This window comes from Prunus avium, chromosome 3, assembly GCF_965620075.1.
Source record: "Prunus avium chromosome 3, drPruAviu1.hap1.1, whole genome shotgun sequence".
NCBI classification, from domain to species: domain Eukaryota; kingdom Viridiplantae; phylum Streptophyta; class Magnoliopsida; order Rosales; family Rosaceae; genus Prunus; species Prunus avium.
Window position 1 is genome coordinate 553,572 of NC_142286.1, and position 59,132 is coordinate 612,703.

The 59,132-nt window shown below is 37.1% G+C and overlaps 9 protein-coding genes across 28 annotated transcripts; 6 read left to right on the forward strand and 3 right to left on the reverse strand.

The window, feature by feature from the left end:
- Window positions 1–342: 342 nt before the first annotated feature.
- On the forward strand, window positions 343–6,056 carry LOC110755721 (myb-like transcription factor family protein). 4 transcript variants are annotated; one of them, XM_021956967.2, is made up of 16 exons: window positions 343–732; window positions 883–969; window positions 1,188–1,253; window positions 1,351–1,410; window positions 1,545–1,601; window positions 1,729–1,858; window positions 2,030–2,097; window positions 2,352–2,444; window positions 2,574–2,621; window positions 3,319–3,495; window positions 3,752–3,862; window positions 4,511–4,606; window positions 4,933–5,001; window positions 5,089–5,137; window positions 5,265–5,299; window positions 5,381–6,056. In XM_021956967.2, exons 1-16 carry the CDS (start codon window positions 619–621, stop codon window positions 5,447–5,449), a joined length of 1,329 nt encoding a protein of 442 aa, XP_021812659.2. In that variant the 5' UTR covers window positions 343–618; the 3' UTR covers window positions 5,450–6,056. The 4 variants fall into 4 exon arrangements, with proteins under 4 accessions (XP_021812659.2, XP_021812657.2, XP_021812661.2 ...); XM_021956965.2 differs by having other exon boundaries at window positions 5,406–6,056; XM_021956969.2 differs by having other exon boundaries at window positions 5,089–5,125.
- Window positions 6,057–6,459: 403 nt separating this feature from the next.
- LOC110755723 (insulin-induced protein) lies at window positions 6,460–7,914 on the forward strand. The gene is made up of 5 exons (XM_021956971.2): window positions 6,460–6,906; window positions 6,997–7,121; window positions 7,257–7,445; window positions 7,544–7,595; window positions 7,707–7,914. The coding sequence occupies exons 1-5, from the start codon at window positions 6,607–6,609 to the stop codon at window positions 7,824–7,826; spliced, it is 786 nt and encodes a 261-aa protein (XP_021812663.1). The 5' UTR covers window positions 6,460–6,606; the 3' UTR covers window positions 7,827–7,914.
- A 121-nt stretch (window positions 7,915–8,035) lies between these two features.
- NFU1 (NFU domain protein 1) lies at window positions 8,036–9,408 on the reverse strand. The gene is made up of 3 exons (XM_021956972.2): window positions 9,021–9,408; window positions 8,665–8,801; window positions 8,036–8,372 (listed from the first exon to the last, which is right to left on the reverse strand). Exons 1-3 carry the CDS (start codon window positions 9,352–9,354, stop codon window positions 8,184–8,186), a joined length of 660 nt encoding a protein of 219 aa, XP_021812664.1. The 5' UTR covers window positions 9,355–9,408; the 3' UTR covers window positions 8,036–8,183.
- Window positions 9,409–11,465: 2,057 nt separating this feature from the next.
- On the forward strand, window positions 11,466–17,287 carry LOC110755726 (DUF724 domain-containing protein 6). Of its 10 annotated transcripts, none has more exons than XM_021956976.2 (10): window positions 11,466–11,983; window positions 13,326–13,760; window positions 14,092–14,197; window positions 14,319–14,363; window positions 14,441–14,613; window positions 15,070–15,144; window positions 15,253–15,349; window positions 15,647–15,751; window positions 16,171–16,329; window positions 16,401–17,287. In XM_021956976.2, the coding sequence occupies exons 1-10, from the start codon at window positions 11,516–11,518 to the stop codon at window positions 17,072–17,074; spliced, it is 2,337 nt and encodes a 778-aa protein (XP_021812668.1). In that variant the 5' UTR covers window positions 11,466–11,515; the 3' UTR covers window positions 17,075–17,287. The 10 variants fall into 10 exon arrangements, with proteins under 10 accessions (XP_021812668.1, XP_021812667.1, XP_021812670.1 ...); XM_021956975.2 differs by having other exon boundaries at window positions 13,329–13,760; window positions 14,089–14,197; XM_021956974.2 differs by having other exon boundaries at window positions 11,467–11,983; window positions 14,089–14,197.
- Window positions 17,288–20,405: 3,118 nt separating this feature from the next.
- LOC110755728 (long chain acyl-CoA synthetase 1) lies at window positions 20,406–27,867 on the forward strand. 7 transcript variants are annotated; one of them, XM_021956983.2, is made up of 22 exons: window positions 20,434–20,561; window positions 20,840–21,006; window positions 21,377–21,445; window positions 21,587–21,750; window positions 22,071–22,134; window positions 22,231–22,320; window positions 22,399–22,455; window positions 22,579–22,627; window positions 23,171–23,247; window positions 24,387–24,426; window positions 24,502–24,596; window positions 24,827–24,994; window positions 25,157–25,267; window positions 25,468–25,555; window positions 25,654–25,720; window positions 25,790–25,865; window positions 26,238–26,355; window positions 26,514–26,759; window positions 26,845–26,984; window positions 27,131–27,313; window positions 27,417–27,536; window positions 27,645–27,867. In XM_021956983.2, the coding sequence occupies exons 4-22, from the start codon at window positions 21,605–21,607 to the stop codon at window positions 27,693–27,695; spliced, it is 1,986 nt and encodes a 661-aa protein (XP_021812675.1). In that variant the 5' UTR covers window positions 20,434–20,561; window positions 20,840–21,006; window positions 21,377–21,445; window positions 21,587–21,604; the 3' UTR covers window positions 27,696–27,867. The 7 variants fall into 7 exon arrangements, with proteins under 7 accessions (XP_021812678.1, XP_021812675.1, XP_021812677.1 ...); XM_021956985.2 differs by lacking the exon at window positions 21,377–21,445; XM_021956984.2 differs by lacking the exon at window positions 20,840–21,006 and having other exon boundaries at window positions 20,458–20,561; window positions 21,275–21,445.
- A 126-nt stretch (window positions 27,868–27,993) lies between these two features.
- LOC110755720 (pentatricopeptide repeat-containing protein At1g50270-like) lies at window positions 27,994–30,324 on the forward strand. Of its 2 annotated transcripts, XM_021956960.2 has the most exons (2): window positions 28,754–28,895; window positions 28,964–30,324. In XM_021956960.2, exons 1-2 carry the CDS (start codon window positions 28,881–28,883, stop codon window positions 30,140–30,142), a joined length of 1,194 nt encoding a protein of 397 aa, XP_021812652.1. In that variant the 5' UTR covers window positions 28,754–28,880; the 3' UTR covers window positions 30,143–30,324. The 2 variants fall into 2 exon arrangements, with proteins under 2 accessions (XP_021812651.2, XP_021812652.1); XM_021956959.2 differs by having other exon boundaries at window positions 27,994–30,324.
- LOC110755719 (putative pre-mRNA-splicing factor ATP-dependent RNA helicase DEAH2) lies at window positions 30,259–34,491 on the reverse strand. Its single transcript, XM_021956957.2, has 7 exons — window positions 34,017–34,491; window positions 33,136–33,338; window positions 31,953–33,037; window positions 31,441–31,566; window positions 31,107–31,345; window positions 30,878–30,996; window positions 30,259–30,727 (listed from the first exon to the last, which is right to left on the reverse strand). The coding sequence occupies exons 1-7, from the start codon at window positions 34,311–34,313 to the stop codon at window positions 30,604–30,606; spliced, it is 2,193 nt and encodes a 730-aa protein (XP_021812649.1). The 5' UTR covers window positions 34,314–34,491; the 3' UTR covers window positions 30,259–30,603.
- Window positions 34,492–49,483: 14,992 nt separating this feature from the next.
- On the reverse strand, window positions 49,484–51,868 carry GPAT3 (glycerol-3-phosphate acyltransferase 3). Its single transcript, XM_021956922.2, has 2 exons — window positions 51,131–51,868; window positions 49,484–50,662 (listed from the first exon to the last, which is right to left on the reverse strand). Exons 1-2 carry the CDS (start codon window positions 51,842–51,844, stop codon window positions 49,742–49,744), a joined length of 1,635 nt encoding a protein of 544 aa, XP_021812614.1. The 5' UTR covers window positions 51,845–51,868; the 3' UTR covers window positions 49,484–49,741.
- A 4,420-nt stretch (window positions 51,869–56,288) lies between these two features.
- On the forward strand, window positions 56,289–58,239 carry LOC110755707 (Eukaryotic aspartyl protease family protein). Its single transcript, XM_021956938.2, has one exon. It carries the CDS (start codon window positions 56,640–56,642, stop codon window positions 58,026–58,028), a length of 1,389 nt encoding a protein of 462 aa, XP_021812630.1. The 5' UTR covers window positions 56,289–56,639; the 3' UTR covers window positions 58,029–58,239.
- The last annotated feature ends 893 nt before the right edge of the window (window positions 58,240–59,132 follow it).

The following is a 59,132-nucleotide window of genomic DNA, read 5'->3' on the forward strand; positions in this document are numbered from 1 at the left end:
GATATTAGTAGTGAAACCATTCATAATATATTGTATTTTATTTAGTCAAGTTTCCAATGTGGGACTTATATTCTTCAACAATTTGTACTCTTTCTTCCTACTAATCTAATAAAATTCTATGGCCTTTTATTCACACACACAAAAAAAAACCCTAATGGCGAGGGAAGGTGAAGAATTAGAATAGATCTTTGGATCGACCATACTAATGTATCGAAGAGAAAAAAAAAGCCCAAATAAATGGGCCGCCTTCTGGATCAGCCGGCTTGGGCCGAAGCAATCTTAGTCCAATCCAATTGGAAGTTAAACAAGCATCAAGGACGCACCATGGGAGATCTAGAGCACGCTGTTAATCACCCGTGTGAGAAGGATTGAGGCCCCGCAGGTTCCTTCTAAGTCAAAACTTTCGCGCTCGAAAACGCAACGAACTTACCAATCCCCAAACCCATTTTTCGTCAACAATCCAAAACCCTAACTACATATCCACGCATTTCGAATCCAAAATTCCATCAAGGAAACAGTAGTTGTTTCACATGTGCTGTGAATTCGCATTCTTGGCGAACACGAACAAGTCCCACGGCAAGTAAGAAAACAAAACCCTAATTTTTGGGGAAAATCGAAATGGATGCCAAGGACATTTTGGGCTTGCCCAAAACCGCGCATCCCTTATCCCAGGAGAAGAAATCTCGGCCCCCGAAGGAATCTCAGCGAAAACCAGATGGCATTTCGCGCGAGGTAGGTTTGTGTGTTTAGGGTTTGTCGAATTCCGCTTAAATTTAACTAATTTCGATCATGATGCATGCTTTTTTTCTCCAACTTTGGGTTCACGGTCTTGAATGATTACAATTTGAACTGATAATGTGTTTCGGGCACGTGGAATTGTAGGTGTATGCGCTTATAGGTGGTGTGCCACCTCTTATGCCTGCAGTGGAGACATCGCAGCTGAAAAAACGGCCACCAACCGATGAGAAGGTTATTTAGTTCATCATTAGTCTATGTACTCACATTTTTAGGATCACCAAAAGTGTAAAAGATGGTGGATTTATAGACAGGAGACTATGGAATATATCACTGTGTTAGGTTTAAATTGCTTGTAGGTGTAGCCGATTTCAGATTTTATTTAGTGTTATTTTTATCCTATGTTTCTCTTCCACAATCAATAATGAGAAATCTTGTCATAATGCTTTCAGATCACTTGGCAGTGGCTTCCTTTTACAAGTTCTGCTCGGAAAGATAATTTACAGCTTTACCACTGGGTAAGTTTTTGTACCTTATGTAACGTGCCTCCAAACTCCGCGTTTGTTTGTTTTCAGTTGGGCTCTGAATATGTCTTTTTTTTCTTGTACTTTGCAGGTTAGAGTTGTAAATGATGTCCCACCTACAGGTGACTACTCCTTTGCCAAGTATAACAAGGTATGCACAAGTATCCTTAACTGTGCTGGGAAAGGATTGTCCTTCTTCTTATGGGCACATGATTTTTCTTTGTTTCGTACTGTAAGTGAATGCTTATTTTAAATTATTATTTGTTTTTGTCAAATTCTTTGCAGTCCGTGGATGTTGTCAAGTACACAGATGAGGAGTATGAGAAGTATTTGACTGATCCTGTAGGTATCAAATCAAGATTTTGTTTGGATAATTATTTAATTTAATTCTGAGAATGTTTTTCATTGTGCGTCATTGCATCATGAATTCAGTGCCTCATTCTCTGTTAATATATTTTGTCTTCATTAGATGTGGACAAGGGAGGAGACGGATCAATTGTTTGACATGTGTCAGCGGTTTGATCTCCGCTTCATTGTGATAGCAGACAGGTTCCCGTCATCTCGTACTGTGGAGGAATTGAAGGATCGCTATTACAGTGGTATTTGTCTTTCTTTTTGCTTGACTAGAATGTTGTTGCTCACTGTTTGGTTCACTTTCATGATGTTCTTATTATGCTTTTCTATGCTTGGATTTTTGACTGATTCACTGTCTGAGGAAGATTATTGAACTTGGCTTATGATGATGATGATTCCCCCACTATTTGTTGTAGTATCTCGAGCTATATTAATTGCTAGAGCGGCATCCCCTGCAGATGTTTCAGGGCATCCTATTGTTAAGGTGTGTAGCTTTATCAAATGAAATTTTAGGTGAATATTCATTCCTTTTGGTTTGCGGAAACAATCTATCTGGGAACAGGGTTATGGCTGTGTATGCCTTGCCCTCTGTAGACCCCGCATTGGCAGCAGACTTGTTGACTGGCCTGCCCTTTTTAGTAGTTCTTTGTTTTTCTTAAGTACCAGCATGTTTATGCTACACATGTTACATTAAATTATTGCTCTATTTTGGGTTTTTCTTATTTTCTCTTGGTTTAGGAACCTTATAAAGTTGCACAAGAGAGAGAGCGCAAGCGAGCACTATCCATGGTCCTCTCTCAAACAAAGCACCAAGAGAGAAAAGATGCTGAGGTTTAAATTTCATCTTGAATCTTTTAGTGATTGAATCTTATCTCTGGCCCTCTGACATTAATTTGAAGTTTGATTTTTCAAATGGATATATAATCATTAACTTGTTTGATCAATTTTATATTTTCTTAGGTTCTTGCTGAAGCCAAAAGAATAGCTGAGGCACGCATGGTTGCTAGGGTAAGTTTACAGTTAAATGTGCTAGTATGCTTTATTTTAATTTTATGGTGAGTTCATAACCATTTAGGAAACTGTAGTTGCTAGAGGCTCCTAGAGTGTGGGGAGTATGAAGCACGGTGCTTTTCCAAAGTATCATGCTCCATATTACACCATAACTATCCTTTTTATTTTGGTTTTGGATTTTCCTCTTTTCTTTTTGAATTTTGTGGTTAAATTTTTTCAATTTTCATCTAGTTCCAGCATAATTTGTATGAATGTTGTAAAATTAAAATTTGCTTCTGTAAGCAATAATAATTATCATTTGTTAACATTAATTAATATGGAAGGGTTGAGTTGTGGCTGGAATTTGTTAGCTAACTGTTTTAAGTATTTAAAGATTTTTAAAGCTTTTACAGATAGATACATTTTTATGTTATTTAGAATTAGATTCTAAGTGATATCAAGATATTTATTTTCACATGGGATATGTACACACTGTTTTCTGAATTTTGTTTCTTGAACTTAACAGGTTTTTCAGTATCCATTTAATAATCCTTGTTACTATTTACTTAAGTTCGTAAAAATATCTCTTAGTGGATTTCATCTTGTGGGAGGCTTATCGTGCCAATTTACTGGTGGTATAAAATGAGAATGAGCAATTTTGTGCATGCCTCTGAGTATTGTGCATATTGATATACTTCGTTTATCTGCCTTTCAGAGTGCTAAAGAGTTGGAGTTGCCTGTCACATTGAATGATGGCCTTGAAAATAATGAGAGGGCTCTCGTTCCTGGTGAGACTGTATCACCTTCATCCAACTCTCAATTCCCCTCTGGAACAGTTGCACCTTCAACTTTGATGGCAGATAATGCCTCTACTTTAGGTTCTCTCAAAATGGTATGTTCAACTGACTGACCAAATTTCATTCTATCTCCTTCCTGCTCTTGTGAAAGTTACTGCATGAATTTTTCTTTTTTCAGTCTTTTGCTTGTTAGCATTTTCTCTCGAAGGAAAATTGTGAACTGCTTCTTGACTCACTCCAAAATATGACTACTCCTATGGTTATTTAGATAAATTTTTCATAGTCTTTGAAATATGCGAGCACAATATCCACTCTTGAGTGTATTGTCCGACTGATTTAGAAAATTTTCAGCTCCGGGTGTATCTTAGAACATATGCACTTGACCAAATGATCCAAGCCGCAAGCTCGTCTGCTGGACTTCGGACTATCAAGCGGGTTGAGCAAAGTTTGCAAGAACTTGGGGTCTGTATTAGTACTTGAACTTATGGCTTAGTGTATATGTTCATTTCATTGCCCCACTTGGTAGTATATTTTTATCTTGTGCTGGTTGTTTTTCAGAGTCATTATATGCTACCATGTATGTTCCCTGATGTTCAAAAAGTAGCTTTCAATTTTTCTTACCTTATCATGCTAGATGCTAAATCACTAGTAAATTCAGTTTCAGTGAAATGTGTGTCCCTATCACAAATCTTGGTCCTTATTAGAAATCTGGATGAATTTCTAGATAATTACTTTTGGTTGTAAAGTTTTTTAGAATTATCATTGAAGACATGCCTTGCAGTTTTTGGTGATTGAGCTCAGTGTATTAAATTTTATTTGAAGGTTAGATATCCTTGTTTGCTCATTTATGGTAATTTTTTTAGTGCTTCTTAGTTAAGTTCAACTGGATCTTTTGGTTCTTGATAGGGTTTTTGGTGTTTGTGCTTAGATATCATTGTTTGCTCATTTTTAGTTTTTTTAAAAAGTGTTTCTTAACTAAGCTCAACTGGATCTTTTGGTTCTCGTTAATCATGGATATTGAGACATGTACTGATTTATATTCAGAGCATCAAATCATTTGAATGTCTTTATACTAAGAAAAGAGTTTAAAGTTTGGATTTATCTTTACAGGTTAATTTAAAGCCAAGAGTTCCAACTAAAGCTGTTTGTTCACATCATCTTGAATTAAGAAAAGAAATACTGACGCTACTGAATCTTCAGAAACAGGTATTGCTCAGCTATGATTTTTTTCTTTTTGAATTGCTGTTCGTATTCATTTGTAATTTAGAGTGTATCAATATCCCCTTCCACATATGGGTGTATCTCTAAATGTTGGGGTCTGTTTTCTAATTTCCATCATTAAGCTGCTTATATGGTCTCTTATGTACTGCCTTTTGCATAAAATTGAGCAACTGTGGCATTATTTGTCTGTTGCAACTTCATTTCTGTTTACTCGCAAACCATTGGCTGTTAAACTGCAGTTTGAAAATTAAAGAGTGCATCTTTCTTCAGTTATCTATTTATATGACATAAGTAAAACTTTTGGTTATCAGTTACAATATAAGGAGGCAGAAGGCTCATCTTATCGTGATAGTCCGTATGAAACCCCAGGCACACCCAAGGTCTGTTTTCTCCCTCGTGGTAGGCCTGTACTTCAAACAATGAGATTTTCTGACACTACTAACAAGTATTCATATTGTGGTGATCAGGATCGCACATTTGTTCCGGACTCGATGAGTTTCGGAGGTGATGTATTAGGTGATAATATAGGCAATTATATATACTCCTGCATTGTGTGCCTATTAATTTGCTTTTCTGCTCTTTTTTTTTTGTTCTTAGTCAATTTCGAGTACTTTTTAACTCATGTATATACATTGAATGTCAGGGGAAAGAGTTGTTAAACGAGACCAGAAACGAAAGGTACATTCCAATTCCTGTAAAAAAAATTTCCACCTTTCCTCTTACATATCAATTCATGTATATGCATTGAATGTGATATAGATTATTTACTATTGTGTCTCTCAAGGCCCCTGGCAGGGCAGAAGCTCCTTCATCACCTGCGCAGTCTAAAAGGCCTAGAAAGTTAAAGGCATCGGATCTGTAGCTCCAGAACAGAGTAAACAAATCAGCTCTGAGTTGACCCGGAATGCAGAATGCATATTTAAATTGGTGCAGCTTGTCCGACATGAAGCCATTATATTGAAGTTTCAAATGTAGGAGCAATCAAAATCGGAGAATATGTTGTATTTTCTATCTTTAATGTCATTGGTAGTTAGCAGTGATTGGCGATGCAGATCCACAGATTCCTCTATGATGGACTTAACCAGTAAGTAATTCCGTGGTTGCTCATCCTTTTTAACGGCACTGGATGATGTGCATGGCATAAGTGGAAGCCCCAATTTCTGTCTGCCTCGAGGAAACATCAGATTATGCACAATATATAGATAAAATCATAGGCGCTTATCACATTGGGCAGCTGATCTTTGAAGGTTTTGCACTGTCTCACCCCTGGGATGTGGGGCGGTGGTTGAAGGATAGGATTAGGTTAAAACTATGTGAGATGCTAATTAAACAATGCTATATTTATGTAAATACATTATGTACTCAATTAGAATTCCAGTATTAGACTTGAATCCTTTGTATTGTTTCTTTCTCAATGCAAGAAGGGAACATGTCACACGCCCGCCCAAACTCATTTCAGACTTACGCTTTTGTTATTTTTTATATAAAAAAAAAATCTACTTTATGGCAATTGGTTAGATCAGTGAATTTGTTCCTTGTATTTAAGTTTGAGTTCTCTACATCGTAGTCTACATTATTGTTTGTATTATGCTTTTTCGAGTATTGGTGATTGGGGTATGTACTATTTAGATCATTGAGGGTAATTGTCCGTTTTGCCGCTGTGAAGTTTTACATTGAAACGAACAGTAGATTGACTAGATTCTCATTCTTATCTTTTTTGATAAGGATTCTCATTCTTATTTTGGCCAAACAAGTATGAGTTTACTGTTTTTGTCGGTGACGGTTTAACTATAAATCAGGGTGTCCCAATCCCCATATGAAATGATGGAAGGAAAGGACAAATGCCTACAAAATATCCACTGCCCCTTCTGGTCCAAAATTTAGTGAAGTACAAAATCCGAATATCTTAATCAGCTGAAACTAAAAAGGAAGAAGAAAAGAAAAAGAAAAAGAAATTATTGTTTGTGGTGGTTTCTGATTCCTAGATGCAAGCTCTCGTTGTCACGGGCACGGGCTCCTCCTGCTTTCTTCACAATTTCCCTAACAATAGCAATGCCAAGTGCAAACATGTTTTACCTGCTACTATCAGGCCTTCCTGCAATCTGAGAAATCAAAACACAACCAGAAGAAGCAGCCTTGGAACCACTTGGCCTTCCATCTCATTTGCACTTTTCGGGTCAGGTTTTTTCTTGGGTCCTTTGATCGATGGACTCCATTCAAGGGTAGAGCTTGTGGCATACCAAAACGGGTCTATCAATATTGGTCCTCTTCACACAAACATCTGGGTAAACTCAATAATTTCTCTCATTTTGGGAATTTTTTCTCTAAAAAATTAGTGAATATAGCTGTTGATTGATTCCATTTAATGTTGTTAGGTTCCTGTCTTGCTGGGTCTGTTCTACTGCACTGTTGGGTTGCTTCAACTCTTCTTGGATGAGAATGAGAGGGCCCCTTTAAACGGTCCAGAGGCCAACCAACAGAAAACGATTGCTTCTTTTCTGTGAGCATATATGTTTTGTGCTTCAAGCTCAATTTTTCTCACTTGTTACAATACAATTATGTGGTTTTTAAGTTGTGAGCATGTGCAACGTGTTGTTGCCTGTAATGTAACAGAGGACATTGTTGTTCTACGCAGAGCACTTGTGCTATTTATAGAGTTGAGCGCTGAACTCTACAAAGCCGGAACCGCAGATAATATTGAAGCTTACGTACTATTTGCAGCGGCAGAGTTCATATGGTATTCCGTGGACAGGACATGGTTCGGCTTCCTCCTCGCAAGCATCATCGGAATTGCCTGCCCGCTGGCTGAGATTCCATTAATGAAGTAATGGTTTTCTTCTTTCTTCCTTCCTCTTTCTCCTGATATCATTCAAATATTATATTATTGTTGATAAAACTGAACTCTTTGATGCTCACATTCAGGTTTTTCCACCTTTGGTATTATCCACAAGCAAATATTGAAATATTTGGGCAGGTGGGTAATTGAAAACCAACCCAACTGAAGGGTTTCTAATTTCTACTTGCAGTTGCAGAGGCCAAACCCAACCCTCATTTTTCTGATACATTGAGCTGTTGTTGTTTGCAGGGACTAGTTAGTTGGACACTCACTTGCTACTTTGTTTACACTCTGTTTTTGATCAATTTTTCACGTTGGCTTAAATCAGTGATCACTGCTGTCGCCGATTCAGAGGACAAGTCAGCTTAGTCATATTCAGTCGTTGGTCAAGACTTCCCCATATCTCAAGCCAATAAGATAAACAACTCAAGACAACCTTTAGCTTTTCATGTACTCATTCTTGGTTTCAGACATAGTATTCTGTACATATTTTCTTTTTCAATATTCCATTTTCTACTAACATGCACAAAATTCATTTTTGCTAAAGAAACAGAAACTTATTCAACAACATACACGAATTCGAAGTTGATTGAGCAAGCAACTATCCATTATGAATTAGAGGAGTCCTATACAATTATACATCAAAAGCTGAGCATAATGTGTTGAATCTTGATGAGCAACAACATGGAAATACAATGCAGAGAGAGAACATCTCCATTCAGAAAGCTACCCAGTGAACACAACATTGACAATATCTGGGAACTTCTCCTTAATGGCTGCTTTGATTCCTGATCCAATGGAGTCAGGCCCCACATAGTTTACATGGCAATCCCCACCTTCAACAGATAACACTTCCACACTTCCACCAAAGTTCTTTATGGCTGGTCTCAATATGTCAAGATGGCCATTCACTGCCTGCATTTCCAAATTTTGGCACACCATCAAAAGTCAAAACTTGGCACCATGCATGATGAATGCTGAATGAATTGTTTGAGCACTTTAGCTCCAATTCATAATCCATTTTACCATTTTCCGTTTACTGAACATCTATCGTCCATGAGATTTGAACTCATGAGCTTCTCCAAAAATGTGGAAACTGGGTGCCACTAGACTGAATGGTCATTGGCTCCATTTTATCGTTATTACATGCATTCGTTTTCGAGTATCACAATTAAGATTATGCAAATGCAATCCATCAAACACTCACCTCAACAGTGGTCTCTTTGTTTTCTTCATCATAGACTTGTTGAATATCCTTGAGCGCATCTCCAAACTTTTCTTTAAGCACTCTTTCAATTCCCATTTTCATGGTGGTGGTTGAGCTAGGGCAGCTCCCACAAGCCCCTGTTTATCATTTCAATTCTTCAAGAAAATGGAATTTCAATTGCCTAATTGCAAAACAAAACATTGATTCTAACTAATTGCCCACTGTTTCACAATCAAATTATAGGTTGACAATGAGTAAATCATTCAAATTCACAAAACCCAAAATTCCTGACAGAAAAAAGAAACCATATTTCAAATGAAAAAAAGAGACAGAAATAAGAGATTAGCCAAACCCACCTTGGAGCTTGAGTGAAACGACGCCGTCCTCAACGGACACAACGTCGACGTTACCGCCATCAGCGATGAGATAAGGGCGGACGTCCTCAAGAACCAAGTCGACGTTAGGAACGGTGAGCTCGTACTTCTTGGCGGAGTAGAGTCCAGGTGATGAAGACTCAGCGGCTGCGCTCGGGTTCGAAGCTCTAATGGTGGTTTTCACAAAGATCGATCCTTGAGAGGTTAACCGGTGCCGTTTTACAAATACAGATTGTGGGTATTGGTGGGACGTGGCTGGAATTTTCGAAAATAGCGTTGGGGTTTTGGGCAACCTGGTGGCTGTGAGAGACGCCATGATTGAATGAAGCAAGACCGTGCAAGTGTCTGTTTCTGGAAGATGGGGGGTGGGTTGAGTTTATGATTTCGAGAAGTTTAGGGGCGCTTGTGTGAGTTCTACGAAGAGAGTTTTTTTGCTCACCACTTTAACCGAATGTGTACCATCATCATTATTCTCAACACATATGTCCATGGGTATAACCATAGTTACACAAATACAAAGCAAATAGTTAATTATGATTATGCCAATGAAGCATATTAAATATTGAGAAGACTGGTGAGCAAATATATTTCAAGTCGACCTTAAACATAAGCCTTGTTACAATGGGTCATCAAAATTTGCGTAAATGTCTTAACTCAATTAAAATTCTATTACAATGTAATATTTATAGTCTAATTTCTTATATTGCAAAGTACTAAAAAGAATCTTCTTATATTGCAAATAGCATTTAACGTCTCAAAATATTGTTACATGTTGTAAAAGGATCACATACGGACGGAGTACATGCAACTTTTTAAATGAAAAAAATAGCAGAATTTCATCATATATTATTGGAACAAAATTTTATTTGAGCTAACACATTGCTTCATTCATTTTCTTCAAGTGACAACTTCGGCCTAAAGTCTAGACGGCATTAGTAGAATTCTCTATAATAAAAAATAGTAATAATCTTGCTTTTCGTCTTTTGTATAAGTTTCCCCACATGTTTAAGAAGTTTAATAAAAAAATCTACTAAATATTTAATTAAATAGTTACCAATTTTTAGTCATAATTAATTAATTAGCATTTTTTAATTAATTTTTAATTGATAATGTTTCAATTTTTTTTCAAAGGGCCAAGTTTTTTTCTGTTTTTTTAATAGAGTTAATTAATTAGTTTTTTTTTTTTTTTTTTTGTGTGTGTGTGTTACAAATGCTACTTGAGGGATTATTTTCTTTTTCTTTTTTAAGTTGCTTGTACGAGTGATTATAGAATACTACATTAGTACGGTCATGTGATATATCTTGTACACGTGTTATAATATAAGTGGATATTTATCAATACAATTTTTTAAAATGGGGAAAATAAATCATGGTGGCCATTCATATTATAATACGTATACAAGATATACCACGTTACCATACTGCCGTAATATTCTATAATTTCTTCATATTATAGCAACAAAAAAAACACCTTTTCAGGCGGATGTTTATTATTGATTTATTTTTGGTACAAATGAAAGCTAAATTGAAGGAAGCTTCCTACGCTGGCATTGAATGGGAATAAATATTCTAACCACAAAATTTCCTACTCCTAAATCGGATTACAAGAAAAGGATAACTTAAGAGAGTTCGATCACATGTGAGTGGATAACTTTCAATTGATTGACCTACGAATTCCATATATTTGTATCAGATTAGGATGTTGCTGTAACATTTGAAAGTAACTTTCTTGAACCTGATTTACAATTGAGAAAAGCTCATGAGAAGTCTGCCTATGCTCAGGTGTGTGACTTCATCCTCAAATCCATATGAAACTTGAGTCAAATTTCTAAAAGAGAAAAACTAGGAAATTTCACCAGCGCGTTAATACATGACGTTTGTCAATAATTACATATGAAACTCACCACATGATGTACATGCATATAACGGTTGAAACTTCAGTTAAATTTCAAAAAGTGAAAAACTTAGGAGAATCCCCCTATGTGTAAGAACATGACTTTTAATTATAAATATATACGAAACTCACAATACGACATGTATGCATCTAACGGTTAGAAATCGCTACGCGCAAGCGAGAAATGATGTGCTTAACATTTTCTTTCAAAAAAAAAGAGTGTCGAGAGAGTTAAAAACAGAACACCCTCTCTTAATATTTTTTTTTTGGACGAAACACCCTCTCTTAATCAGTCTCTGTCTAAAGGGAAAACTAAAAGCACTCTTCTTTTTTCTGTGTTAAAACAGAGCTACTGTTTGTTGGAAGAGGTCCCCGTTTTGCGCCCGACAGTACCTCGAGGGTTAGTCCCCGCAATCGCGCGGGGATACCTTGGTTTTCACAAAAAAAAAAAACAGAGCTACTGTAAATCTTGGTAACAGTGTCTCTCACAATTACAGGTTTGACCGCGTAGATTGGTATAGAAAGTAGTTATACTACCGAAAGTACCCAGTACCCATTTTAGGGTTTTTGCTATTCAACAACAATGGCAGGCTTGGAGGGCAACGAACACCAGCAGCAGCTCCAATTATTCAGCGTAGGCTCAGCCGTAGAAGTGAGGAGCGACGAGGAAGGGTTCAAAGGCGCCTGGTTCAGAGCCACCATCGTCACAAGTCCCACAAACTTAGCCTCAAAGAAGAGGAACAGGGCCTTGGTGGAGTACAAGAGCTTGGTCACCGAAGATGGCTCTCAGCAGCTCAAAGAGTACATTGATTTGGCTCTCTTGAGGCCTGTGCCGCCTCCATTGGGTGACCAAAACTTTGAGGAGGGTGATGTGGTCGATGCGGATTATAAAGATGGATGGTGGACTGGAGTTGTAAAAAAGGTTCTTGACAACAATTCCAAGTACACAGTGGTGTTTGAATTCCCTCCAGATTTGATTGAATTTGAGAGAGAGCGTCTCAGATTGCATCAAGATTGGGATGCTGGCAAATGGGTTCGGCCCAATAAGCGGGTATGCTATCTTGGTGGTGATCTGGGCTTTTTTTTTTCTTTCCCTCTTAAAGATTGTTTCTTTCATTTTTTCTTTGTGGGTTTTTTTTCTTTTCTTTTCTTTTCTTGCGGTTAATTAGTCTCTTAATCATGAGTATTCATGCATGTAAGGGATGCACATTACTGTGAAGTCCGAAATGGTAATTTTTTCTCTGCAAATAGTGCTAATGAATTACAGCTGTAGCTTTGATGGAAGTTATTAGTGCTAATGAATTAAATCTGTAGCTTTGATGGAAGTTATTCTTAGGTTTAATATATTGTTGAATCAGAAACTACATTTTGCTACTGAAATGTGATATGATATTGATGGGTTGTGTTGATTTGTGTACTGTGTGGACTTAGTGGGTGGTATATGTGGGTTTAATTGATTTTATGAATTATCTTGAAATCTGATCTTTTATGAAATTAAATGGCTCCGTTGGATGTTTTATTACCACATGTTCTTCCTAGCGTAATAACATGTTTAAACTTATAAATGTGAAAATTAATGGATCTATGCAAATGCGATTATCCGAATGGAAAGTAACTGCATTGCTCTAGCTTCTTGCTTATTCTATTCAGTTCATTTTTAGGTTTCATAGCTCGATTAACAAATAAATGCAATTACTTGGGGGTTGCATAGGCTTTGTGTATTTATGAATTTGTCCTTTGCAGCTAGAATTGAAAATATATGTTATGGTTAATTTTTTGGGATTCAACTGATCTGATATTTCAATGGAAAGCAAATGGAAGGGTCCATTTTCAGCTCAGGATCAGATGTAGGAGTTAGGTTTGACAAAGAAAATTTATTTGATGATTGGTTCCCTGCAATTGTTCTAAAAGAAATCGAGGATAAGACCTTTCTGGTGAAGTATGAGAATTCAGATGCTAGGGTTCAGAAAGATACTGTAGATTTCCATCCTATCCCCCCTCCCCTTTCTCATTATACAAATAGAAGTTATGAGTTGCTCAAGAAGGTAGATGCTTTCTAGATATTTCTTGGCGGGCCGGTGTTATTTCCAATGTTCTAGCTGAGAGGCTGTATACCATCATTTCAAGCACGGGATTTAGGGTAAGGAACTTAGTTTCTCAGTCATAAGACCCATTCTGGAATGGAAAGATGGTAAATGAGTTGATGGATCGAAGATATCTATTTTTCCGAGTTTAAGAGAGAGAGGAAGGGGAGAGGGGGGGAGAAGAGTGTCTTGGAATACAGTGAGGTTTCATATTTTTTGTAGCATTAGCTGCTTGCTTGAGTTGAAGTTTAGCTAGTGTCTCTTAGGGATTATATTTATTCATCAGTAACTAATCAGACTTCCTTCCAGGAGGTATTGGCCGTTTCAGATTCTCCACAGAATAAAGATCATGTCTTGCATGCTCAAAACGATTCCAACCATGTTGAAGTGGCTACTCAACTAGAAAATTTGGGTGCCGTAGAGGATAACCCTGAATCAAAAAATTCAGGGGAGAGTCTTTTGGAGCAGCCAAGTTATCCCCGGAGCATCAAGGGCAAAAAGATGTTAGCCCGTAATGTTACTGCTACAGACTCGGGTCCTTCAAAAAAGTTAAAGAACGACAAAGCTGCAGAGGCCACATTATCCATTACAGCACGTCATTTGAGGAAAATGCCTGACAATAAAGAAATGCTCCATGAATTAGCCACAGTGAGTAGAGGAGTTAGAGGAACAAGACGATCAAGAAAACCTGTTGTTAGCCATGAACATCTTAAAACAGAGAGCTTGCTTGAGGAAAATAATGTTGTGAGTTGAAATGTCTTTTCTTAACGTTTATTTTCTTGTGTTGATCATGTGACGCAATGTGTCATTGATGCCACGATGTTTGTTGTTTCCATGAAACCGGTCACACACACATAGCGGGTGCACACGTATTTCTTGTGCCTAAATGATTGGTTACAGTGGTTAGTAGCAGTGCTATGTCTTAAGTATGTAGTAGAAAAAATTGATCTGGAGTAAATGGTGTGTTGGCCTATTTCCCCTTCCTTGACAGGCAATGATAATCTAGTCACTACTTCCTTATTTTTGTTTTCTGTGACCTCATGTTTATGATCAACATATTCGTTATGTGTAGAAGACTAAGGAAGAGAGAGACGGTGAAGTGGATAGCCAATGGGTACATCCTGTAACAAGTAAAGGAAGACGTACAAAGTCTCCATTTGGAAGCCGATTGACCCAAGCAGGTAAATATGTGTACTGCATAGCCAAAAGACAGAAAAATAAAAAGGTATATATGTTCATCAGTAGACCCTGCACTGGTTAGGTTTCTTGTTTGAAAGAAATTTTGTTCTTTATGCTTTTCAGGGTATATCTGTGCACTGCCTAGCCAAAAGAGAGAAAAAGAAAAGGGTATATATGTTCGTCAATAGATCCTGCGCTGATTAGGTTTCTTATTTGAGAGACATTTGGTTCTTAATAATTTGCAGGTAAGGAAGAGTACGCAAGTGTTAATTCTGCTGGAAAAATAGTTCAGAAGGAGGGGATAAGTAAGGAAGCTGAAGTGCCTCTCACTATCAGGTCAAAAGCTAAGGAAAAGGATGGTTCACTGGCTGAAAATCCATGCCAGCTTCCTAATGATCCTGCACAAGAAAAGAGCATGGTAGGCAATATACTACAAAAAAGGACCCATAACCAAAGGAGTAATAAATAATTTTAAATTAAACTGCTTTGTGGGTTCTCCCAGAGAGAGCTAGAACTATGCTGTTCTCTAAGGAAAGAAAAAAATGGAATTCGTTTGGATCATTTGAGAAGTGATTAGCCATGTCACTTCTTGTAGGCATAGTAGATTGTTGTTTGGGTGTTAGTCGTCCTGAGCCAGAACTTGATTTCAAATCGCAAATTACTAAAGAGAAAAATATATAAATCATGTAAAATAAAAAACGAAAGGCGGCCTCATTTTACATGGTTTAAGTTTCTATTTAATTATTTATCTATTCTATGGACTAGGCCCTTTTATTCAAGTATGTCGAAAGAGTAGGAACATGAAACATTAGGGATTTAAGCTATCAACAATGACAACATTGGATATTATCTAAAATAAGCTATTAACACTCAGGTTATGTCAGCTGAACTTGGCAGTGATTCAATTTTCGCTAACCTGCTCCGTAGCCTGGTTCTTTTTCCAGACATGGTATAATCATGGAGTGAGAGGTCCACAGTAAAAATTATATTTTATGTACTTATGTTTGTTTTTCTACTCAATGCTTTTGCCTATGGATGTTTATCTGTATTTGAGCAGGAGTTTAAGCAGCAACCAGCTGGTGGAAGTACTCATAAAAGAAAGAGGGGCAGACCTCGAAAATATGTGGATGTAGGCCCGCAAGCTTCAGAGGGAGGTAAAAGGCCTTCAAAGTAAAATCATCTTTTTATATTTTGGATTCAGTAAAAGTACATTTTAAACCCTCTAGTTTGCTAAGTTTTAGATTGAACAATGTGAACTATCTAATTTTCTTATTTGTGTGAATTTGGTCCCTCTAGTTACCGTTTGACTGTTAATTGACATTGTTCAAATTGAAGCTATTAGCAACCTATAGGGGGTAACACGTGTACTTTGGCCAACTTATCTCAAAAGAAAAGATCTGTTACTTTGGGCAATGAATTTTTTGTTAAACATCTATGCTTTTGGATTGTAGTCAAGGGGCAGAATGGATTGGGACAAATTGCTGATGGAAATGTTGCAGAAGATCAGACGCTTGAGGAAGTTGCTTTGCATGTGCTCAGAGGGAAGGACTCTACAGGTTTGAGATTGTGCAACTTGGTTTCATTTTTCAGCCTATCAGTGAGGAACTCTTAACTTTATCAGTGATTAGAACAACATATAAGCAGCACAATTAGACTTTTCCTGACAAGGATAAACTGAGAATGTTGTAAAAGTGTTGGGTACACAACATGAGAAGCATTCATAGAAGAGAGGAAGGACATGAAGCAAACAATACTTCTGAAAAGTTACTGGATACACGAAAATTTGAAAAGAATTAACTATTTTCACCATTTGCACACAATTAGATTGCTCCAAAAGGTGGTCTAGCTAAACACTTCCTTCCTGTCTAACAACTCTTCTCAAAGAAAAAAAAAATTAGAGTCAAAGGGAGTATTTCTTAGTATTCAATTGACCTTGTGTTTTCTGGAACTGGAATCATATCTGGAATTTTTGTAGATTCACAAGATGCCTCTAGAAGAAAAACATCTGAGTTTCCTGGAACAAGGTGCATGACAAATGAACCTGCAAGGACCTGTGTTGGAGCAGATGATGATGACAGACCTCTATCCATGTGGTTTGGAGGGATGCAGCATCCTGCAAGCCTGGGTGAAGCAAGTAAGCTACTTCCTATATTAATTATTTCCCTGTGGTAGTAGTTCATTTGACTGTATCTGTTTTCTTTATAGGATCATCCCCTGATGGGAATTTCAGAGAACCAGTTGAGGTAGCAAGGAGGGAATCTCTTGCAGTTGATGCAGTCAGTGGCAGTGGGCAAGATGAGAAAGGAGGCTTGCCTTTTGTTAAAAGCTCTCCTGTGTGGAAGGCAATTGAAACATTAGAAGTATTCAGAATGATACCACAAACTCCGCACTTCCGTCCTTTGGGTCAATGCAAAGAAGAATATCGTGAGGGGTCAGCAATTGGCAATATGATAACCTTTTCCAGACTGGTGGAGAAAATATCCAGGCTGCAGTTTGATGAGCCCAAAGATGCTTTCAATAGCATTTTGGAGAGTCTTCTCGACCTGGAAAAGTATGGATTTAATGTTACAGTTCTACGTGAGCGCGTGAATAATTTGTTGTCTGTTAAAGACAGGCAAGGGCAGTTTCAGGTTGAGTCAAAAGATGCTGAAAGTAAGATCAGGGAGCATTCTCATGAAAAGACAAAGCTTGTAGAAGAGGCCGACTGTATTGCAAAGAAAATAATTGAGTTAGAGGAGAAACATGCATCAGTGAAGTTAGAAGTAGTGGCGAAAGATCTTGAGATTGCTAGATTGCAAAAGCTTGCGGATGCCATGAGTGAAACCATTCAGAGTGCTCGGTCGGATTTTGAAAAGCTAGCTTCAGCTCCCTTGAAATAGGCCTTTGCCTAACACCCCTGAAGGGTGGCGCACAGCGTATAATGAAAGTTGTAACAATTTGTTCCTCTTAGTAGGGATGTCAAATCTTAGGTATCAGTTTGGTTGTTCCTAGTACTAATTTTCAATTTTAAGTAGCTAGTCTTCACTACTTGATTGTTTCCTGAACTCTGTTGGTTTTCTTCCTTATGCACTTTGATTTTCATTTGTCAAATATTTACTTTGGAGTCTGGGAGGATAAGAGCAAATTGGCCCAATCATATCATTAGCCTGTTAACAAAATAGAAACACAAAAGTTCTTTTTCCTTTCTTCTTCTCAGACCAAATAAAACACTCCTTCTGTATATCTCTTTTCTGGGAGTCCACTGAAGGCTCATGGAGCTCATTAATTCGACTTTATAGCTTAAGGTAATTTATGATCTTGCTCGAGCATTGGAATTGTGGTACTTAGAGATGCTGTTTTCATTTACTGTCATTTGATTGAGGCTTATGCACAAATAAAGCATTGGAATTACGTAAATTTTCTTTCTTTATTTGATGGCCGTAGCAATTCCATTAGTGAAGGGGCAAATAGAGGATATACAACGAGATGAAGAACATAGCCCCAAAAAGATGGTGAAATTTTCCCAATCATTCATTAGGCTAGGAATTAACGTCCCTGAGGGGACCGAGTTGATGGGGAAAATTACCATTCCTAATTATTAGTTAGGAAGCCATACGGATTAATATACGGTAACCTTGAAGTTGATAGTATTTGTGATTAAGAATCATGAGTGATTTCTTTTATTGTTTTTGCATAATTATATACAAGTGTACAGAAGAGAAAATGAGTCAGTCTGTTAGTTGTCACGTCATAAATTTCATTTCAAATTTGAAGATATATAAAGGGTATTGATTTTTCCACTTTTTTTTTTTCCACTTATACTTCATCTTTTTAAAATTGTATATTCTCATTCCTCTTTAGTTCACTTACACTTCACCGCCCCATATAAAACCAAGCTCCAAATATTAAAAGCATGCACCTAACCAAGTCAAAATCTTGGCGGTACCATGAATGTATAACAATATCTTATCTCACGTCTTCTAAGTTTAAAGGAGAGAATTAATTCCTCAACCAAATGAAAAGTATAGCAACGTTGGGTTATGGTTCAGAAAGTATACCAAGACAGGCTGCTCTTCTGGTTCACTTGGTAGTTGGCACGGGTGGGAAGGGCTTTTCCTCTTTTTGTTCCTCTTTTGTTTGGTGCCCGAATAAATTCTTCTCCCTCTCTCTCTAACAAATTTTCATAACTCTTCGTATTTCTTTCTTCTTTTAGGACTATTGACATTTTACTCTTGCCATATCGAAATGAACCCTAAAGTTTCAATTTCATCAATTTGGTAACGTTTTTAAATTTGACCAAATTACACCATCCATCAACTTCACCGTTAAATTTTCTGTTAAATTGATGATGTGGCAAGCTTGGTGGGTACCACACTTGCCACATCATCAAGTGTGGTACTCACTGAGATTTTTTTTGTATTTTTCCACCAAGCTATATTTCTTGATCCACCAAGCTGTTATATTTTTCCACCAACCTTACCTTAAAAAATTTAAAGATAAATTTATCCCTCTGTAAAATGACTTCTAAAACCCTAAAAATAAAACAAATTTTAAAAAGAAAATAAATTTTTTCCTTTAACTCTCCATATTCTTTCCATCTTCTTGACCTCAATAAATCCAGCGAGCGATGATCTACCCATCCCAATCCTTTGAAAAGTGAAAAAAATAAGAAAAATCAAATTCTCAACTCCACCTTTAATATTGTGTCGGGTTGGTGGGTGTTGATAATAAAGGCTAAATTGTCCTTCAATTTTATTCAATTTTAAAAAAGATTCAATCTGATTAACCCACATGTGGGTCCTTATTCCATATAACATCACTTCAATTAAAATCCATGGCAGTCTTGTTGGTCGTAGCCGTATTGTTGTGGTGGTGGTGTCGTGGTGATGAAGCCACCAGTACTAGGGGTTGATGAGAATATTAATATGGTAGGATAAGGTCGTGAAGTTGAAAAGACATGAAGAAGATGAAGAGTTTTTTTTTTTTTTGGTTAAAATTTTTATGTTTTTAACTTGGAGTTGATGGTGTTTGGTTGAATTAGTAATTAAAGGGTATTTATGAATAATGGTGGGTGGAAATGTAGGATTTTATTTTTTCAAATTTACATAGTAGGTGAGAAGATAAAGTGGGTGAGGAAATAGGACAGGTGGGTGGAAATAGTAGCACTTTTAATGAAATACCATCTTTTTTAAAATAAAAATAAAAATGGAACAATCATGTTTGATCCGAACCATTAATCCCAAGTATTATAAACATATCAAACTCATAAAGTTATAATTGAAGACAAGAAAACATGTTTCAACTTTGCAATAGAAAATTTCTGTGCATATACAAAGAATCCTGTAAGCAATTGAAAGCCAAAATAAGTAGATGTGATTTTGACCAATTGCAAGTTCGATTTTGACCACTATCTTTCAAGAGAATGACAGTTTTCCAGCTACTTAATTAAGGTGCATAATGAGCCTTTGTCTTTACCCGTGCAACTACCGCCTGAGTTCCATTACTTCAATGGCAGAAGAAATCATAAAGCTGTTGGGTAGGTTTTTGAATTTTGTTTTGGAGACCATATATATGCAGGGGTAGCACTGTGAGATCCTCCGTCACTTAGTAACAAAGAGAATGGGTGGTTGAGATCTTCAGTTCCGCTGTCAGTAGTTCTTATTGGTGCACAATCTGTAATTTTCTACATAAATTCATATTGGTGGCAGATGACAGTTTTGCCATGCGTAAGTCCTTCCAGCTTGAGGTTGTGAATATGTCCTGGTATTGGTGGTGAGAGTAACCAATCTCCCCCTAAACTTTTTTTTCATAAAAAAAAGAAGGGAAAAAAAAATGGAAGAGAGTAGTTGGTTATTATTGGTTAAGAAGATAAAGACGTTACAGAAATTGTGGCAGGGTCATTTATAACTACTATAACTTATAGTATCACAGGTTTCACTGAAAACTATTATAACAAAAATGTATCTAAGCATTATAGAATATAGTTTATTATTGTAAACATTACTATAATTAAGCTATAATATCATCCCTCCCTAACCCCGAATTCTTAATGAAGTCCTGTTTTTTCTAGTGCACATGGCCGGTTTCACTTTATTTGTCCGTTTAGTACAAATGATGTAGGATGAAAAAGAAAAGATAAGTTTCGTGGAGGACTTATATATGTAAATCGTCATAAATGATTGTCAAAATGATCCAAGTTAGGGAGGCTGGTTGATGTGAATAATTGAATGACCTATGTCCTTCCCACCCATTATTTTAGCCAAATAACTATTACCATTGTCCATATCCTTCTCCTGTTTCTCACTCCATAAATATTTGAAGCTGCACCACCACCACCACCATTTGCATGACCTCACTTCCAAGCTCCATTCCAATATTCATTCCTCTGTAAGTTGTAATAATTCTCTCTCTCTCTCTCTCTCTCTCTCTCTCTCTCTCACACACACACACACACACACACAGAAAGACGCAAATGCATGCAGGTATACTATACTTATTATAGTCCAAGATTTGTATATGTTTGTACTAAGTATGTGTTTGGATTCACAAGGATTTTGTATGCATATAATGGTGAGTATTTAAATATAGTAATGGGTTTAGGATTTTTTTTCTTTTTTTCTGAACATCCGTAAGGGTGTCAAATGTGGTTGTGTTGTATATGTCAGCCTTGTTCTCTGTATGGATGCTTTGGTGGCGTCATGTTTGGTTGGATCGATACCAATTCTAGTTGTCAGGGACTTGAGATTATAAATTACTTCTCTTAAAGACTCTCATCTACTCTGCACCCGCCCGCCCCCCGCCACACTTCCCCCTTCTGCATGTTGTTTTCAGGGTACTTCTTCTTCTGTTATATATTTTCCTCTTTTTTTACTGTTCAGTGGCTTTTTGTTATAAAATAAATTCCTTTCTCCCTTGTAGATTCAAGTACCTCAGACGGTTTGCTAAAATTTTGCTGCACTAATCAGTGATTAGTGTGTACTAATTAATGTGGGTTGGCTATTCCGCCCATAGGTTGATCAGTAATTTATTTATTTTTGTTAAAACAATTTGACATTAATATGGTTTTACAGATTTGCAACTTAATTAATTCTACTTTTCAGTTTAAACTATTTAATTTAGTGGAAACCCATGGATATGGTGGTACCAGAATTTCAGAGGGCTTGCCCAATGAAAGCTGATAGCGCTCGTGGTTTACGTTACAGTGTTATTTTCTGACCAGTTCAAACTTTTGGGTTTGCTTTACATTGGCCGGTGATTTTGACAATATATAGGTAGGAGTAGGAGGAGGTGCTTCAATCTTCATTAATTCTGTCTTACCTTCTAGTCAATTGTTCACACATAAACTTCTGAATACTTCATATATAAGTCTAAGTGTTTGTGTGTGTTCCCATGACTCTATTTTGTACATCCAGGTTTCATAACAAAAACCAATGAAGATTTTCTCATTTCCAGTTGAGGAAGGAAGGGAAGGCCAGGATGGCAAGCCTTCAGTTGGTCCAGTGTACCGTAATTTACTATCCGAAAATGATTTTCCCCCACCTGATCGCCGAATAAGTTCATCTTGGGATGTTTTCAGGTAATTAAATAATGTTTAGTAATGACAACTATCAGATGTACTTGAATGTACTTCTACCGAGCTACCTAGTGCCTCAATGACAGGGGTTTGAAACCTGTTGGAAGCACTTTGTGGCCAAGGGCAAGCCGAACCCCAAGCGGGGATTAATCCCACCCTTCGGGTGTGGCAACACCTCGTGGTATTTACCCAAAAAAAAAGAATTAGACTTCTACTGTTTACATTTGTCATTAATTCCTATGAAGATAATTAGCTGTTTACAGTAGAAGCAGATCCTTGTACACAGTTCATTTCTTTGACAGTTTAAAAATGTTGATGCGCAGTCAATCTGTTCGGCAGTATCCTGGAAATCGGATGCTTGGATGGCGTAAAATTGTTGATGGGAAGGTGAAGTATATTTAAGTAATGCAGAGATAATATACCAACACATCTAGTAGATTTGGAAATTGATTTTTGACTTCAGTACTATTATATGATCTATAGCCAGGGCCTTACATTTGGAAAACATACAAGGAGGTTTATGAGGAAGTTCTGCATGTTGGTTCTGCGTTACGATTATCCGGTGTTGAACCAGTAAGCATAATACATAGTTGTGGATTTTGGCAGCTGAAACTAGTCTCTTTCCTGGCTTTGATGATTATCTTGTAACAGGGCTCCCGTATTGGGATTTATGGCTCAAATTGCCCCCAATGGATTATGGCAATGGAGGTTGGTTTGGGCATGCTCTTTAATCCCGTTTGCATTTTGCTAATTTTCTTTTTCTCTTTTCTTATTATGATTCTGTTGTATAAATCAATCATGTGATGAACAACTTGTTTAAAATTTATGCAGGCTTGCAATGCTCACAGTTTGATTTGTGTGCCTCTCTACGATACCCTTGGTAAAACAATATTCTTTCTTTTGAGAAGAGTTCCTGCCTTCAGGCTCTCTTTCTCTCTCTCTCTCTCTCTCTCTCTCACACACACACACACACACAAAAGTAAAGATTTAAACTTTTTTGTCCTCAATTGTCCAATTGATTTTATGCAAAGGGTGGATCAAGATATTATAATATGCACAATGTACTTATTAGCTTTGCCAAGAATACCACCTTTATGACAGGCCGATTCCTTTTTCCTTGCGATTAAGGCTCAATATTCATTTGGAGTTTGTGTAGTATATCTGCCTTTCTAAATGAGAAGCAAGACAACTATAATGTACATTACCCTATTCGTTGGCATTTTGCTTGAGGCTATCTAGCCTGCCAGTCTTGAATCAATAACTTTCCTACCTTCTGTAGAACTTAGGAAAGCTTGGAATTCTGTTTTCGGTAACTTTTCATTCTTGAAACTATGAGATGTATCCTTTTAGTTTCGTATTTGAAGTGGTCCATTGATGCCAAGAATTTATTTGAAGTCTTAGTTGTTGTGTTCTTATAATGCAGGTCCGGGAGCTGTAAATTATATTGTAGATCATGCAGAGGTTGAGGTTGTTTTCATCCAAGATAAGAAAGTGAAAGAAGTGAGAAATAAATATCTCAACCTGCATTTTAATCAAATCATATACATGATCAGTTTTGTTGTGAAAATGGACAAACACTTTCACTCACTCCCCTAATGATCTTGTTGTTGATGGACTTTGTGACACACACAAGAATGGATGAATCACACACACACACTTGAGAAACCAACCAAGCACAAAGTGACACAAGAATTTATAGAGGTTCAGCAATTGCCTACATCCTCTTGGTGATCCCCTTGAGAAATTCACTAATGAAAGAATAAGTTACAACTTTGGTTTACAAAGAAACCCCCTTAGAACTCTATTCTCTCCCAAGCTCTCTTTTCTCTCTCACCCCTTGCTCAACACTTTGATGCACTTGTGAACACTCTCTCACACTTGGTGTTTCCCTCCTTTGGTGTCTAGACACTCAAGACCCAACTCAGCTCACTCTTGAACTAATTTCCCTCTCTCTCTTCCTCCCTTGGTTAGTTCAACCTCTTGGACACAATAGCTCCAGCTACTTGACCACTCCTTGACATTAACCACACACAGTTGTCTTGCATCTTCTTTTCTTTTGTAGGCAGACCTTTGGACTTAGTAGAGGGCTGCAATTACTCCTTCACGTTCTTGCTTTCAGCTACCCGCCTAAACACAAGGTTAGGCAAACCAGAAAACAAGCCATAAAGCATATACCCTTTGTCTCCTTGTCTCTCACCTAGAAAACCCTTTGGTACAAGACAACAAACAACATTTAAATGGTGTTCCAGCTTCTAAGACATGTTGCCAAACTTCCTAGAACCCATAAAACTCTTTGGAGGCACTTGGAGTTAGGTAGGGAACAAGCACATGTGAAAGGCACCTTGAAAAACGCATGGAAAAACGACACAGCGCGTCTGGCGACCGGTCGCACGTTCCTAGCGACCGGTCGCATTGCAATCTGTCTGAAAGAGACCGGTCGCTTGCACCTTGCGACCGGTCGCTGGTCACGATTTCCGGCTTCTCCTCCAGACTTCGAATCTGCTTCAAAACGACCGGTCGCTTTTCCCTTGCGACCGGTCGCTTCCTCCTTCACTTGCATACTAAATGTGAGCCAATTTTACAACAAGTTTCACAAGCACTAGATGGTTCTGATTGGAAACAATTACTTTTCTTTGCAGCTATTGAACCCGGATTGTAGATCTATTCAACGACTAAAAGGTGAGGAAGACAATATAATCTATGTTCCCAGCAGCTGCTAGAAAGCCTTGTACTGATCTTGCTTGTGTTTTGCAGTTATGGTTTGCTTCACTTCATTGACAGAGGAAGAGAAGGAAAAAGCAGTGCAGCTTGGGATAAAACCATACTCATGGAACGAGTTCATCAAGATGGTTAGTTTCTCTCTTTTGATCAAAAGAACCAGCACAACTTTATATTGCTTTGAAATAGACAAGTACTAGTAATGCTCTGTATTTAAAGTTTAAACCTTTAGAATCCCAGTTTTCCTCGGTGTAAATTGTAACTGTAAAATGTATGGCCATGACTGTCTTTATTGCATATCACTACTACCCCTTTTGCTTCTTCTTTTCCCCTAGTCGTGAGTGGAATTTTTTGTTCTCAGGGTAAACAAAATCCGTCAGAGATTCTTCCACCCCGGACTGAAAATATCTGCGCAATTATGTACACAAGCGGTACCAGTGGAGATCCTAAAGGTGTTGTGATAACACATGAAAATGTTGCATATGGTGTGAGAGGGATTGACCTTTTTATGGAACAATTTGAAGACAAGGTAAGCATAAAATATGATCCTCTGAAGGCTCTGATACGTTGTTTTCTATACCATACATGTGTTTCCCTTTTCCATGTTTTCAAGTAGTACCTGAATACCTTGTTAGCTAAACAAATTAATTTTGTTCTACTGACATGTGCATTAATTTATGATGTTGAGTAGATGACAGAGGATGATGTGTATCTATCTTTCCTTCCCCTGGCTCATATCCTGGATCGCGTGATTGAGGAGTATTTTTTCCGAAATGGTGCTTCTGTTGGCTACTATCATGGGGTATGCTACCAGAACTTTTTATATCTTGAATGCAATAAGTTAAATCTTTCATATACTTCCCAAACTGTCCTAGAATCCAAATGATATCAGGGAGGATGGAGCTCTCAATTCACCTTCTGATGTTCCATTTCACTCAAGACTCTTTAAGTACCTTTCATCCCCTCTGTTAATCATAATTGCATTGATTCTCTTATTTGAAGGATCTTAATGCATTGAAGGATGATATGATGGAGTTAAAGCCAACACTTCTTGCTGGGGTGCCTAGAGTTTTTGAAAAAATACACGAAGGCAAGAAATTTTTTGCCTGTGATCTGTCTGAAAAATAAAACTATATAGTTTTATTGATTTGAGCTAGATGTGCTAATTCAAACTCACCTGTACTTCAGGTATAAAGAAAGCAGTGTTAGAGCTCAATCCCAGAAGAAGGAAGATTTTTGATATTCTCTACAGATAGTAAGTAGGCATTTATTAATTCTACAGTATTAACTTCTATATGAAGCTAACCCTTCTTTTGGTATACAGCAAACTTGCTTGGATGAATATGGGGTATAAGAACAAAAATGCATCACCATTAGCAGATCTGTTAGCCTTCAGGAAGGTTGTATTTTTCTCCTCTGATTTGATATTCTTACTTTAAAAAAAAGAAAAAAGAAATCTTCCCACAAAAGGAGCTTTCAAGCTACTTATATGTGATCTTATGGATTTCAACACAAAAATGGAAGTTCAAGTCTCAGGGGATTAATCCTTCTAATTTGTTAAATCAGACATAATATTCCTTGGCCATAAACCCATAACTGTTAAAAATATAAAATCTCACATTGGAAATTTGAAGATTTTGGATCACAATAGATAGTATCTTGGGCCTCTACTCTAGTTCTAACATAGAACTTTAAAATCATTAACCTACTTGAATGAAATGGGTCAAGTCTTCCCATATTATGGTCTTACTTTTCATTTTCAATTTTTTAAGGTCAAAGCTAGGCTGGGCGGTCGGCTTCGACTTATAATTTCTGGAGGTGCACCCTTGAGCTCTGAGATCGAAGAATTCTTGCGGGTTACTTGCTGTGCTTTTGTAGTCCAAGGCTATGGTAAACAACTCTGTTTTCAGCAGTAAACATATGTATATGTATATAAGTACAGACCATCATAGCATTCTGGCCTATGGATGATTTTGAATCATGGAATTCTTAGACAGCTTGTATATTCATAATTGAAGTGGTCAGATAGTTGTGGATAATTCTTTCAGGGTTGACCGAAACTTGTGGACCGACTACTCTTGGCTTTCCGGATGAAATGTGCATGATTGGAGCTGTTGGTTCTGTAAGTGTATACAATGAGCTGCGCCTGGATGAGGTTCCAGAAATGGGCTACAATCCACTTGGGAATCCTCCTTGTGGTGAGATATGTCTGAGAGGGAAGACTGTTTTTTCCGGCTACTACAAAAGTCCTGAATTGACAAGAGAAGCCATAAAAGATGGCTGGTTCCATACAGGTTCATCATGATCAGCATATCTTTACAGCCATTGATTTCCAGTAATTATTGAAAATAGTAAATATATATCGTCAATATTCCTCAGGGGACATAGGTGAAATACTTCCAAATGGAACCATGAAGGTGATTGATAGGAAAAAGAATCTCATTAAGCTATCCCAAGGAGAGTATGTTGCACTTGAGTATTTGGAAAATGTTTATGGCATTGCTTCTATTATTGAAGATGTGAGCTTCTCTTCCCTACATCCTGGTTAAATTTAAAGTCATATACAAGATCTGTGTACTCATGTTTCCATTATTTGTACTCCACGAGCTTCTGTTAACTAACGCGCTGTTCGGTGCTGCTGTGTTCCTTTCTTTTTATTTCGAAGATCTGGGTTTACGGGAACAGCTTCAAGTCTATGCTTGTTGCAGTGGTGGTACCAGAAGAAGAGACTACCAAGAAATGGGCTTATTTAAATGGTCACATAGGTTCATTTTCTGATATTTGTTCTCTTGATCAGCTAAAGAATCATATCATGGCCGAGCTTAAGTTAACAGCTGAGAGAAACAAGGTAAGTAGTGTCTCTAGTTTTAATACCTTACTGCATGAATTGCAATCTTTTGTTGAGATGGAAAAATATTGATTAGTTTCTATTTATTTGTGGTTTCAACCAGCTGCGTGGCTTTGAACGTATCAAAGGAGTCATTGTAGAACCTCGCCCCCTTGACATGGAAAGAGACTTGGTGACTGCAACTATGAAAAAGAAAAGACATCAACTGCTCAAGTATTACAAGGTAAATTGGCATTCCTAATTGTGAAATTCCTGTTTTTTTTTGGGGGTCAACACATTACTGTTAATTGTTAAACAACTGTAAAGCAACTGACAATTTGGCATTTTACAGGTTGAAATTGATCAACTCTACCAAACTCTGGATGGACGAAAATGCTCTTGAGCCATCACCAGCATAAGATGTTAAATTGTATAAGGAAGCTCCATTAAGTTTATGCATTATATATGTATGTATACCAAACTGATAGCACTTTACTAAATCGCTGATAGTAATCGGGTTGTGTTGTAGCAATATTTGAATTCCCAGTTACAATATTCAGTTTTTAAGCTGCCAATGAGCATTGAACAGAATGCATGAAATGAAATATGCGTTCGTTTAGTTTAGGGTTTCGGGGTGGGGAAAAAGTCATCCAAACGGTTCACACCCGTCAAATCAAAACAATACGAACAGTTTGGTTCGGTTTTTCCACTCAAAAAGTGTAGTGTTAGACTGAATTGAACCAACTTATCGATTTTCATCCCACATACAGATTGATATCAACCATTTAAAATGAAAAACTAAATCCGTAGAACCATTCGAATTTAAAATCATCTCTCTCTCAAAATTTCTCCATCTTCGACGGTAAGAAAATATAACATATTTGATTAATTTTTTAAGAAGGAAATAACCCAACCAAATCGGTTACCAAAGAATTAGTTTTGTTCGATTACGCTACTAGTTTGAGGCCTAAACTAAACCCAACCAAATCGTGATGTTAACATCAAATCTACATGAGATATGTTGTCTCAGTTTGGAGCTGCGCCTTTCTTCTCCACATTTCTTTTGACAGCTCGCAGCATCTTTTCTCTTCTTCTTCATAACTTGCATTGCACCCTAATTTTAAACATGTGCTCGTGCAAACCCACTTTGTTTAACTTTCAAATTAACACTTTCTCTTTTCCTTCACAAATTTAATAGGATTTGAATTTAGGACTTAGCTGCATTAAAAATCAGTTAATCAGGATATTAGTTGACTATACGTCATGCGCAGGTTAGAGAGAACCCTGCTCCTAAAAAATTACCGCCAGCTTTGTACACTTTCAAAAGCCAGTTTCAGTCCCATGCTTGACACTCAAGGCTCAGACCATGCGCGTCTGTATTTTGATGGAAATCCTCCATCCCGGAACATTTTGTCATGCAACAGAATGCTTGCAGCGCATGTGAGAAATGATCAGACGCCAATTGCACAGGACCTGTTCGATCAAATGCTCGTGAAAGACGTCGTTTCGTGGAACACCATGTTGACGGGTTTGCAGAAAGCCAAAAACCCACACGGAGTTAATCGATGCTTCTTGCAAATGAGAAGAGATGGCTTTAGACCAAGTGAGTATACCATCTCGACGGTACTCAATGCCTTTCTGGGCACAGCGTTTAATGTTTTGGTATCGCAGATTCACGCCCTTGTAGTCCGTTTGGCGCTCAGCTCAAGCGTGTTTGTTGGGTCAGCGCTGATCAAAGGGTATGCAAATACAGGGGATCAGATTGCTTTAAGCAGAGTGTTTGATGAGATTCCAATGAAGGATGTCTCGTCTTCGAATGCATTGGTTTCGAGTTACATGGAACTGGGGTGCACGCACGAGGCTCAAAGAGTTTTTGATGTCATGCTGGAGAGGAATATAGTTTCTTGGACTAGTTTGGTAAGCGGGTATATCAACAATAAGAGGATCAACAAAGCTCGCTCTGTTTTCGACAAAATGAGAGAAAGGAATGTGGTTTCATGGACTGTTATGATCAGTGGGTATGTGAAAAATCAGAAATTTATGGATGCTCTGGATCTTTTCCTCTTGATGTTGAAATCCGGGGCTCTGCCAAATCACTTTACATTTTCAAGTGTATTAGATGCATGTGCTGGTTGTTCTTCACTTATAATGGGGCAGCAAGTTCATTCGAGCATCTTAAAGCTTGGTACGCCGGAGGATGTCATCATGTCAACCTCGCTTGTTGATATGTACGCAAAATGCGGGGACATTGAAGCGGCTTTTTGTGTTTTCGGATTCATGCCGAGAAAAAATTTGGTGACATGGAATTCAATCATTGGAGGTTCTGCGAGGCATGGACTCGCAACAAGAGCATTGGACAAGTTTGAGAGAATGATCAAGTGTGGTGTAAGGCCAGATGAAGTTACATTTGTAAATGTGTTATCGGCTTGTGGGCATGGTGGGATGGTTGAGAAGGGTGAAAAACTATTTAACTCCATGAAGGCAAAGTTTGGAATCGAACCAAACGTCGAGCACTACGCATGCATGGTCGACCTCTATGCGAGAGCAGGCAACCTAGAGGAAGCGGAGAAATTGATACAGTGGATGCCATTTCAGCCGGATGTTGTGATTTGGGTTGCATTGCTTGGTGCATGTGGCTTGCATTCAAGTCTTCAACTTGGTGAGTTTGCTGCTAAAGAAATTGAGAAACTGAGAAACGACCATCCCGCAATATATTCAACGCTTTCAAAGATCCATGGCGAAAGAGGGGTATGGGACAGTGTACTAGAGTTTAGGAAAATTATGAAAGAGAAACACATTCAAAAGCAGATTGCAGGTAGCTGGGTCGAGTCTCAGTATAGAATAAGATGAACCACCAATTGAGGGTTGCAGATTTTTATGTCCACCAAGAATCCAACACAAGTCTTTCATTTTTTTCATTTTTGATGCTACTTTTCTTTTTCTTTCTTCTGCTAGCACTTTGGTAGTAGGGAGAAAAGACTTCCATTGATAAAAAAATCATAATATAAAGCTGCGTAAGCCTTTATGTCAAATTTTAAACTGCTTCTTAATCTTGAATACCAGCAAGATCATCACATCCAAGATTAAATAACAATAGTGGATACGATACAAAACTATAGACTAGGGAAACTAATACTCCAAGAAAATGTTACAGAAACATTGAAGGCCTTTCCCCAGCTACAATGACAAATGAGCAGCTGAGAGACGCAAAATGCTTAAATATGATGAAGAATCTTAGACCAGCTCTCACTGATTGCGCTTTGTTACTCAGACAAGAATCCGCAGATTCTGAAGATCCGTGGGTATCAACTTCATTTTCTGTTTTTGTTTTCATCCCTGTCCTCCCGCTTCTTGTAAAGCTTCTCAAGAACACGCTTGGCCTCACACTGGGGAAAATTCGCCAAATCATAGTAGTGGGGTGCTATATCAACAAGCCTGTAGAAATGTAAAATTTGAGAGATTACAAACAGGATAACGACACAAAAATTTAGATTCACCTTAACAAATGACTCTAACCATTACTCAACAGCTATACAAAAAATAAATAAAAATATAAAACCTTGAGAGAGAGAGAGAGAGACTAACCACTCCCCACGAATATCTGTCACTGTACGGATAAAATTCCTGCTTGTCAAGACATATTCGTTGTAAATCACCCATTCTGGTTTATGATCCAAGCAATTTGACGGATGCAAATGTACCACCTGCCAATAAGATCATACATATTAGGAGCAAACACAAACACTGATAAGGGAAAAAAGGGATGCCAGACGGTCCAAATGGAAAGATAAAAGCGAAGAATAATTTCACATACCTGGTTATCTTTCACTGTCAGGTAGTGCCCAGTGCGTTCCAGGTGAGCCACCTGCATGAAATATCCAGCTAGCATGGCTTTTCTTATGTTTATGTAGTAGTCACGACTATTGAAATCAGTACTGCATAACTTCAGGTTAAACCGGGCCATTATGCGCACTAGTTGCTGCCTGACGTTGTCTGCAGACTTCAATGCCCTCTGATTGACAAAGTTCTCATAGCACCACGACGGATCCTCATCTACAACCCATTCAAAAATAAGAATTTTATACCAAGACACTGAAGAAAATAACTTCAAATCAGTATTGAAAGAAGAAACAGATAGATGTACTTACTGTTTTGCTTGTATGCATGATACACGTTCAGAAGCGTGAGATGATCTCCATCAATGTGTCCAAATCTAGCTTTTGCCTCGTCTGCAGCTTTTTGAGCCTCCCTAGGCCGGACAAAGCAATTGGGTACTAAGAAATAAATTGGTTATCACAGACGAGGCCCATGGAACGTTAGCAGATGCATAGAGGCGAGACGACACCATTTGCTTCATGAGATAATACTGAGAAACTGCAACTATCTGCATCAGCACTTACTTAAAAATCCATAGGTACATGCCAACCGGGGGCATGGAACCCAGACAAGACAGTTGCTGATGACAACCTAATTTGACACAGTACCACTTCAACCACATGCATATGCATTTGCATGCAGTTGTAGCAGTCAGGACAACACGTGCACAAAAAAATGTATGTACACATAACAGATCAATCAGCATGCAACCAAGAATGATGCAGCCTGACCTGAACCAAGACAGACACAACTGAGAAAGCGGAAAGAATAAAGAAATAAGTACCTGAAAGCATTGCAGATATTGACAAAATTTCATTTGAGCAGTTGAACTCGGGGCTAACAACCAGCATTTTTGACATCTGAGGATCTAACGGGAACTCACTCATAATCTCCCCCAGCTTCGTCAAGTTACCATCATCATCCAATGCCCCCAAATAATTCAAAACCTCTAATGCTCTCATCAATGTCTCAGGAGCAGGAGGATCCATAAAATCAAAATGAACCAAATCATCTATTCCTAGTTTCTTCAAAGTAAGAACTGTATTTGCAAGGTTTGATCTCAATATTTCTGGATATGTCTGTGGTTGAAGATCATTATGGAAACTTTTCTCAGTATATAGTCTGAAACATTTTCCTGGCTGAGTTCTTCCAGCACGCCCTGACCTCTGATGTGCACTTGCCTTTGAAATTGGAGATACCAACAAGGATTCAACACGCACTCGTGGGTTATAAACTTTTTGTTTAGCAAATCCAGGATCAATAACATAAACAATTCCATCTATAGTGAGAGAAGTTTCTGCAATGTTTGTTGACACTACAATCTTCCTTCCAGGAATTCCACCTTCGTTTATGGGAGGAGGAGCAGGATCAAATATTTTCTGTTGCATAGCTGGAGGAAGAGTTGAATACAGAGGGACCACTTTCACAGGACCAACCTGGTCACCCAGGTTTCCAACTTCCTTGTTAATTTTGCGGCATGCATCTTCTATCTCTTCCTCTCCCGTTAGAAATACAAGTATATCTCCTGGGGTCTCATACATATGAATCTGCACGACTGTACGAATTGCTGCCTCCAGATAATCCCTTTCAGGTTCCTCAGTGTAAAAAATTTCCACTGGATGAAGCCTTCCAGGAACTTTCATGAGTGGTGCACCACTGAAATAACCCTGAAATTTTTCAGCCTCAAGTGTAGCACTCATCACAACCAGCTTCAAGTCAGGTCTGTTTCTCAATACTTCCTTCAGAAGCCCAAATAGAACATCTGTTGCTAAAGTTCTTTCATGAGCCTCATCAAGAATTATCACACTGTATCGCTCTAATAGTGGGTCTGTCATTGCTTCTCTTAAAAGCATTCCATCCGTTAGATACCTGCCACAAAAAAAAATGTAAATATGTAAATTATGTATCCCTTGGCTCTCAGCTAAAAGATTCCGTAAAGAAAACAAAAACAAAAATGTTGAGCTTACTTCAGCACTGTTCTGGCACTGCTGCAGTCCTCAAAACGGATGCTATAACCAACCTCTTCTCCTATGGTTACATCCATCTCTTCTGCAACACGACGGGACACTGACATTGCAGCCACTCTACGGGGCTGGGTACATGCAATCATCATCTTCCTACGTTTATCTGGAGTTTCCGAATCAACAGCTTCCAAAACAAATTGAGGGATCTGCAATAGAGAAGTACATACTGAATTTAGTGAACTTCCAGTAGGTAATATTCTTAGTTGTGTTGGGAAAGTGGCACACATTATAACATTCAGCCAAAAAGAGAACTATATATAACAGGGCCTTTGGAAAACCAAGACTTCTACATTCAAATAACACAACAGCCACTGGTCTTTGGGTAAAAGGGCACCCTCTGCCAAGGGTGAAAAATTTAGTTCAGTAAGCAGTTAGGCGAATCAGTAAATTCTACCAAGCTAAAAAAAATGAAGGAACGAAACCAAAAGCTACTTGCAATATATAATTAAATCATTACCATGCAAAACATAAGTCCACTGCATATCATATAAGTTTCACAACTCGGCGTTAAAAAAGCAATGCACAACATGGTGGACGACTACAAGAAGTTTTAAACATTCCACTTTCTTTTCTCTCAGTTTACCTTCCTAAACAACACAATATTTACTATGATTTTCAAACTAACAGCAATGGTAATGCAACTACCATTAAGTTTAAGGGTCATTTTTCATCGAGTTTCTCAGCAACCAAAGAAGAAACGTAATCTTAGCACATTTTACGAATAAATATTCATTACCAAGTGCAAAATTTTAATTCACTTTGCATTAAGTTTTCAATGTTACTATAGAGACCAAATTAAAGTAAAAAGCCTTGCAGAAACAAACCTGGGTGGTTTTACCACTACCAGTCTCACCAACCAAAATAAGAGACTGGCTGGCCTTGAGGGCTTGCAAGAACTCCTCTTTCTGGTGCCAAACGGGCAAAGTCTTCCTCTTCTCAAGAATCTCATAATACCTCTGCGAGTAAGGCTTGCCGGTCCACCTATTGATCAGATTGCTCACCGCGTTATGATTCGCTGTTGCTCCTGCACCACCGTTCGATTTACTCATCTTCGCCGATGAGACTGAGGTCTCGTCCACCACGTCGAACAGGCTCACCTTCCTCTTCCTCTCCGTACCCATCAATCAAAAACCTTAACAGCGCAGAAACCCAAAAGGCTATCAGTTGGATCCTAACGAAGTCGGATAGGATCCGAATCGAGGGTTTCTCTCCCTTTTCCTATTTACTATTTAGCCCTAAAATTAGCAAACCCTAGAAGATAGAAGAAGATTGAGAATTTCAGGAAAGAGAGGCTAGGGCTTTTGCGTTGTGCAATTAATATTATTATTAATAGGGAGGTGAAATTTCAAGAATTACATTTTAGTCCCTCTTTTGTTAACTTTTTTCTTTTCGGGAACTTGCTGAACCCACAATTTCAATCTAGTCCGGCCCTGAGGGGAGGCCCAATAATGATCTGATTTAGTCGGCAAATGGGAAGGGGCCGGCTTAGTGTTTCTCAAATTCTACTGGGCTTCTATGGAATGAAAATTTTCCAAAAATAGCATTTATGATATGTTTACTTACTATGAATAGGTTGAATAGGTATGAGAAGAAAACTATTCCAATTTAGAATTCTTTGACGTTTATTAACACATAAAAAATATGTGTGTCTCACCCTAAAATTGGTTATCTAATATCTTTCAAAATCAGAAATTGGACCAACTACTAGTCGATAGTTGATCCAATTCGAATTCCTTACTTACTCTAGTCTTTAAGTTCCCGATTCTTTACTTCCTAATTCGAAATAAATAAACATGTCAAATTGAAAATGTTTCTTAGTCTTCTCCAATAATGAAAACCATCGAAAAGTTTTGACATCCATAAAATCTCTATTCAACAACTCTTTTACGAAATGCACTTCTATCATCAAATCATGATATTGGGCTTTCTTTTTCTCTCCTCTTGTTATAAAACTTTCTAATGCTACTAAACCCACAGTTCTTTTATTCATGGCCCATATATCTTAATTACTAACTACTAATATAACAAAATTAATTTATCTACTAACCTCATAGTTTTTTTTTATTCTACATAAATTGTATAACCAAGTTAAGGTATTTACTCAAATGAATATTAGTAAATGTTGGTTTTGTATATGGATTAAAAGAATCAAAATTACAAAATATGGATTATAACAAATTTGGTTTAGCTTGCCATTGCCTTAGCTTGACTAGCTTTGCCTTTGCTTTGCCTTTCCTGACAATGACTTTGCCTTGCCTTTGTTAAGCAATGTCTTCCCTTTGCCTTGGTTTGCCTTTCCTTGCCTTGCTAAGGCATGCGCCTTGCTTTTACCATGTTTTGTCTCTTTTGCCTTGCCTTGCCTTTGTGTTGTGGTGCCTTGTGTTGGCCTTGCCTTGCATTACCTTGACATTACTTTTCCTTGACTTGCCTTGCCTTTCTTTGATTTGCCTTGCCTTGCCTTGTTTTGTGTTGCCTTTGCCTTCCCTTCCCTTTCCTTGCCCTCCCTTGCCTTTGCCATGACTTGTCTTCCCTTGCCTTACCTTTCATTTGCTTTGCCTTGCCTTGGGTTACCTTGCAATTGCCTTACCTTGACTTTGCTTTGTCTTACCTTGACTTTCCTTGTCTTGTCTTGCCTTGCCTTGCCTTGACTTTCTTTGCCTTTGTCTTCCCATTGCCTTGCCTTTCCTTAACTTTCCTTGCCTTCGCTTGCTTTGTGTTGTGTTGCCTTTGCCTTGCCTTGCCTTGCCTTTGCTTTGGCTTTCCCTTATCATTCCTTTGCCTTTCCTTTGATTTGCCTCGACTTGCCTAGCCTTGTCTTGCCTAGCCACGTCTTCTCATTGCCTTGCCTTGCTTTGCCTTAACTTTTACATGTCTTGGCCTTTCCTTTGAGTTGCATGGACTTGTCATGCCTTGCCTTACCTTTACCTTTGTCTTTGTCTTTGCCTTTGCCTTTTCCTTGCCTGAACTTGCCATGTCTTGCCTTTTTCATTTCCCCTTGCCTTGTCTTCCCTTGCTTTGCCTTGCCTTATCTTGTCTTATTGTTGCCTTGCCATTTTCATTCGCCTTTGCCTTTGTCATACATTGTCTTCCCTCGTCGTGCCTTGCCTCTGCCTTTTCCAATTTTGTCCAAAAATAGCCCAACGATTCCTTAATAACATGTATGGAGTCAAGTAATATCCATTAATAACATTAATGAACTACCCGCCCCTAGTGTTCCGGAGAGAAACACATGAATGTCAAGGGCTTGTAGTTCAAGTGAATAAAAACATTTACCCTTGCATCCTAGTTGGTGTGCGCAACTACTAGGTACGTAAATCCTAGATGCAATCTAACATTAATTAAGGTTTAGATTTTGGGTCGAAGTGAGCGCAAAGGTTCAAGGTGGAGGATAATGGTATTTGGAAATTTTCATATATTATTCTTGTCCATATTGAGGCAAATATATATGTAATTAAGGCTAAATTGAATTATGCTACAAGAAAAATAATCAAAACCTAATTACACTGGAATAGGTCAACTCAATAAAAAAATGTAATAACAAATCTCCTACTTACAACTCACACCAACAATAAGCACAAAGAATAATTAGACATAAATTGGAGTAAGTCAACTCAATAAAAGAAAAATGTAATAACAAATCTCCTACTTACAACTCACGCCAACAATAAGCACAAAGAATAATTAGACATAAATTGCGTTGTCATGTCAAGGTGTTTTACTCTTCAGAAACGCAAGATTTGGAGAAAGAGCATCCCTATTACAGTTTGGTGACTAGCTGTTAGAAGATGTTTATGTACAAAGACCGCAGTATTACTCATAAATACAGAGAAGTAAATTGCCTTGTGGATATATAGCTGGGCAGCTCTAGGCTCAAAACTAGAATTGGTGTGTAGAATTTGGGAGGGTGTGCGTAAAGGGTTTGGACATTATCTACTGAAAGATTTGAGTGGGGTTGCTAGACCCAGAAATTTGTTTGTGTAGTTTTTTTTAAACTTCGGCTCCCTTAGAACTTTTTTGTTTGTTTTGTACATGAGTGTTTGGGCCCAACTTTTGAAGCCTTACCAGGCTACGTGTTTCTTTCATACTGAGCTTAGGCCATGGCTCCTCAGTAATATGTGTTCCAAGGATGCTGTGATGCAGGGACCATGGAAATTTACCTTTGTGTTTGCTTGTTGGTTCATCTGGAAGTGGAGAAATAATCATGTTTTTAACTCTGTTATTGAGATGCCTTTTTGTCCTAGGATGGTTATTTTCTTAGCGGTTCAAGACTGGATTAAAGCTTTGACTATCACTACTAAAGCCACTGTGAAAACACAGGTTTTTCTTGCTTGGAGCCCTCCTGTTCATGGTACCATCAAGCTCAATGTGGATGGCTCTCGACAGGCTGCTTCTGGATGTATTGGTGCTGGAGGGGTCCTTCGAAATTCACTTGGAGAGTGGAATGGTGGTTTTGCTATTAATTTAGGGATAGGCCAGGTGCTGGAGGCTGAACTTTGGGGTCTTCTCTTTGGTTTGAAGCTTGCTGCTGATAGTAGAATGTCTAAACTCATTATTGAGATGGATTCTGCTATTGCAGTTCAACTAATCCAACAACACAATCTTCTCCTCCTTCATCCTCTTGCTACTTTGGTGTCCAGTTGCGTGGGGATCCTAAATAAGTTTGAGAGCTATGAGATTTACCATATTTATAGGGAGAAGAACACTGTTGCGGACAGATTGGCTAGTTGGAGTCATAACCTGGATTTGGGTTTGTATCTGCTTCATGAGGCTCCTGATTGGCTTGGCTCTGTGTTGGTGGATGACCTACTGGGGTTGTCTAAACCTCGTATGTTTTGTGTTGTTTAGTTTCTTTGGCTGTTGGGGGTTCTTACCCCTCCCTTGTTCACCAAAAAAAAAAAAAAGGGGTGAAAGCTTGAAATATAATAGATAAAAATCAAAATATACAAGCATATATAGAATTAAATTAAATAAGAAATTGAATTATTAAGAATGCGTATCACAAATCATTGTGAGAAGACGACATGCAAACTCAGTGAGTTTCAATGTAAAAATAAATTAATGTTAACCAGAAGATACTAAAATGATATTGTATCAGGATTAGTTTTTGGCTACGAGATAATATTTATAGTTGCTGATATTTTCTTTTAAAGTGAATGATAATAAAATATCTATATGTATTTATTTGTCTATTGTATAACAATTCTTATTTCTAAAATCACTACTAAAAAAAACCCCTTGCGCGACGAAACAAAATTCGTCGCGCAAAGTGACTTTGCGCGACAAATATAAATCATCGTCGCTCAAAGTCTTAAGCGACTCAATTTTGCGCAACAAAAAACAAATCGTCGCACAAAGTCACTTTGCGCGACGGCAAAGAATCGTCGCGAATAATAACTTTGCGTGACGAATACTAGAATTCGGTGCACAGAGTTTTGCGCGACGAATAGTGATTCGTCTCGCAAAATATTTACAAAAATAAATAAATAAAAAATTATTTTTAAAAAATTTGGATGCCTTTGCGCGACGAAATAATAATCTTCGTCTCGCAAAGTCTTTACTAAAATTAAATAAAAAAATAAAAAAAAAATTGGATGCCTTTGCGCGACGAAATAATAATCTTCGTCTCGCAAAGTCTTTACTAAAATTAAATAAAAAAATAAAAAAAAATTTGGATGACTTTGCGCGACGAAATAATAATCTTCGTCTCGCAAAGTCTTTACTAAAATTAAATAAAATAAAATAAAAAATTTGGATGACTTTGCGCGACGAAATAATAATCTTCGTCTCGCAAAGTATTTACAAAAATAAATAAATAAAAAATTATTTTTAAAAATTTTTGGATGCCTTTGCGCGACGAAATAATAATCTTCGTCTCGCAAAGTCTTTACTAAAATTAAATAAAAAAATAAAAAAAAATTTGGATGACTTTGCGCGACGAAATAATAATCTTCGTCACGCAAAGTCTTTACTAAAATTAAATTAAAAAAAAAAATGTGGATGACTTTGAGGGACGAAATAATAATCTTCGTCTCGCAAAGTCTAGACAAAAATAAAAAAAATTATTTTGTTAGAAAAATATATTATTGTAGTTCGGATTGGGTTTTTGTTAGAAAATATATATTTTAAATTGACGATCAAATTGGTTCATTGTATTCATGTAGGGTCAAGGAATGTAACTGTAAAAAATCATCAAAATCGGAGTTAAAATAACTGTTTAATCGTGATTTTTGTTTATAACCATCGAAAAGTTTTGTCCCATTACGTGATCTCTGAATGTTTATTTTTTCCGATTTTTGGGGTATACGATCTCGAAGTATAAACAAACAAGTTTGACGGTTGGATCGTTGAAACTGGTTTCATAGAATACATATGCTATTAAAACAATATATTCACTAACAATTAAGAGTTTATTTATACTTTTGTTAAATATAACATAAGATTTTGTGGTATCCACTAGTGTAAATATTTTAAATTGACGATCGAAGTGGTTCATTGTATTCATATAGGGTCAAGGAGTGTAGCTGTAAAAAATCATGAAAATCAGAGTTGAAATAACCGTTAAATCGTGATTTTTCGTTTATAACCGTCGAAAAGTTTTATCCTATTACTTAATCTCTGAATGTTTATTTTTTCCGATTTTTGGCGTATATGATCTCGAAGTGTAAACAAACAAATTTGACAGTTGGATCGTTGAAACTAGTTTCGTAGAATGCGTATGCCATGAAAACAATATATTCACTAACAAATAAGAGTTTATTTATACTTTTATTAAATATAACATAAGATTTTGTGGTATCTACTAGTGTAAATATTTTAAATTGACGATCAAATGCAATCATTGTATTCATATAGGGTCAAGGAGTGTAGCTGTAAAAAATCATGAAAATCAGAGTTGAAATAACCGTTAAATCTTGATTTTTCGTTTATAACCGTTGAAATTTTTTGTCCTATTACTTAATCTCTGAATGTTTATTTTTTCCGATTTTTGGCGTATATGATCTCGAAGTGTAAACAAACAAATTTGACGGTTGGATCGTTGAAACTAGTTTCGTAGAATGCGTATGCCATGAAAACAATATATTCACTAACAAATAAGAGTGAATATAACATACGATTTTGTGGTATCTACTAGTGTAAATATTTTAAATTGACGATCGAATGCAATCATTGTATTCATATAGGGTCAAGGAGTGTAGCTGTAAAAAATCATCAAAATCAGGGTTGAAATAACCGTTAAATCATGATTTTTCGTTTATAACCGTCGAAATGTTTTGTCCCATTAATTGATCTCTTAATGTTTATTTTTTCTGAATTTTGGTGTATATGATCTCGAAGTATAAACAAACAAGTTTGACGGTTGGATCGTTGAGTAGCTTTAAATTTATTTATTTTGTACGTATAACTCTTAAGAAATTGAATAGTATATGTATTTATTACTAGCTTTAAATATTTTTTAAGACTTTGCGCGACCAATTGGTATTTCGTCGCGCAAAGTATACTCTCAAAATTTGGGCGTGTACCAAAAATGGGAATTTTAAAATAAAAAAAAATTTCGACTTTGCGCGACCAATATATAAATATTCGTCGCGCAAAGTATACTCTAAAAATTTGGCGGGCACTAAAAATGGAATTTTTAAAATAATAAAAAAATTTCGACTTTGCGCGATCAATATATAATTATTCGTCGCGCAAAGTATATACTCTAAAAATTTGGCGGGCACCAAAAATGGGATTTTTTTAAAAAAAATTTGACTTTGCGCAACCAATATATAATTATTCGTCGCGCAAAGTATATATTCTAAAAATTTGGCGGGCACCAAAAATGGGATTTTTTTTAAAAAAATTTCGACTTTGCGCGACCAATATATAAATATTCGTCGCGCAAAGTATACTCTAAAAATTTGGCGGGCACCAAAAATGGGACGCGGGAATATTTTGGTCGCGCAAAAGTTTGGGCGACCAGAAATTCGTCGCGCAAAACTGAAAAAATTTGGCGGGCACCGAAAATGGGAATTTTTTTTTAAATTTTTTTTAAACACTTTGCGCGACCAATATATTATTTCGTCGCGCAAAGTGATACGTTCTTTAAAAGCAAAATAACTCCTCCACCATTTTCTCAATGTCTTCTAAATCCTACCATTTCTCTCTTTCCCACTCCCCAAATCCTACCATTTCTCTCACACTCACTCCTCTCACTTAATCTCTCATCTCTCTCTTCACTATCTCTCTCTCTCTCTCTCTCTCTCTCTCTCTCTCTCTCACTCACTCTCTCATCTATCTTTTCATCATCTCTCACTCTCACTCACTCTCTCATCTCTCTCTCACTATCTTCTCTAATTCTCTCACACTCACTTCTCTGTAAATTTTAAATTTTTTTCATTGATATGTGTTTTTGGAGTTAGTTTTGAGTTTATGCCAATTATTTGTCATTATTTTATGTTATTGTTTTGTTATTTGACAATATTTGTTTTTTTTTTTTTTGTGTGTAGGAATTGTTGAGGCTTTGATGGCTAAAGTTGAGGATTTGATATAAGAGGCTTGTAGATTTTATTATTGTACTTTGTTAATTTAAGTGTACATTTTGAATATTATGTATATTGGATAATTTGACCACTATTTTTCTTATGTAATTTTATTTTGAATATGTCAATTTAAATTAAAGTAATTAAGAAAAATAAAATCATACAATTAAATTAAATTTAAAAAAATTAATATAATGAAATTGATATAAGAGAAATAATAATAAAAAATGTCAAAAACCTTGCGCGACAAAATATTTCGTCGCGCAAACTATTAAATTAGTTTATTTTAGTTTAAAATTTTCAAAAAACAAAAATTAAAAAAAATGAATATTTCGTCGCGCAAACCTTTGCGCGACGTCCACATTCGTCGCTCAAAGTACACTTGCGCGACATTAACTTTCGTCGCGCAAAGTATATAATATTCGTCGCGTAAAGTAATTAATATTCGTCGCGCAAAGTTGTTATTGTCCGTCGCGCAAAGTTTTCATGATTCGTCGCGCGAAGTAATTAATATTCGTCGCGCAAAGTTGTCATGATTCGTCGCGCAAAGTGGCTTTGTGCGACGAATAATTTTGGCCGTCGCGCAAACCCTTTCTCCACGAGTTTTGCGCGACAGAATTTGCACGACCAAAATTTCGTCGCGCAAAGTTTGCGCGACGAAATTTTCCTTTGCGCGACCAAAAATCATTCGTCGCGCAAAGTGGTTTTTGTAGTAGTGAATTCAGATAATGACTCGTTATTATAACCACCAAACTTCCAACTGTATATATATCATGTCTCTATAGTGTCGTTATTCATTTTCTATTTTTGTGTTAGGAAAATCATTATAATTGTCTAATAATATCATAAGGTCAATTCCACCTCATCTTATTGTCTTAAATCATATAATATCAATTTGATGTATCATTTACGAATTGCACTTGGAAATATGGTGGGTGACCTACACTTTCCAGTTTTATGCCATGCAAGAAGTAAGAAAGGACGTTTCGAAAGCAAACAGCCTTGCATTCAGACCCACAAACTGCTCTTAATTAGTCTATGATTTCATAGTCGTCCGACAAGATCAACCTCTATCAGTACACATGCTGCTTAATTAGAGATAAGAATTAAATGTCGTCATCTTAATTAGCTAAAGTGACTATATATCATTAATTTATGGATTTCTGTTTATCTCTAATTAAGCAGCATGTGCTTATAAATACTGAGATTGAGCTTGTCGAACATCAAATCATAATAAAGTTCAGGATTGGAAAACGGGAAGTGTATATGCTGCAATTTTCAATTTTACTTTCGATTGGACAAGTTGCTTTTATCTGCAATTAATGTCCGGCCATTCTTGCTGTAATGAAATGCAATCGATAAACGAAAGTTCCTATCAAAACTTTCCTTTTCTGTCTTGATAGCTTGAGCATGATGATAGTATTAACTTTTCAATAGGTGAAATGACAATAAGATGTTTATGCCTATAGTTATTTATGCGTGTGTGTGTGTGTATTATGTGGCGCGCATCGCTCGAAAGTGTATGATACTTTTGGAGTGAAGTTCAGACAAAGACAGCCTAACGACCACAATTTTGCACCTGTTATTTTAGTGTTAGAAATGAATTCTGTCTAAAATAACGCTCAATGGCTGCTCTGCCTGGTGTATACGTGTTCTCAGAATCAGAAGGGTCAGTCACCTCAACATATATCCAAAAATCCAACCATTGATGCAAAAGAAGAAATCAATTTGACGCACAAGTTCCACTTTGGGAATTAATGAAAAGCCAAAGGGTATGAAAGAAACACATGCATGGTGGAATATTAATGGAATTCATCAAATTTGAATGCACATTTAATTTTATTAGGTGCTTGGTCGTTGGGATATATAAATGGTATGACTATGCTTGAAGCAACCACGCATTCAAAGCAAACAGCCTTCAAGTCTAAATCTATGGCTCTCTAGGCTCTACCATTATTATTTGTTGAGGACCTACAGATCTGCATAAGATCAGTCTGCACATTTAGACCATTCATCCATCTCAGTAATCTTCATAATTAAACAACCTTATTAAAGAGAGCTTGCAGATCAAATTAATAAGAATATTTCGTCATCGCTATCTAAAATCACATGGTGATGACCACCAAATATTAATCCAAAGCAAACCCTGACTTTATGGATCTCTGTTTCTCTTACGTCCATATTTGTCCACTGGTTTTGTCCCTTTTTTTTTTTTTTTTTTTAAAAGGTTGGAACTTGGGAAGACTTCGGGACATGAACGAAAGTATATGCTGGAATTTTTTTAGCTTTTTCGTCGGTTAAAATACCTTTTGTTTAGAGTAAGTGATAATTGTATTAGGTACTAAGATCATCAAACTACCCAAAAAAGGTTGATACAAATGTGGAAGCACACAGAGTTATTCCAGATACAAAGAAGTACACCACAAGATATATTCTCCACTAATAATGGCATAAAGACAAACAAATTTCGACATAAAAGCCCCAAATCTAAACAAAAATTTCTTGTGTACATGACATTGACTCTGTTGCTTCGCATTGTTAGTTGTGTACATTCCTTTCTTTTTTTTCCTTTTTTCCCCTCACCAAACTTTCTTGTGCTTTCCTCCTTGCCCCTGCTTTCCTCCTTTTGTTTTTTGATTTTTTGTTTTTCTTTTTTATAGATTTGGTTGTGGCTGGTTATGATTCCGTCGATTTTCACATCAAAACATACGGCAGAGGGTGTGGAGGAGAGTTAGAATGAAAATCTTTAGATTTAGGGTTTATTTCCCGTTGGATTTTTTATATTCTCCTGTGCCTTGGCATACCATGATGCTTTCTCTCCTCTTGGCAGATTTGGTTGTCTCTTTTAAAGATTTGGATGGCTTTGGATGTGCATCATTTATAGAGCAAAGTGTTGTTGCTCCTTTAGTCGGCGTTGTTTGGTTTCTTAGATTTGGTGTAGTTTGTTATTAAAGTCCATAAACTCTATGAGTTGTCTGGTTTTCTCTTGTAATTTCCAAAAATTTGTTGAATTTGTTGGTTAGTTTAGTTTCGTTAGGAGAGGTATGCCGGTTAGCGGCCGGGTTTTGTCCTCACTACTACATTTATGTTAAACAACGACACCCAATAAACGACCGTTTATATAAAAACTGTCGTGGTATTTTAAAAGACGACGAGTGTTGTAATACCGTCGTGATAAGGTGCCTAATACGCTGATGCTTTGGGTTAATTTATAAAGTTACGACGATACCTTATTTCAACCGTCGTGTTTTTAGGAGGCGCTAAACAAAATTTAACTTTTAAGTTCGCGAGCGCGGAGCTTTTCAGAAAACCCACGCTCTCTCAAACACTGTACTACATCACGACCTTTCAGAAAACCCTTTCTCACATCTATGAAGCACATCTCCCTCGCGCCGTCCACTGAACTTGCCTTGATCGCCATCTCCGTCGAGCCGTTCAGGTCATCGATCTTGCCGCGTTCGCCATCTCCCTCGCGCTGCCCATGGAAGCTACCCTTCCTCATCGCGACCATTTTTAAGCCCCCATCTGGATTCCCATCTTCCATTTCATAAGCTTTAGATTAGATCTTCTTCCTCGTGGACCAGAAAGGTACGAAGCTACTTTTCTAGGAGTTAGCTTAGGCTTCTTCTGATTTGTTGTCCAAAAATCCGATGCAAATTTTCATGATTTTTTGTTTGCAGCGAGGATATTTTGAATCCTTCAGTTCCCATGGATCTCAGACTCTCCGGGATTCTCATGGGTAGCCAAACTCTCTCTCTCTCTCTCTCTCTCTCTCTCTCTCTCTCTCTCTCTCTCTCTCTCTCTCTCTCTCTATGTATTCTCTTCGTGTTGTGTGTGCGTCTGCACTCATTGGGTTGTTGATTTTGGTCATTATCAAAAGAGCAGGGCAGGGCAGAGGAACAGAGAAGATAAATTTAACAGATCCATGGTTGAGAAAATTTCCGTTCGAAGCTCCCCAAAGCCGAACATCGATGCAAGTAAGGCCCTCTTTGTTTCCTTAATTCCTTTGAAAGTCTCTAATTTTAATGACTGAAAAAAAAAATAGAAAAAAAAGATGCATGCTTTATGGTTTTTAGTTCGTGAAGCATTGAAGCTGATTATATTGATTTGGATTTTTCAGGGCGTGTGCCCAAGATGATGAGGTTACCAACAATTGGGCTCCCACCATATCGTGTATTTACATTGGAAGAAATTGATGATGCAACAAACAATTTCGATGCTCGAATTTGATGGGAGAAAGATCTCAGGGACTGGTATTAACATTGAATTTGTGCTGTTTATTGGCTTTGAATGCATTATTTGATTGAGCCAACATTATTGTTCATCAACTTGATAGCATTATTTATGTGCAATATTTACATTACAGGTCTACAAAGGCTGGCTCAGAAATGGTTTACCGGTACAAGTGAAATGTGCGAAATTAAAGTAGAAGCAGTTGCCCCAAAACTTGAACCAGAGCATGGAAGCCTTGTCAAAGCTGAGGAATAGGCATTTGGTCAGCCTTCTTGGACACTGCACTGTCACTTATCAGGACCATCTAACTACAACTAGCACTGTATTTATTGTTCTTGAGAACATCTCAAATGGCTCTTTGGTGGACCATCTCACTGGTAAAGCTCGAACTAAAAGCAATTATCAGATCATCAAGAAAAGGGTTATTTAAAAAACTCAAAGCAATTCTAATACACTTTAGTTTGGTAGATTGGAGAAAGAAGAAGTGGCTGAAATGTCCATAGAGAATGGCTGTTACCATATATATGTATGTTTCTTTAAAAGAATTAAAGGAATCTTTGTTTTTGAGTTCAGATTTGCTGCTGTTGGTATGGGTTATAGGTTTGAATTTAGGTATTGATTATAGATAATTGGAGTAGTTCAGTTAAACCCATTCTCTTACTTTGGCTCTGCTTTTTATCCCTATTGTTATTTTCAGGAATACTTTGTTTATGGTTATCTTTTCTCAGAGCAGCTCACGACAAGACGCACTGTGCATGGACAAAAACAACATGACTGCTGAAGTAAGATTTGTGTTTGTGGAGTTTGATGTTAATTTTGCAAGTCTTGTAGAAGGGCTTGATGTTGCTGATATTGTTACAGGGGAGGGGAATACAACAACTTGGAAAATGTGCAAGAAGGCAGAGCTATGTCAATTGATAATGTTCAGATCAAATTAGTAGAATTTGTGAGCTCCTTTATTTTAATTTATTGATAGGAAGTATGTGTGTAATAGAATAAAGATTGGTTGACTATGTAATTACTTTTGAATCTTCAAGTTTTATGAAATAAATAATTTTTGAGTGCATATATTTGTTAATAAAGCATTATAATTGGTTTTCTAGTTACAATCATTGTATAGAATCATAGACGACATATTTAAAAGATAATAAAATGATGGTTTTATTGGAAAAACTGTCGTCTGTGCATATAATTAATGACCGTTTTCAACACAATACCATCATCTTTACCCATAAATTACGACGGTTTTAAACAAAAACCGTCGTCTTTACCCATAAATAACGACGGTTTTTAACAAAAAAGGGTCGTCTTTAGTAAGAACAACGACGGTTTTAGTAAAAACCGTCGTCTTTACACATAAACAACGACGGTGAAAAGCCGTCGTAGTTTGATACTCCAAAAGATGACGGTCGATTTAACGACGGTTTTCAAAGTATTACAACGACGGTGAATCCCCATCGTCTATTTCGTTTTTTGTAGTAGTGCCTTGATGTAACTGACTTGATCTAGGACAATTTAGACAGTAGATAGAGGTTTTTAGAAAAGTTCTTTGCGATTTATTCTTTCCGGATTGTTTCAGCTCTAGAGCGCTGACTCTGTCATTGGGGAAGCTTTACCCATATTCATCGTATTACTAATTAAGATGGCTCTCTGTGTACTTTTTCAATTGATCTAATAAAATACTATTGCTTGTTTGGTAAAATAACTTTCTTGTGATTTCCCTTTCAGCTTCAATATCTTTCAAGTCTCTGAACTTCAGCTTTCCTCTGTATCTTAGAGATCCACAAAAATAAAAATAAAAACCTACTTTTTAAAATGAAATGAAAAGTTAGTAATTTTCTTTAGGAGATAGAGAGAGATTGATTGCTGATAGGCTTTGTGTTTCTTTTGTTTTTGAGCATATATGGGTTTTATCGGTTTAGGGATCCACGCAAAAATCTTAGGGGTTTTTGCAGCCTGAGAGAGAATTTTATCGGTTTTGTGTGTTTTGTTTAAAACTAGGTCTACAGAGAACTAGAAAAGCATGGGCCAAGGTGAATGCCTTGTTTGCCTCTCGTTTAGGCTGATCATAGATGCATGTATACACACACATGGTACACCATATAAATATATATAGGCTTTTTATCACAAAACATCCCTGACGTTTTCGAAATTATCAGATTGCATCCTTAAAGTTTTTTTGTATCACTAATGGTCCCTAACGTTAATATAGGTGCTCTTAAATAGTCCTTCTGTAAAAAAAAACTGTTAAATCCAGGGATATAATCGTCAAATCAATCTAAAATTATAAAATATATATATAAATTTCTCTCTCCCCTCTTTTTTTTATTTTTTTATTTTTTATGTTTCCTTTCCTTCTCTCTCTCTTTCTTTTTTTCTTCTTTCTTCCTCTCCCCGAGTTCAGTCTTATCTCTCCTCTTTCTTTTTTATTTCCTTCCCTTCTCTCCTTATTTTCTTCTTCGTTCTCCTTTCTTTCCCCGAGTTCACTCTTCTCTCTCACTCTTTCTTTTTTTCTTCTTCCTCTTGTCATGGGCATTTTTTTTCTTCTTCTCTCAGCTAGAAAACTGGGCATTTCCCCATTCTCTCTCCTTTATCTTTTTTTTTTCTTCATTCTCTGAGAATGATTTGGGTACAATGTGCAAGGGTTGGTTTGGGGCAAAAAGTCACGACGTCGGCTTCTATTGGCCTCTTCTTCTACCTTTGTTCAATTTTTATTTTTATTTTGGAAAAAAGCTGAAGAAAAAGAGAACAAAAAAATCCAGACACAAACCCATTTGCAGGAAAATGAGCAACGACGATGGTAATCGGAATAGGAATAAGAAAGGCCAGTGGACACCGCCAAACAGACCCTACCAGGAGAAAGAGGAAGACATGAAGATTTGGGGAGAGAAAGAAGAAGGAGGAAGAAGAAAAAAAAGAAAGACAGAGAAAGAGAAGAGTGAATTCGTGGAGAGAAAGAAGAAAGAAGAAGAAAAGAAAGAGAGAAAGAAGAAGACAGAAAGAGAGAAGGAAAGGAAATAAAAAAAGAGAGGAGAGAGGACTTTTTATAATTTTGGATTGATTTTACGATTCTATCCCTGAACTTAACAGTTTTTTTGACAGAGGGATTATTTGAGAGCACCTATATTGACGTTAAGGACCATTACTGATACAAAAAAACTTTAAGGATGCAATCTGATAGTTTCACAAACGTCAGGGACGTTTTGTGATAAAAAGCCATATATATATTTTGATCAGATTAGACCTAATTGATGATGGGCACATATCCAGAGGCTAGCAACATAAAGAGGGATAAAGAGAGATTAAGGGGCGGACAAGGTGCCAACACGTAGGCCGCTCGACTGGTGTTATTATCACCTACCAAGTTCCAAGTGTGGTGCTTCTTCGATCGACACGACAACTATCTTTCAATTATTTACTTTTCATATATATAGCACAAGAAGAGTACTGCAAAGGCACACCTTTATAATTACAAATTAGGGAGAAAAGGATTGGAGCTTACAATTCACAGGAAATATACCAAAGAGAGATACATCACTTTGATTCAAACCTTCACCAACGACATTTATTCAGACTTATCGTATAACAACGCTGTGCGAAAATGATATAGCTAGGATTAATATAATATTAAAGGATCATATCAGTAGACTAGATTAATGAATCATATTATGTGACTGACATGCGATGTATTACTTATAATTAGTCATAATAATTAATGTAACAAGTGAATTTCACCTATCACATATAATATAATTTCATTAATATAGTTTTGAAATAATAGGATCTCTTTCCCATTACTCGAATTTTAAAGGCTGATTACTTTTACAAGCAATACCTTCATTCCCGGCCAAAATCAAGTATTTATCTCTCCTTGTGAACTTGGTGCATTCAAACCCCAATGCCCTACCAACTTCACCTTGCACATAATTAGCCACATCAATGCTTGATCTACTCCCATCACGACAGCAAGACAGCCCAGATACCGTATCCAGTAACTGAACAGTGTAGATTGCTGAGGGGTTCATCATGAAGAAAAGTGGATCCAAGCACTTGAGCCCACCAGCAGTCGTACCATGGAACATGGTGACATGTGCGTCAACTGCAACAGGTACTATTTCATCACTGATTTCTGAAAACAAAGGGCTAAACCTAAGGAGGTAGGGTTCACGACATGTCGTTCCTTCGGGGCAAACAACCACGTCCCCTTGATTCATCAGCCTTTCCATCATCTCGGCATCTTGATGTCGGTTCCTTGTCAATCTAACAGTCTTGATTGGTGAGAGAATCTCAGACATTTTGCTTAGGCTGTACGTTACTGCGTGGAGATTTTTCTTCAATGCGAAGCAAATGTATAGAGGGTCTAGGAGTGTTCTGTGGTTACAAACGTAAAGGACACCTTTGGGCTTGTCGTTTGGAAGTGAACAATAAGAATTAATGCTTTGGCTCTCGCGTTTTGTATTATCATTCACAGTCAGCCGCAGACCACTGAAATGTAGTATAGGGAACGACACGCCGTAAGGCAGTGATATGCCGACTATGATTCTGAAGATTGCTAGGGCAATTCCAAGTGGAACCCACATCAATATGGCGATTGTATCCAGTGGGATCGGTTTGAGAGCTAACCTACCATCGTGGAACACGAGTTTCTTTGGGTATCTGTCTCTTGGCAGCTTCTTCGAGCTCCTCTTATCTGAGTTCCCCACCAAGTAAACATCCTGTATTTGCAAGTTGCAAAAAACATTTAAGGCCACAAAAAGATATACCTATAACAATTTTAATGCATTCCATTTGAAGTTTCCAACTGGTGTACCAATATTTTATTTCTATACATCTGAGTTTTCAATAACATACTATCATACAATTTTTCATATCACTTTATAGTTAAAATATAGAGAAAAAAAAAATTAACGATACCTCACGACATTAACCCAATGTGTATCCTTATCGCCCTTCTCAATACTCGATACGTGTCTATATGCATAATCATGGTTCCATAAATACAAAATAAAAAGTTAACCATGATTATGCATATGTGAACACGTTTCAAGTATGAAGAAGGTACGTAGTGATGATATACCTTCGATTAATAAAGTAGTGCTAGTGAGAAAAAAGATTTCCATATAAATGTCATTTGACCTTATTGTTTTGAAAAAGAGCATAAAAAAAATATGGAAAGTAGGTACCTTGCAATAATAGAATAATTGGTGGTCATGAAATTTGTTGGAGGCAGTGATGCCAATTATGTCAAAACCAATGTCCTCCCCATCATGTTCTTCCAAAACAGGCAAAACATTGTTCTCCTTTTCTTCCATGAGACCCAAAAAGTATCCACAAAAGACCTTTAGCTCCTTCCCAACTACCACATCTATCTCTAAATAGTCTTTCAAGAAGCTCTCAATCATTACTCGTGGAAGATTACTAACACCAACTTTCTTCCCAGCTCTCTGTAAAACCTCAAAGGCTTCCAACCCAACGTCTTCAAAGAAGAACTTAGGCAACACAGCCGTCCCAACTCTGAAGCTATCTTTCTTGAGCCCAAAGAAGCAGACCATGACCATTATCTTCAACCCAGTTTCTTCACTCACCAAACATATAAGAGGGTACAGAAGAAAGAGAACAAGTGACCTTAACAAGCCTCCGGCTTCAAACGCCACGAGCATGAAGTAATCAAACAAAGAAGAGGATTTCAGCAAAGCTCCTTCGAAATTGAAGATGATCATGGTTTGGTTTGAGAGGTCTGATCTGCGGGAGTAAAGAGAACCGAAGAACTTATCATTTTTAGACTGGCTTGAGCTTGCATGATGGCTGCTGCTCACACTCCTAGGGAAACCTTTGAGTTTCCGAAAGAAAATCCGATATAAAAAGAAAAATGGTTTGAAGAAAAAGGACTTGGGCATTTTGAGTAATGTTTCCAATGCTAGAAGTCGTACAAGTTAGGTTATGTGTAGTATTAGAGCCAATATGTTGTTTATATACAGTTTCAGATATATTGATACCCTCCTACTTCACTTTTATTACACTCACATCCAAGGGAACAAAAAATAATAAAATAAGAGCAGCCTGTCGGCTTCCATGCAGCCTCCTTTTTAACATGGTCCATATGATCCTTTCAAAGCAGTAAAACTGGTATGAAACTTGAATAACACTGTTTAGTTATTTCTTATTAATTCCAGAATATTACGTAAAAAAGTTATCACACGTGTCATATTGTGATTGGCCGGTGATAACAAAATAGCCCATTTCATGTAAGTGTTTCTCCTTTAAAAGATAAATAATACAAAAAGTCTGGATTTTCGTTCTTTAATCAAAATATATTTTAAAAAATTTGAAATTATTCATGAGATTTATTGAAATGAGTTGATCTAACTTGTGGTGTTGCGCTTGTCGCTAGTCTTTTCTTAGGCTGAATTATTTGTGGCTGGCTGATATTTTAATTGTTATAAATATAAAATCATATCCTCCCCTTTATGCACACGTCAAAATTGTAAAAATGTTGGGGGTTTCGATGATTTATGGATACAAATAACTATGCACTGCAACCACAATTTTATAAGAGAGTTTGGAGTTTAGACTATTAGAATAAGGTTTTAAAATTAGGGTTTAGGTTCTATAGTTGGCAGACACATATAAGATTTTCATATGCAGTATTTGTGGCCAATTGATTTTCAGTTATGAATTTGCATATTTAATTGTAGTACTCTGTTAAAAGATCCGGATTTCATAAAATCTCTTCCTAGGCGTTGTTGAGAGTCAGTAATCCCAAATCAAAGGAGGGAGAGAGGGAGAGAGAGATAGAGAAATAGCGAGAGAGGCAGCCATGGCTGTCCTTGGGGGTAGGGTGCTGCGGTACTATTATTTATTTCAAAGTTATTGGATAGTTATGATAAGGTGCAAATGGTTATTTTTGGTTTAATACAATTATGATGATGTGGACTTATTTAAATTCATTAGATTAATCTAATGGTTAATATTCTCTTAAATGCGTGTAAATGTATGAATGCTAAATGCATGAATGTGGACTTACAAATACCATAAAATGACGAAATAAACACATCAAGAAAATGCTTCCCTAATGCTTGTGTTCTTGTGGTTGACTAGTTATCACTATCTGTTGTGTGTTGTTTATTTGATTATGATGTGTTCTTGATAGTTGATTAGTCATCGCATGATATTCATGCATTTCTGGGTTTGTGTTCTTGCAATTGACTAGTCATCACTATCTATTGTGTGCTGTTTATTTGATTATGATGTTTTCTCACACTTTCACCATAGTTGTTGCTAGCAAAATAGATGCCTAGATTGACGAATCCTTCTGAGTGCCTAGGTTCTCACTAGTAATCTTCTAGGCTTGCAGGTACAGATTGTTAAGCTCTGTGTGTGTGTTCTTCGTTATGGTTTCTCATGACTAGCAGTTGACTAGTCATAAGTATATTTGGGCAAGAATTAAAGTGTGTGAAGATCACTGTGTCTACTTGAATAGCATTTAAATTTACCCCTCTTCACCTGTGTTCCGATTTCATAGAAATATATTGACTTAATGCATGTCTACCAGTGTGTAATATGTATTTTTTTTCTTTCAAAAAAATAGTATATACGTACGTACATAATGTATATATACTTACATATATGCATATGTTATTTTCTTTCATCATGAAATTTTTGTTATTAGGCCACCGACTAAAGCATGGTAGGCTAAGCTTGCATACCTATATATTGCAATTATGAACCAATTATGAAAGCAAGGAGTGAATTATTAGTCATGTTCGCATTCTAAGAACCTGTTTAAATGAGGTCTATTTACTAATAATAACGTATCAGAATAAATGACTACCCACCAAAGGATTTAGTTTTATTTTTTTGGTTGTTGAAAATTCATATTTATTATAAGAGCAAAAGGAACAGCCCAAACTAACAAGTACATAGAGGTCCAGAGACCAAAAGGAAAAAAGAATACATATAGGCATGTCAGATGACAAAACAAACAGCAGACAATATCCATTTCAAGAATCCCCAACCCAACCCTACATTATCTGCAGTCATTGCCACTATATGGCTAACCGTGTGTTGTATTTTCGTTTTTGGTCAATAGGCTAAACGTGTGTTGTTAGGGTTTTGATAGTTTCACACGAGGTGTGCCCCACGAGCTAGGTCTACCCATTGATGAAGTCATCACATGCATGATTTGCAGAGGAGAAGAGAGAGGAGAGAGGAGAGAGGAGAAAAGAGAGAAGAAGGCAAACCAGAGAAGATATCCCAGCCCTTGATGCAATTAAGCTCACCCAAATGTTAGGACCTATGTTCTATATCCAGATCCAATCGGGTTGCCAAAAGGGTTAAGGTCCTTCCTTTTTGAAGCCCTATCCCTCATAGCTAAAATAACAAATAGTTAGTGATCGAAAAGGGGGCTCTCTTGATTCCTTCATCTGTTTGTTTGGGCCTGCAATGGCTCCTCACTACTCCTTTCTTTAGTACCCATCTTTTTCTCATATCATTTTCCTTCAATTCTCCACCATTTTTCTCCTATATTTTTCCATATTTATTTATTAAAAGATTTCAAACAAAAAACGAATATGTCACAAGGGCTTTTAGACCTCGTTTGTCAGGGAGGACTAGATTAGACTAGACTAACAAAATACCTATATTTTATGTTCAATCAAGGCATAATATGAATATTGTTGTCTAACTTGGAGAATGAAAGAGAACTATTCATAAGAGGTTGATGACTAAAACTTATCCCTTATAATTCCACCAATTTCAATGTGATTATAGGGGGCATAAGTTTTAGTCATCAACCTCTTATAGATAGTCCCCATTCTTCCTCCAAGTTAGACAACATATTTATATTATGCATTCAATGCACATGAAATGTAAGACATTTTTCTAGTCTAGTCTTTTCCTCCCCACCAAACAAGCCTTTAATTAGTTATTAATTCATGAGCCATGTTTTCATTTCATTTATATTTTAAATATGCATTCCTACTGGACAATTATGGTTTAAAATAAAGAAACATGTATCAATTAGCTGTAGACTTAGTGCCATTTCTCTTCCTAATGTTTGAAGAGTTTGAATATCCCAATTCTAACAATTAATTGTCCTCACATTCTTAGCATATACAAGTATAATACTCTAGAACATTCATTGGAAGTAATTCTATGGTGGTAGGACATTCATTCTGGTGGCGGAGTGGAAAGCAAGATAATATCTTCTTCTTCTTTTTTTAGTGAAATGGGGGGCAATTAACCAGTAAACACACAAAAACTAAATGATTAAGACAGTACGAGTTCTTGGAACTCTTAACAAATCATCATCAAAAATAGCCTCAACCCAACTAAGAATCTCAGCAAGATATTATCTTTTGGTTTGCCTCTGGCCCCTATATATTGATCTTCCTCTATGGACATTCATTTCTTCACCGCCCAAAATGAACATGTGGAACTTTTGACATTACTTCTTCAAGAAACAAACTCAGCAGCAGATGTTTTAACATGAATGGGCCATTTTGTTTAGAGGTATCATTCACTCAAGCTTTGTATGATAACTTCGCGCACAAATTCGCTTCCTAGCTATAGGCTGTGTGGAAGGCTCCTTGTTTTTTTCTTTTCTTTTTGGGGATTTTTTTTTTCTGAATTGTGAAAGTGTCGTGGTACCCTAATTTTGTCAACAAATGGAAAAATAAAAAAAAATAAAAAAATAAACATAGTAATCAAACCCTAGCACCTAACAAAAATTAGACCATCAACCAACCTTGTTCTTCCCCTATGCGTGGAAATCAAACCAACTCCAAGTGCCTTATCAGTCAATAGTAAACGAGTTAGCCTACCTACCCTCCAATACATCATTTGTGGTTCACTTGTGTATCACTTTTTATCTTTATTATGATTATTTTGAAGAAATTGAAAGCAATGACATGTTAGATCTTTGAGTATATATGCCCTTGCCATAATTTCATGTAGTCTACTCAATTAGCTATAATAGCTAGTCTTCAGTTATCATCTACTTATATATACATGGGTCCCATCTTTTCAGAAAATGTGTGATTTAATTATTTCTTAACAAAACCTTCATAATGGCCAAGGGGTCTAACTCAGTGAAAAAGGGTCTTGACTTGCAGACAAGAGGTCTCAGGTTTGAATCCCCACAACATCATAATTGTGTGTGTGTGTTAGAAATCCCCCTCCCCTGTAATTTAGACTATCGCTTATACTGAAAAAAAAACATAAACGCCATAATCAAAGCCCATAATTTAACTGATATTAGCTAGTCATCGAATAGGTGGCCAACAAGGGTGTTATATATATATAACAATGTCAAAACCCCGTAGCCCTTGTGACAAAAGAGATTAAAGCGTGTGAGCTAGAGACTTCCTCTCCATACATAAATCCCAATCTCTCGCTCATAAAATTGTTGCTGCCTTGCATACATTCATCAATCGAGTTTCATTTTCCTCAAGAGAGACGCAAGACCAGGCATTATTAGCCGCGACGCAATGCTGATATCTCAACCTCCTCTCACGCTCACCAAGTTGGTATGTCTTTCAGTTTATTGATTAATTTACTCCAACAGACAAAACGCAAATTAAGCTCTCCATTATAGGTTGTCTTCCTCAATACTAATCCCTCCATCTTCTTCTCTTAAATCCTTCTCACATTCTCACTAGCTAGCTAGCTCATTTATATCTTTTCGCTAAGATTATGGGTTCGGGTTCAGTCTTTCCATTGTCAAGTGTGCTATTAATATTAACCCTAGGAGCTCTTCTGGTTGCATTCTTTGTTAACCCGGCATGCTCCACTTCAAGACGTGCTCTCGATCTCCATGACCACCACCACCAAACCATGCAAAATGGGTTCAAGGTGACTCTCAAACATATTGATTCTGATAAAAACTTTACCAGACTCGAGCGTCTTCAACGCAGAATCAAGCGTGGCCGGAAAAGGTTGCAAAGGCTCAACGTTTTATCCACCTCATCATCAGATCATAATTTGGGTGCCACCTCCCCTGTCCACGCCGGGCAAGGAGAGTTCTTAATGAAGTTATCAATTGGCACTCCAGCTGAAACCTACAACGCTATCTTGGACACCGGGAGCGATCTCATCTGGACTCAATGCAAGCCTTGTAAGGACTGTTACGATCAGCCAACCCCGATTTTCGACCCCAAAAAGTCCTCAACATTCTCAAAGCTATCATGTGAAAGCGAGTTTTGTGAAGCACTACCCTCACAAACATGCACCAACAACTCCTGTGAGTACTACTACGCTTATGGTGATTTTTCCTCCACAGATGGGATTCTCGCAACCGAAACGTTCACATTCGGAGACGTTTCCATCCCGAAAATAGGGTTTGGATGTGGGAAAGACAATCAAGGTGGTGGGTTCAATCAAGGTGCTGGTCTTGTGGGGTTAGGGCGTGGAACATTGTCGTTGGTTTCGCAGCTCAAGGAGCCCAAGTTCTCTTATTGCTTGACCTCCGTGGACGACACAAAAAGTAGTAGCACACTTTTGATGGGGTCTGTAGCAAACTTGGCCAACACTACATCAAAGCACGCAGATATCAAAACAACCCCTTTGATCAAAAACCCAAACCCAGACCAATCAACTTTTTACTATCTTGGCCTTGAAGGCATCTCCGTGGGTGACACTCGGTTGCCTATAGAAAAAGACACATTTGCCCTCGGAGATGATGGCAATGGTGGGCTAATCATAGACTCGGGGACAACTCTTACGTACATAGAAGAAGGTGCTTTTGATTTACTCAAGACGGAGTTCACTTCCCAGATCAAGCTTGCAGAGGCAGACGCGACTGATACCGTGGGGCTTGAGGTGTGCTTCAAATTGCCGGAGGACGACGGCTCTGGAAAAGTAGAGGTGCCAAAGTTGGTGTTTCATTTCAAGAATGCGGATTTGGAATTGCCTGCTGAAAATTATATTATTGCTGATACCGACGTTGGAGTACTTTGTTTGGCCATGGGGTCTGCCAGCGCTATGTCTGTGTTTGGGAATTATCAGCAGCAGAATTTTCTGGTTTATCATGATCTTGTCAAGGAGACGATTTCATTTGTTCCTACAAAATGCGACCAATTGTGATTGGGTCGGCTATTATTCTTGGTGTACCCACGTACGCTTAGTTTGTCATGATATCATATTTTTTTTCTCTTTCTTATAACAAAAACAATTAAAGTCATGATTTGTTTACCTAGCTAATCTACTCTAAACGAATCAAATTAAAAAAATAAAAGATTAGTCTATATATAATTAAGTATTAATAATATAGCCATATTGTGTGGTACTGTCAAAACTCTTTGTATAATATATGTTTTTGGGTAAAACATACTTTTCGTCCCTTATTTTCTTATTGTTAATATTTTGGTTTCCTTCTCGAATTTGAATAAAATAGAGACGAAATGTCGCTAGACTAAACGGTCATGACACTTACTTACTTCTATAATTAAATGTATGAGTTAATAAACAAGACTATATATAACCTCAATCAAAATCAATTAAAATAGTTGAAATTGCAATTTGATTTCTTATGTTATTTAATGATAACCCAATACAGATAATATACTATCTCATACATCATCAGTTATGATCAAGCCATAAACATAGCTTACAATTACAACAATCAACCAAGAATGGCGATTATCTCTCCAGTAAATTTAGCAAACCTAACATTGACATTATTCCTCTCACTCAATGGTGATTGTCGCCATCGTCCTCCTCTGGAAAATGACTCTTCACAAGTGTTTACCTCATCAGCAACATCTGCAACATCATTCCTCGCGTCCACGAAGTGACTCTGATGGGGAGATGGTATCTCAAACACGAACCTCCAACGAAACTACACCAACACTAGAAATATATAACGAACACTCACAATTTGCGGCTAAACTTAGCTGCGTTTTCTGAATAAATTCTCAATTTCAATATGTCCGATTGGTCTACAAGAGAAAGGTTTAAATAACAACTACATCCTAGGAATATAAGGAATTATAATTCTAGTACAATCAGGAAAACCAAAACAGAAGGAAAATATAAAAGGAAGTCAATCAGCAGTAGGAAAGGTCTCCTAATTTATTTTGGGAAATAATCTTTAAGGTAATTAGGAGGTTTGACTGATCTCTTGGGCTTCCCTAGTTTGGCTTGGGATGCTCCTGCATCAGACTCCTCGGGTTGGAAAGGACTCGACCT

Bases quoted from the DNA above. Each gene is read 5' to 3' on its own strand.
- LOC110755721 (XM_021956965.2), top strand. From the start codon at position 619: ATGGATGCCAAGGACATTTTGGGCTTGCCCAAAACCGCGCATCCCTTA. The intron at 3,496-3,751 runs GTATGTTCAACT...GAAAATTTTCAG, and splicing joins CTTTAGGTTCTCTCAAAATG to CTCCGGGTGTATCTTAGAAC. The intron at 5,138-5,264 runs GTGATAATATAG...ATTGAATGTCAG, and splicing joins TTTCGGAGGTGATGTATTAG to GGGAAAGAGTTGTTAAACGA.
- LOC110755723 (XM_021956971.2), top strand. From the start codon at position 6,607: ATGCAAGCTCTCGTTGTCACGGGCACGGGCTCCTCCTGCTTTCTTCAC. The intron at 6,907-6,996 runs GTAAACTCAATA...TAATGTTGTTAG, and splicing joins CTCTTCACACAAACATCTGG to GTTCCTGTCTTGCTGGGTCT. The intron at 7,596-7,706 runs GTGGGTAATTGA...TGTTGTTTGCAG, and splicing joins ATATTGAAATATTTGGGCAG to GGACTAGTTAGTTGGACACT.
- NFU1 (XM_021956972.2), bottom strand. From the start codon at position 9,354: ATGGCGTCTCTCACAGCCACCAGGTTGCCCAAAACCCCAACGCTATTT. The intron at 8,802-9,020 runs GTGGGTTTGGCT...AATGATAAACAG, and splicing joins CGTTTCACTCAAGCTCCAAG to GGGCTTGTGGGAGCTGCCCT. The intron at 8,373-8,664 runs GTGAGTGTTTGA...TTGGAAATGCAG, and splicing joins ACAAAGAGACCACTGTTGAG to GCAGTGAATGGCCATCTTGA.
- LOC110755726 (XM_021956974.2), top strand. From the start codon at position 11,516: ATGGCAGGCTTGGAGGGCAACGAACACCAGCAGCAGCTCCAATTATTC. The intron at 14,364-14,440 runs GTATATATGTTC...AATAATTTGCAG, and splicing joins AAAGAGAGAAAAAGAAAAGG to GTAAGGAAGAGTACGCAAGT. The intron at 15,752-16,170 runs GTTTGAGATTGT...GAATTTTTGTAG, and splicing joins CAGAGGGAAGGACTCTACAG to ATTCACAAGATGCCTCTAGA.
- LOC110755728 (XM_021956986.2), top strand. From the start codon at position 21,605: ATGAAGATTTTCTCATTTCCAGTTGAGGAAGGAAGGGAAGGCCAGGAT. The intron at 26,760-26,844 runs GTTCATCATGAT...AATATTCCTCAG, and splicing joins AGATGGCTGGTTCCATACAG to GGGACATAGGTGAAATACTT. The intron at 26,985-27,130 runs GTGAGCTTCTCT...TTTATTTCGAAG, and splicing joins TTGCTTCTATTATTGAAGAT to ATCTGGGTTTACGGGAACAG.
- LOC110755720 (XM_021956959.2), top strand. From the start codon at position 28,556: ATGCGCAGGTTAGAGAGAACCCTGCTCCTAAAAAATTACCGCCAGCTT.
- LOC110755719 (XM_021956957.2), bottom strand. From the start codon at position 34,313: ATGGGTACGGAGAGGAAGAGGAAGGTGAGCCTGTTCGACGTGGTGGAC. The intron at 33,038-33,135 runs GTAAGCTCAACA...TTTTTGTGGCAG, and splicing joins AGTGCCAGAACAGTGCTGAA to GTATCTAACGGATGGAATGC. The intron at 30,997-31,106 runs GTATGTGAAATT...TCTTATTGGCAG, and splicing joins TGACAGTGAAAGATAACCAG to GTGGTACATTTGCATCCGTC.
- GPAT3 (XM_021956922.2), bottom strand. From the start codon at position 51,844: ATGCCCAAGTCCTTTTTCTTCAAACCATTTTTCTTTTTATATCGGATT. The intron at 50,663-51,130 runs GTACCTACTTTC...TTGCAAATACAG, and splicing joins AATTATTCTATTATTGCAAG to GATGTTTACTTGGTGGGGAA.
- LOC110755707 (XM_021956938.2), top strand. From the start codon at position 56,640: ATGGGTTCGGGTTCAGTCTTTCCATTGTCAAGTGTGCTATTAATATTA.